The sequence below is a fragment of the Carassius carassius genome, chromosome 16, assembly GCF_963082965.1.
Source record: "Carassius carassius chromosome 16, fCarCar2.1, whole genome shotgun sequence".
NCBI classification, from domain to species: Eukaryota; Metazoa; Chordata; class Actinopteri; order Cypriniformes; family Cyprinidae; genus Carassius; species Carassius carassius.
In genome coordinates, this window is record NC_081770.1 from 15,506,046 (window position 1) to 15,566,993 (window position 60,948).

The 60,948-nt window shown below is 36.3% G+C and overlaps 2 protein-coding genes and 1 long non-coding RNA gene across 3 annotated transcripts in view; all 3 read right to left on the minus strand.

Annotated features, from left to right (window-relative positions):
- LOC132159101 (uncharacterized) overlaps positions 1–2,162 on the minus strand; it is a 7,278-nt gene extending 5,116 nt beyond the window's left edge. Inside the window, exons 1-2 of the long non-coding RNA XR_009437781.1 lie at positions 2,016–2,162; positions 1,685–1,731 (exon numbers count right to left, since the gene is read on the minus strand). This is a non-coding gene — a long non-coding RNA (uncharacterized LOC132159101). The remainder of the gene's footprint in view (positions 1–1,684; positions 1,732–2,015) is intronic.
- A 25,936-nt stretch (positions 2,163–28,098) lies between these two features.
- On the minus strand, positions 28,099–29,736 carry LOC132159676 (mid1-interacting protein 1-B-like). The gene is made up of 2 exons (XM_059569253.1): positions 29,715–29,736; positions 28,099–29,358 (listed from the first exon to the last, which is right to left on the minus strand). The coding sequence occupies exon 2, from the start codon at positions 29,116–29,118 to the stop codon at positions 28,678–28,680; it is 441 nt and encodes a 146-aa protein (XP_059425236.1). The 5' UTR covers positions 29,119–29,358; positions 29,715–29,736; the 3' UTR covers positions 28,099–28,677.
- A 3,154-nt stretch (positions 29,737–32,890) lies between these two features.
- Positions 32,891–60,639, minus strand: LOC132159677 (tetraspanin-7-like). Its single transcript, XM_059569254.1, has 8 exons — positions 60,483–60,639; positions 38,659–38,847; positions 38,509–38,583; positions 38,271–38,366; positions 37,839–37,994; positions 37,681–37,764; positions 34,629–34,711; positions 32,891–33,362 (listed from the first exon to the last, which is right to left on the minus strand). Exons 1-7 carry the CDS (start codon positions 60,561–60,563, stop codon positions 34,643–34,645), a joined length of 750 nt encoding a protein of 249 aa, XP_059425237.1. The 5' UTR covers positions 60,564–60,639; the 3' UTR covers positions 32,891–33,362; positions 34,629–34,642.
- Between the last annotated feature and the right edge of the window lie 309 nt (positions 60,640–60,948).

Consider the following 60,948-nt stretch of genomic DNA (forward strand, 5'->3'; position numbering starts at 1 on the left):
ACGAGAAGGACAGTTGTGTGCATTCCAGCACAGAGTCCCATCTGACTACATGTAAACACACACACACAGTGTGTGGGAATTAAATAGAGCATTATTGCATCCAAACACACACTGCACAGACAGAAAGTCTGAAAGACAGAGTTGTTTGGTGGTTGATTGGAATAAAATGCACCATGTGGCTTTTTTCAGTGGTTTTCTTTTTGCCTATTTTATGTTTCAGGCTTCATGACTTGGTTTCCTGAGGAAGGAGCCACATGTGCTGCTGATTACAGCGCTGAATGCTAGCGGCTGGTGCGTGTGTTTACAATCACTTTTTGTCTTTATATCCATTAGATTTGTAGTATGCATTACCGATACTTGAAAATATAAAAAAATATGGACAAATTTGCATCGATTTGCAGTGACAAAGCAACATTCGTCTTTGAGAGTGTTATCATTTACTGAGAGTAGATGTGATACAGCAACTCTAAAGGCCCGTTCACACTAGACGATAACTTTAATGATGAAGTTTTAAAAAGAAGAAAAGAAAAATGTAATTCTATAAGAGTGTTCACACTACAACTATAACGTTAACGACAAAGAGGAACAATATTATTGGAATAGCTTTCAGAGAGATTTTATTATTATTTTTTTTTCCGTTTACCAGAATCCACCTGACTCTAAAAGTTTTAGCTTTTAAAGCAGCACATAACAAATCTGCAGTTCGCAATTGGAAAGTTATCATCTATTGGTGTGGGTACTAAAATAGTCATAGTTATGTTTATATTAATTGTTCTTGGTGTTAATGGGCCGTAATTGTCAAGTATTCAGAATTTAGCAAAATGTTTGGTTTCAATTTGATTTAAATGAAACCTTTTTATAGCATGTAGTATGCTAGTAGTTAGCTAAAAACTAAAAAGCATATTAGCACACTAAAATATATTATGGAAGTTTATTTCTGCCTCAAGATAAAAAGAAAAGGTAATTGCAGCTGTTTATCTAAAAACTCTTAACATTTTCTCGCAATTCTGAGTTTATATCTCACAATTCTGACCTTTTCTTGCAATAAGAAAAAAGTCAGAATTGTGAGATGCAAACTTCCAGTTATAGGATAAAAAGTTGCAATTACCTTTTGTTTTTAGTTCTGTGGTTGAAATAAACATAACAGAATTGCGATATGTAAACTCAGAATGTATACTCAATATTCTCAGAATAAAGGTTAGAATTGTTCGATAAACTCAGAAAACTTGTGTATATTTCTTGCAATTCTGACTTTTTTTTCAAGGAATTGCAATTTCATATTTCTTAATTCTTTGTTTATATCTTGCAATTGTAACGTAAATTGTAAAGTTATTGTCCAGGCCCAAGCCTGGTTAAGAAACGGCATGTGGAGTCTGGGAAATGATGAACCCACTGCCCTGGTGCGCAGCTCGCTTACAGGGCCTCTCTGCATCCTCAAGCGCTGCGTGGTCCTCTCAGCGGAGCTGCGTGGTCCTCTCAGCGGAGCTGCGTGAAGGGGCCCTGTCAGCTAGTGCTATGGCTGGAAGCCCAGACCACACACACACACACACACACAGCTCTGTGGCAGCAGGCAGAGTGTTTGGCACTGCCTGCTGTCAGACGGGGGCAGGATGGAATGTCAACGGGCAGCAATGGCTGCCACGGCAACAGATCCATCAGTGTCTGCAGAGGGAGAATCCATTACCGTGACAACAGGTTACATCATCCATCTCCACGGAACTCTAACAGGTTCTGTTCCGAAAAATATATGAATGCTCCATTAGGCTTTACACTGTTATGTTTTTTTAATCCCATAAAATAAAATGTTATAAAATATATGGCAGATGGATGGTGACATGCTCAAAACCCCTTACTGTAGGTTACAGTAGCAACTTGCTAAAAACCACACATGTCTTTTTCATAGAGGGCACCACAAAGCAGCAGCAAAAATCTCTGTCAGCATTCACAAGTGATGTTTGGCGTGTTTTGAGTGCGTTAGCAGTGAGTTAGCATGTGTGTGTGTTTTTTTTTCTTACCTCATCACTGATCTCGTCCACTCGGAGCACAAAAAAAAAAAAACAATCCTAAGAGCTTTACATCAGCCCAACTCTTGCTGACAGATCTGATGAAAGACCCAAAAAAAGTGTGAAACAACCACAGCTGAAAATTACATGCTGTCTCTCGCTGGCTCTGATTGACTCTCAGTTCCTTCTTCAGTTTATTATTAGCGATGTGTTGACCACTAAAATAGACAGAATTAACATCCGCTGTGATAAACCACAACAACATCAAGCACATGAGCAATCATGAACGTCAGTCGCAATCAGTCCGGCAGAAACACATCTTTTATGAATCAAGCTACTCTGATTGATGACGTTCATAGAATTCACTGGAATTACTTCCTCTTTTAAGAACCCCATAAACAAGTGTGACGTGTGCATATATAAATATATATATACCAGTCAATATATTGACAACCAGTCAAAAGTTTTTGGACAGTAAAATTTTTAATGTTTTAAAGAATTATCTTTGATCCAAAATACATCAAAAGCAGTAATATTGTGAAATATTTTTAGTATTTAAAAAAAAACTGCTTTGTATTTGAATATATTTTAAAATGTAATTTATTCCTGGGATCAAAGCTGAATTTTCAGCATCATTACTCCAGTCTTCAGTGTCGCATGATCCTTCCGAAATCATTCTAATATGCTGATTTGCTGTTCAAGACAATTTTTATTGTTAGTTTTATCGATATTTAAAACCGTTGAGTGCATTTTTTTAGGGTTCTTTGAAGAATAGAAAGATCCAAAGATAAGCATTTATCTGAAATAAAAAGCTTTTGTAACATTATACACTATATCATTCAAAAGCTTGGAGTCTATATATATATATATATATATATATATATATATATACATGTATGTGTGTGTGTGTGTGTGTGTGTGTGTGTGTGTGTGTGTGTGTGTGTGTGGGATTATATAAATTGATACTTTTATTTAACAAGGATGCTTAAAGTTGATCAAAAGTGATGATAAAGATATTTATAATGTTACAAAAGGTTTCTACTTTTCAGCATAATAATAATATTTAATATTTTTGTTGAGCAGAAAATCAATGTGTTTAAATTTAATAAAGCTGATTACTCACTTAAAAGTATTTTGATGTAAAAAAGGGGTTATTTTGAAGTGTGAGCTGATTACGTAATTTTTTTAATCCGTCTTCCCATTGACGGCATTATATTGTTCATTCAATCTGGTTTGTGAATGCGCACAAACTCGAGTTTGCATTAACCAATCACAATAGACCATAACCAGTCATGTCCAATCATATCGTGATGGAGACCTCCTCTTACGTGAATTTCCCCCATTCATTCCCTCCAGTAAACTCAGGCCTGAGGGGTCTGTTAAAACTCAATGGGCTCAGGGGAGGCGAGGTAGATGCAGAAAAACAAGTGATTTATCCACTATTTAATATTACATTTTGTAATACTTTTGACACACTGCCTCCCTGATATACACAGTTGTGCTCTTAAGTTTACACACCCCTTGTTAATAATTGAAAAAAAAAATAAGAGGGATCATGAAAATTGCATGTTATTTTTTTTATTTAGTTCTGTCCTGAATAAACTATTTCACATAACAGATGTTTACCTATACTCCACAAGACTAAAAATAAGAGCTGAATTTATAAAAATCACCAAATTCAGAAGTTTACATACCCTTGAATCTTAATACTATGTATCATTTCCAGGGTTTTCCAGCATCTTCTGCATATTTGAACCCTTTCCAACATTGACTGTATGATTCTGAAATCATCTTTTAACAATGAGGACAACTGAGGGACTCATGTATAACTATTACAAAAGCTACTGATGCTGAAGAATGCCACACAATGCATTAAGAGAAGGGGTGTAATTATATATTAGCATAATTTTATCATTTACACTTTATTTTAGTGCAGGCCTACATGGTTCTGGGTTGTTTCCTTTTTTTTTTTTTTTTTGCACATTGCTATATAGTTAAGAAAATTCTGTTTTTTATTCTCAAATGTCCAAGATTGCTAATTGACTCAAATCGGTATAATCTATGGGATATGTCTTGGCAGTTTTGTTCGCTAGGCCAAAGTCAAATCTCTCAGTCTACATATGAGTTATAAGAGTAGTGAAAAAGGTCTTCATACATAATAGATACAGTTGTGCGATCTATTACTCACAGGCAAATCTGAAAGATTCGACACTGTTTTAATTTCGTACTAAAAGAACCCAAAGACAAAATAAAACAAGTCTACTAACCAAATGCACAAAAGCAGATAAAAGCACTAGACGAGTTCTAGTTTGCAGCACATAAAACACAGACGTCGTTAGAGGCATAAATTATGAATATTGGGGAATAAGAGCGCCGCTCTCCGCCCGTGTTCACTGACGGTTTTCCGGGAGCGTTATTTATCTCGGGAAGCAGGCCGAGCCGGAGCGTGTGATCAGGAAGAGAGCGGGAGCTTGACTGATGTGTGTTTATGGAGAAATGAGTGATGCAGAGAAACACACCACAATGTATTATAGACAGCACTGACAGCTGTATAATTTTGTTATTATACACTCTTGCGAGAGTGAGCACGAGCTCTCCGTCAACGTGACCCTCTGATCCGATTCGACGACACCGTGTCATTACACGCGTCTGCTGTCAAAACCGCGCTAAACTACTCTAGACGTAAACCACAGCTAGAGTTTCTTTATATTATTGTCTAAAATTCATATATAACTATACATATAGAAATGTAACTTATTATATATAGGCTATATAATTGTTATAATAAACATTTACAATTATAATATTAATAAATATCGTATTATATTAAATATATTTTATATATTAATATTACAATTTATATATTAATACTAAATTTTTTCATATAAAATTTTTAAATATTTGAAATTATATTATGATTATGAATCTAAAATATAACATAGTAGCCTATATACACAATATCCTACAATCCAATACACAATATAATTATTAATATGAACATTTTATACCTAGAGTATATATGTATTATATTTACTCTCTCTCTTTCTATATATATATATATATATATATTAAAGAAAATTATTTTAACATATTATAATATTAAACATAATTACATTATTATAAGCATAACATTTAACATATTATTTAAAATCTTACAATTATAAAATTGTAAATTTTTAATAATATTATACTCATAATGTATATATTAAAAGTTAATATAGTAAATTATTATAGTAAAATATGGTCAGTAAATTGTACATTATTTTAAATTATATTATATGTAATAAACATAAAAATGCAAATATAATGCCTAGCCCTAGAGTATAAAAAATATCTATCACTTAATCAGTTTTGTTGTTGTTGTTTTTATAGTAAGTGAACAAGGACCATTGCAGAGGCAATTGACGCACATTCTTTCAGCTGTGATGTCACATCCTGTCAGTCACACTGTTTGTGCCCCAACACACATGTCCTCTGTCTCTCCTTTTTTTTTTTTTTTTTACTGAAAACACACGATCAGGCATCTCAAAGAAACCTCAAGCTCACCTTCCACACAAACACACTGCATCTGTCTCACATCCTTCTCTCTCATCTATACAGATATCACACACACTCGAAGTCTCACCTTACACACACACACACACACACACACACACTGTCTCACGTCTGATGTTACACAGATGCAGCTCTGATTGTTCTCCAGAGACCCTGACACACGCTGAATGAATCTAAACCAGTGTCATGTTTTTTGTCTTGTGTTTGTTTCATGGTGCTGATTTTTCACTGACTTTAATTGCTTTTGTTTTTAGCGAATTATAATTGGTATACCCTAACCCTCCAAATCAAACTCTTCAAGAAACCTTTTTTATTATTATGTTACAATCCTGAATCTGAAAATAATTTTCCCATTCATTATTGCCATAGGGATATATATATATTTATATACAACCCGAATTCCGGAAAAGTTGGGACGTTTTTTAAATTTTAATAAAATGAAAACTAAAGGAATTTCAAATCACATGAGCCAATATTTTATTCACAATAGAACATAGATAACGTAGCAAATGTTTAAACTGAGAAATTTTACACTTTTATACACTTAATTAGCTCATTTAAAATTTAATGCCTGCTACAGGTCTCAAAAAAGTTGGCACGGGGGCAACAAATGGCTAAAAAAGCAAGCAGTTTTGAAAAGATTCAGCTGGGAGAACATCTAGTGATTAATTAAGTTAATTGATATCAGGTCTGTAACATGATTAGCTATAAAAGCTTTGTCTTAGAGAAGCAGAGTCTCTCAGAAGTAAAGATGGGCAGAGGCTCTCCAATCTGTGAAAGACTGCGTGAAAAAATTGTGGAAAACTTTAAAAACAATGTTCCTCAACGTCAAATTGCAAAGGCTTTGCAAATCTCATCATCTACAGTGCATAACATCATCAAAAGATTCAGAGAATCTGGAGAAATCTCTGTGCGTAAGGGACAAGGCCGGAGACCTTTATTGGATGCCCGTGGTCCTCGGGCTCTCAGACGACACTGCATCACTCATCAGCATGATTGTGTCAATGACATTACTAAATGGACCCAGGAATACTTTCAGAAACCACTGTCGGTAAACACAATCCACCGTGCCATCAGCAGATGCCAACTAAAGCTCTATCATGCGGAAAGGAAGCCATATGTGAACATGGTCCAGAAGCGCCGTCGTGTCCTGTGGGCCAAGGCTCATTTAAAATGGACTATTTCAAAGTGGAATAGTGTTTTATGGTCAGACGAGTCCAAATTTGACATTCTTGTTGGAAATCACGGACGCCGTGTCCTCCGGGCTAAAGAGGAGGGAGACCTTCCAGCATGTTATCAGCGTTCAGTTCAAAAGCCAGCATCTCTGATGGTATGGGGGTGCATAAGTGCATACGGTATGGGCAGCTTGCATGTTTTGGAAGGCTCTGTGAATGGTGAAAGGTATATAAAGGTTTTAGAGCAACATATGCTTCCCTCCAAACAACGTCTATTTCAGGGAAGGCCTTGTTTATTTCAGCAGGACAATGCAAAACCACATACTGCAGCTATAACAACAGCATGGCTTCGTCGTAGAAGAGTCCGGGTGCTAACCTGGCCTGCCTGCAGTCCAGATCTTTCACCTATAGAGAACATTTGGTGCATCATTAAATGAAAAATACGTCAAAGACGACCACGAACTCTTCAGCAGCTGGAAATCTATATAAGGCAAGAATGGGACCAAATTCCAACAGCAAAACTCCAGCAACTCATAGCCTCAATGCCCAGACGTCTTCAAACTGTTTTGAAAAGAAAAGGAGATGCTACACCATGGTAAACATGCCCCGTCCCAACTATTTTGAGACCTGTAGCAGAAATCAAAATTGAAATGAGCTCATTTTGTGCATAAAATTGTAAACTTTCTCAGTTTAAACATTTGCTATGTTATCTATGTTCTATTGTGAATAAAATATTGGCTCATGTGATTTGAAAGTCTTTTAGTTTTCATTTTATTAAAATTTAAAAAACGTCCCAACTTTTCCGGAATTCGGGTAGTATATATAATTAAATTAAATTTATGCATTTAGCAGACGCTTTTATCCAAAGCGACTTACAGTGCATTCAGGCTATCAATTTTAACCTATCAATATATATAAGTAATCATATATATCATATATATAAGTAATATGTCAGTAAAATTATTTAAATGACTTCTAGAGAACCCATTGCACTCTATATATCCATTTATGTGCTTTCATAATAATATTTATTTAACTCTAATTTGGGACATTTGTGTCAAACCTGAGTGTTAAACCCAAACCTGGCTTTATGATATTTTGAATGTGTTAAACATTTACTGGATTGTTCCTCATAGCTTCATCAGTATTCATTAATGTGTTACGTTAATATCAGATCAGTCCAGACACTGACTGAGGTCAAAGGTTAAAGGTCACAGACAGGCCTGTGAATAATAACCCCTGCTCAGCTCCAATGAAGTGTTTGAAATTTGCTTTTAACCCAATGGTGCTTTGCACACTCACATGTACGGTAGGACTGAATAAGTACCTCAAACTACGGCCACTCAATCAAATGACCCAAGTATTTACCACCACACCATCTTAAATTCAGAGCCAGTTATAGAAAGGGTTAATCTTTTCATCAAAACAACGAGGTAACATGTAAAACTTTAAACATTGTTGTCATTGTTTTTCCTTCACAACAGGTGTTAATCTTTAAAAGAGAACATATTTGATGCTTACAATGTTGTTAAGGTTTCATGTGTGTGTAATTTAGATATAGTTTTCTATTTTTCAAGCCCTTTCTTTGTTCCTGAATATGAATCAGGCTGTTTTATGTTACTGAACCTTTAAGAGTTGAACGTAAATGTACAGTATGTCGTACCAGCATAACACAAACTATACTGTATACACTGAAAAAAATTATTCATTGAATTTACAAAAAAGTGTTATGGTAAGTGGTTGCAATAAATTTATTTTAGCTACATTTAAATACATTTTAGTCAATGTTATTTAGCTAAATTAGTTTATTTAAATAAATTGCTAAAATAAATTGATTGTAACCGCTTACCATAAAATTTTTAAAGTAAATTCAATGAATCATTTTTTTTTCAGTGTATCTGTTATGCAAACAGGGTCACTATGTTTATTTTTGCAGTTTAGTTTCAGCGTTCAGACTGGAGTGAAGGGGAAATTTTGGGTTAAATGTTGTCTACACGGTACACTGAACGTTTCAGTTTAACAAGTGCTTTCCGTTGAACAGTATCATTCTCATCACAACCTCTCTGTGCACTTGTGGTTATTAAAGGGTTAACACCTGGCTGTGACCTTTTCACTCACTTGATTGCCTACAATTTCATGCAAATTTGTGTGTGTGTGTGTGTGTGTGTGTGTGTGTGTGTTTGTGCTCATGTTCTTGTCGTTGCAGACTGCTGTATTTTAATCTCTTATATATAATCTCTACAATATAATGTCTCACCCCTGATAGTACATGTGTATCACAGAGACATCTATTTGATATCTGCATATTAAAAATATAGACATGTTTTTTAGTGTTTGCTCATCTGCAATACATCCATAGCACGTTTCCTATCAGATGTCAGACGTTCATTAGATGCCTTTAAAGGCACTGTATGTAAGATTTTTGTATTAAAATATCCAAAAACCTTTTGCACACTGTGGCATGTTTCATTGCATTTGTTATCGTAAAAGTTCCCAAGGATTTGTAAATCCACATAAATTCCAAAGTTTGTGGCTTGTCCCTGGCTATTTTTTGCCGATCAATGACGTAATATCCGCTCTAAACTAAATCCATTACGGCTGTCGCGAATAAAAAGAAAATTAAAAGTGTTGACCGCAGCATTAAATTTAGATCTGCTCAATTTTGCGCCATGATTTTTGTAACACGTTTCTACAGTGTTGCGCATTCTAACCAATCACACACGAGTCTGTTGAGCTTATGAATGCAGTGGCCAATCAGAGGCATTTAGATTATTTTTTGTTCACTGCAGGCCCTCGCTGACTGGATTCTGCTCTCTCGTGATTTCTCTCATGATAAACAACATAGTGCAGATGTAAATATGATGTAAGTAAGAAATGCATTCATCAAACCGTGTATAGACAGCTTTATTAATTATAAGGGGAGTTTTTTGGGAGTGCTTAAACTCGCGCCACACTTAAGTCAGTCATAATGTTCTTTGATAATGTAAATGGTCTTTGCTTGTATTCTCCGCATAATTTAATGACTGTTTGAATAACTGTGGAAGGCACAGGTAATAAAACAAATGATTAATTACCTCATTCATGAACATCCTCCTTCATAGCCCCATGAAGCTTCACCTTTTTTATTGTTTATGCGACCTCTAGTGGTGAAAATTGCATACAGTGTTGTTCCTTTAAGATGTTTTTGATTTAGAATGTCTGTGTACCTGAAATCTTAGAGACGTCTGTCAGATGTTTGTACATAGCAGATGATTCTAGAGATCTTTAACAGACATCTTACAGACCACAAACGTCCGTTTTGCTTAAATTTGCTTTACATTTTATCAGTAGTATTAATAATGCCCTATTAGTTATTAGTCTACTATTACTTATTTATTTTTAAAATGAACAAAAAAGATTTAAATCCACTCACAACTCGAGAGCGTCCATAAATCAGGCACAACTCGGCGAGTCTTCGAGGTCACCAGAGAGAAACAAGACGTTTCCTAAGCCAGATGTAACCTAAGCCAGACAGAAGCTGACTGTAAACACACACTCTTATCTAGTGCTTTGTTTTGAAACTTTAATAGACCTGATATAAGAGCAGGTGTTCACAGGATACTTGTTTTTATTGGGGACGCTGCCTGATCAAATGCTTTTAATGGTGAGTTCCATTGTGACAACTTACCCCATATATTGTGACAACATGCCCTGCAACAAAAGTAATCATTCAGTAAACTATTTCTTGGGCAATAGCCGGGGGAAGTCCAATATTTTATTATATAAACCCACTTGAGTAATATGGACTGCTTGCCCCATACTCTTATATATAGCCTTTCAATCCGCCATATCTTCTTTTCAGTTTTCTTTGTTTATCAATAGCCACACATTACACCTTACCCCTTGCATTTTAACAAGAAGATCAAAACATGTTTTCACTGAACTGTTGATGTGAAATGGTGTCGAAACTTCACACTGTTCCTGAAGCACGGGAACGCTGTCACGCTGTCAACAATTTCAATCACCAGAAGTGTTTTGTGACTCAAGAAGTAACCTGTATTTTCAATTATCCTAAATTTAACCCCTTAGTAAGACATTAAAAGTGTTTAACAGATAACATAATCTCGACACATCAAGTCAGTCATAAATTTCATCAGAAGATCAGTAACAAATATGTTTATTTCTCACTAAATGGTCCAATATAGCTATAAACATTACTACAGCAATAAGCCACGAGTTATAATGCTTTAATCAGACTTACTGTATATACCTACAATAAAAGTACCAGGTAATGCGGTATATTACCCTTGACACTGATACTGATCAAATTTAAACTATACAGCATTTCTGCAACAAATAATTTACACCTAATCCAGTCAGATTTTGTCAACGGAATCATAACACATGTTTATTTGTACTTTAACAATATATATAATAGCCTGATACTAATTATAATTTTGGCTAAAGTTAATGCTAAAGTACAGTATGTGCAAGTTTAAGATGAGGAGGCTACAGTAGATAATGTAAAAATAAATAAATACATAAATAAAGTAGGCCTAAAAATGGAAAACCACATTAATGTAAAAAATAAAACAAAAGTAAAACATTTGATCAATGGTTCTTTGAAATGGTGCATTAGGTTCACCACTAACACAGATGCTAAATGTTTGCTGTGTTTATGTACAGCTGATAAGGCTGATGTGAATGTCCCCTCCAGATGATCACTCGCTGGGCTCATGCAGTGCACTCACGCTCTGTCATCGCACTTCTAAATTTAGAAGCAGAGACTGAGCGGGAACGCCAGTGCTAAAATAAGGCAACATGTGCAAGCTAATAAACGATAGCTTAGCCAGACACCGCAGCGGACTGGCCGGCACATACCCTTTACAGTCTTGGCAGACTTCACTTGTTTTTCAAAACCACCTGTTTTGATACTCGGGGTCTGTGGGACATTACTCATTCCGCATGGTTTTTGTCTTAAAAGACACATGCACATGGTTCATAATAAAGCTCATTTCCAATTCAAGTCTTGCTCTAACATATATCAAATATCACACGTTGTTGTCCTCAATGTACGGAGCTAAAAACAACAACATTAACAGAACAAACAATAACGTTTCTAAAGTACAAACAACCTTCCAAGAACATTTTTGAAACGGATACCAACAAACTTCACGTCAATATTCAATGATGCTGTCTTTCACTCAAGTCAGACATAGAGTATACAGTAAATACACAAAACTTATTTTAGCAAGCACAACACTTCATTTGGGAAATGTCAATTAAATGAACGTAAAATAAAAGTTAGGATATACTTGAGTCAGAAAAATAAACTACACAAACATCTCAAATATAACAAACAACAATGAACAAATAAACTTTTGAACTTTTAATGAAAAAACAACAATATTTTAAGAACAAACAACTTAAAATAACAAACAGTATTTAAAGAAAAACTACAATATTTAAGGAACAACATTTAAATATTTGTTTTTTATCTAATAAACAAAATAAACATTTAAACAAGTTAAACCCGGTAAACCGGTAAAGAATATGTTACAACTTTTGAAGAAAAAAATAAATAAATACACACAAAACAAAAGTAGATTAAACTACATAATTAACAAATATTTACATATAAAACTCCAATATTTAAAGAATAACATGTAACAAGAAACTACAACATTAAAAGAAGAAAAAGACATTTTAAAAACAATATTTAAAAAATCTAACATTTAAAGATCTAACTAATCTAACAACATTTTATAATCATTTAAATAATTTAAAACAACTTTTAAAAACAAATTACAACATTTAAAGATCAAAGAACAAACAGCATTTAAAGTAATAAAAACGGACATTTAAAGAAAACATTTAAATAAACCAAATACATTAAAGAACAAAGTAAAACATTTAAAAACAAACTGTAAAGAAAAAACTACAACAATCGAATAACAAATAACTAGAACAATCTACATCCTACAAGTCAAATTCAAAGACACTTGTGTTTCCCTGAATGGGGGGAAAATAACATCACAACCTTTAAAGAACTCAAAGTAAATCTTACAAATAAAACTATTTTGCACATTTATTTTAGTGTAGCATGCCAATTTCACTATTGCCAGTCGTGCTGTACACAAGGCTGAATGACAATTAACCAATAATTGTTGTAATTTGCAGTATTGTTTCTTGAACTGAAGCTGTCAACACCTCTGACACACAAACACACGAAACCCGAATGAGAAAAGTTTTCAAATAACAAATAAACACCCACACACATTCTGCTTGACTGAACCAGTAAAAGCAATGAACATTGTTGAACAAATAATCACACACACAAACTAACAATCTTTTTATATAAATATATATTGTTATTATATATTTGGATTTATTTATTCGTCACTTTTTTGATCAAAAGCGTTCCCGGATGTCCCCACAGTGAGGTCATTCAGATTTAGCTCACTTCTGGGAACTACGTAGACCTACACACTTCATAACACTTCAACACAGCATGCTAACTGATAAATCACAGGCTGTCCCATAGCTAACAATAGCCGAGCTCTGGAAGAATGACAACATGCAAACAGAGAGGACCTCCACGCACATGCACACGGTCCACACGCCCTGTTCATGCTTTCGGCTGCTGGAAAGTTCGTGTAACAGCACTTCTGTTTATAGATGTTTTCAACTAGCCTAGAACTTGATGCTGGTCCTTGACCCGGTGTTTGGGTGCAGGCACACATGCAGGATCCATATAAGGTACTATGTCTTATATTTACAGTGAGGTGCCTCTTTTAGGGAAGTGGGAGTCCAGAAGTAAAAGATAAGCTAAACGTGGCTATAGGTCTTTTTTTTTTCTCATCGTAGACAAAGCGGAGTCCAGCCTGGGGTCATCACATGTGGCTGCCGAAAGCCCAATGGGCACGCCGTTCTCAGGTCCGCTGGCTGTTCCTCACTCAAGCCGGCAGTGTGTGACTCTGTATGACGCATTTTATGAAGGACTGTTTCCAGAACCTGCAGACTAGCCAATAATGGGTCTGTGCTCAAAGGCTCTTTCTATAAAGTAAGGCAGTTCCAACTTTGCAAGGACAGTCTTGCGCTTCCGACCCACAGCCTGTAGGCCTATGTATGTTTTTTATATTTAAAGAATTTTCCACTGATGATTGAAACATGAGCCTTGTGCAGTGTAGAATAGCGCTTGTTGTTTGTTGTTTCTCTGATCACAAATGCAGACATGATTTTATTTTCACACAGAGTGATACGCAAAACGCATAAAGTCAGTATAATCAGTAATTATGTCCCCACTGGATGCAACAAATGCCTCGTTTATAATGGGTTTTATTGTTTTTGTCTCATTGTGCTGGGAGACGGCATTACAGTATGTTAAGGGGCTTAACATTTCCGTCACATGCTTGAGGTATTCGGCCAATCACGACACACTGGATAAGCTGGCCAATCAGAGCACACCTCGCTTTTCAGACCGATGAGCTTTGTAAAAAAACAACACATTTCAGAAAGGAGCTACAATGATGTACAGTTTGTGGAAAATAATGTTTTTTTTAAACCCTAAACCACATAAACACATTGCATTACACCAAATACACATAATAATGTTATTTTTAGCAACATCATATGACCCTTTATTCTCAGCATTTATAAGAATTTTTTTCAATTCAATTTTTTTTTCTAAATGTAACCCCCCTTTTTTAAAGGCCTAATTTAACGAGATCATTCTCCAAATTTCATTTCGGCTTTTTTCTATAAATTCAATTACTTTAATCTTGAGAAGGTTTCGGGGGGGGTTTTTTGTTTAATGCTTGGCCCTAATCCTCTTCCATAGTTTACAAAATATAAAATATTAGCTATAGTAAACTGTTGTATATTTATGCATTCATTTGTAACTTTCCAATATTTTTCTATTTAACTGTGTATATTTTAATGTGATGCAATGACAAGAATCTTCTTGCACCGGTACAATGACAATAAATCAAGCGCTCGTCAGACTTGAAATGCAAGTTACTCAATTCCATGTTTTCAAATAAATCGGGTGCGGTATGTTCACACCCAATGTCTGAAAACAGCCTTCATACCAAACAAAGCCACTAAGTTGCATTTAATAACTCTTCAATTGTCCTTTAAATAAAAACACTATCTTGAATACAGTTTTTTACGACCGACAACCCGAAGTCAAGCCTTTTTTTAGGTGGTTCCCGTGAACACAAGCCGTGCTCCCTACGGCATGTGCAGGACCGCTGTCGGATCTATTTATACACCAAGAGCGAGTCAGAGAAAAATCCCCGTCTCTGTCTCAGCCTTCTCGCACAAATCTTTCCGTCAGCGCGGCTGCAGAAAAGCCGCTGAGCTTCTCAACACAGTGTGACATCAGCGCGATTGGAGACGGAGGGATGAGTGATGGATCAAGGGAAGAAAGGAAGTGTGGAGAGAATGAGCCAGACCGCAAACCTGGAGGGAGAAAAGCACCAGGGCTCAGGGCTCTCTCACTCGCTCTAATTGAGTTATAAAATATGAGTTTTACCCACCACAGCCGATTATAGAAGAGCGAGGGAGACGAATATCAATGATATTATGATACTCAGATTGTTTTGAATGAGGAAAAAATGCAACGATTCATATGGCCGCTCTATTACAGGAAACCCCGCCTTCTGGGTAAAAGAGCCAATCGCTAATCGGTAAAGTCATCGCGTCACTGCAGCTGCCGTAAGAAATCCCGCTTGCTATGGAAACAGTAGGTGTTTCTCAATGTCAAGGAAGTATCCTCGGAAGCCAGCTTATATCTCACCTATTCCGAGGATGCTACGTCATCGACATCCGTCGAAGGACTGTTCCAATGTCAAGGATCCTCGGAATTTCAACCAAGGACTGAGTCCTTCGTTCGAAGAATATCCCATACACAGCAAAGGATGCATATGTGTATCCTTCGCGCTCTTCGCACTCTCAATTCACCCACAATCCTATGCGCGCAGCTTTGCTATCTTGTTCAAAAATTCAAAAATGTCGAACGTTAGCGGAGTTGGAGCGTTAACGGTTTTTATTTACCTTACCAAACATTTGTTATAACTGTAGTAAATATAAGTAAAGTTTAACGTTTAAATGCTAGTACAAAAAATTACTACCATATTGATATTGTAAATTATACAAATACAAATGGTTAACTGAACCGGACCTGTCATTTAACAATTGGTTGCGTCATCGGCATTTCTTTTATAAATAACCAGTTAAGTTGTCCAAAGTAATTTAACGATACCATTCACTGATTTCGGACAATGATCTACAGCAAAATACAGAGAGCTTTGGGGATAACTAAGTAAATATTTAATTAGTGCCATATTGATTACTTGCTAGAAATGATATTAGTTGAAAACGTTAATCAAAAATTTATTTACACACAAACTGACCACTGACTGCAACTTTCAGACGCCATCTTTTTTAGCTTATCTGTCACAGAATGGAACGCACAGGACTGTGGGATATTTACTGCACTTCTTTTACTGAGAAATGGAGTCAGAAGTGCATAATATAAACTGGAGTTTGAGAGAAATAAAATCAGAATTGTGAGATGTCTAAATTCTGACTTTTTTTTGCAATTGCGAGTTTATGTCTCACAATGCAGATTTTTTCCCCCTCAGAATCGTGGGATATAAACTCGCAATTGTGAGTTATAGTCCAATTTTGAGGGGAAAAAAGACTTGATATATTTTCATAATTGCGAGTTTATATCTCACAATTCTGACTTAACTCATAATTGCATCTTATAAAGTCAGAATTGCAAGATATAAACTCAAAATTCTGATTTTTATATGATTTCTGAAGTTGCATCACAGCCTTTGGTCTGAAACACCCCACGAACAGTTGAAGAGCAATGGCTCAGTCACACTGACCTTTCCATGCTCGATAAGGAAACCGTCAGTGGCCACACGTGTCCGATAAATGTGTGTGCATATGAAATTAACCTTTGCACGCTATTCAAGTCACACATTCACTGATGCACGGTCATAAAATAAGAGCAAGAGATCCTGTTTTTGCAAAGATAATAAGCAAGAGTGAAGTAATCTCTCCCACTTTTCAGTAATTAGGCCCCTGACCTGGTGGTAGTACTTTCAGTAAATACCTTGTTCTTGGTAATCAGTGCAGCAAGACGCTCATGTAATTAATTCTGCTAAAACTGCAAAAAGTAATTAAAAATAATTCAATACTGAGGAATTTTTGCAATTAACAAAAATCAACAGGCCCATTAAAAACAGACAGACAGACAGACAGACAGACAGACAGACAGACAGATAGATAGATAGATAGATAGATAGATAGATAATATAGAGACTATTTTTAAAGATAGAAAACATTTAAAAGGATATTAATATTAATTATTCAAATATTAATATTAATTATTTATTATACAATTATTTAATTCATTTTCATATATTAATTTATATAAATAATATTATTGTATATTATATTGTATATAAATTGTAAAAAAGGCCTAATGTACAGTCAGCAATCATAATAATAAAAATATTACATCTTAATAATATACATTATTATTAGACAATATTATAATATTATTTAAATAATATTTATTCATTAATATTTTTCATTATTATTTATGATAAATTATATTATAAAAATTTGTATATAATTTAACAGAACAATTTATTTTAAATAATATATACATATTCATTATAAGGTAATATTATTTTATTATTATAGAAAAGATTTATAAATTAAGCATAATATATATATATATATATATATATATATATATATATATATATATATATGTATATGTATATATATATATATATATATATATATATATATACACTGTATACAGTCAGCTTTCACTGTAGCAGTGGTAGTAGTAATTATGATAATAAAAATAATATTTACATTATTATTAAACAATACTATATTAATTAATTAATATTATTAATTATTATTTATATATTTTTATTATTATTATAAGATAATATTATTATATTATCCTTTAATATTATTAATTATTTGTCTGTACATATATATACATATATTTGTGAAACAATGTACATTCAGCCAGTTATTTTCACAATTATTATTATGTTATATTTATTATTATTACTAGACGTAATTAATAATAACAGTTTTGTAGAATAGCCTTCTAAACTGCTCACTACTTCAGTACTGCTCGATTTTAGCACTGCTGTTGTTTTCTAGAAGTCTCAGCTGCACAAACAGGCATACGTAAACACTCTGGGACTCCTGCAATGTCTTAAAAACACACACATGCAGCGTAATGTGATGTAAACAAGGGATCTGCTGGAGCCGAGCATGGACCCGCAACAACAGCATGCGATGACATCAGCTGTATGCAGCAATGCTGTTATTCGAAACTTGAGTGTGTGTGTGTGTGTCTGTGTGTTTTGCACAGCCAGTTAACAGCTTGTTTTTGTATGCTGCCTTTACCAGCAATGTAGAGAAAGTGTGTGTTTTTTCTGTACAACATTGGAGATGTACCTGAAGCTTTGGTACTGCACTAGAAGAAACCATGTTGTGTAATCTGATAAGTGATGCCATGTCAGCACAATCCAGGTCAATGTGAGTCATATTAATGTGCTACCAGGAAAGTTGCCATGAAGTTGATAACAGTGCCAGGTCCTGACACAAAGGTGTGTGTGTGTGTGTGTGTGGCATATATATAAACATTTAAAAAAAATTTAAGTATTATTTGTCTATACCATCAGTCAGTAGTGATATTATATAAATACAACAGTTTTGACTGTTATTGCTCTGGAGCCCAACAGTGTTTGTCATCATTTATTGTTTGTATTCTCTCCCATTGCTCTGTTTGTTCCCTTGCTATTGTTGAGCCGTGCGTGTATTTGCGTGCGCTGTCATGGCGAAGGCCGTGCGCGTATGTTTGTGCTGCTCATGAAAACAAATGAGAGAGAAAACAAAACGGAAAAAGCAGCACACACACACACCTGTGCACTATATGCAAAAAAGAATTACGTGACAGGAACATAAGTTCACGCGACTTGCACACGTGCATGCGTTGTCTTTCGCGCAGACAAGCGCACATTGACTACGCAAACATTACATAGGACAATATGCTCACTGTCCCTCAGACACACATACACACAGAGCTCTCATAACAGCATGTGTGTGCACTCAAATGGGCTATTAACTATTGTGCTGTAACCACGGCGACCAGAGAGCTCAACGTAACACGATCTATTAACTACTGCCAGGAGACGCAGAGGGGGAAAAGCGTCTGTCGCACTCTTCGTCTTTGTGTTTACAGAACTCTTTTGCAGCTTTGAAATGTCTGTCTGTCTGTCTCTTTCTGTCACTGTCTGTTTCTCAGCCTCTGTCTGTCACTTTCAGTTTCTTGTTCTATCAGACTCTCTCCGCCTGTCTTCCTGTGTCTTAGGGTGTCTCTCTCTCAGCTTGTCCTTTCTACACTGTACAGTGTATGCCTGTCAGTTTCAGTATATTTTACTGTCTCTCTCTCTCTGCCTGTCTGTCTCTCACTTTGTGGTTTTATGGCCTGTCTTTCTCACTTTCTGTCTGTCTGTCTCCGTCGGCCTCTTTCTTTCTGTTTTTATCTTTTTTTCTCTCTCTAAACATGTCAAATTGAGGACCTAGTCTTTCTGTCTGCTTTCTTTCTGTTCTTCAGCCTGTCTGTCTCTCCACTTGTCCATCTGTAAGTATATGTTTGTCTCTCTCTTCCTTTTATTTCTGTCTTTCTCTCAGCTTTTTATTTCTTCCATCTCTCTCCCTCTCTGCCTGTCTTTCTCTTCCTCTAATTTCTCTGTATCTCTCTCGGCTTTACATTTCATCTCTCTCCTTCTCAGCCTGTCTCTCTCTCAGTTTCTGGTTCTTGTCCTGTCTGTCTCTCTGTCTCTCTTTCTTTCTGTCTGTCTCTCCACTTGTCCATGTGCCTGTGTCTGTCTCTTTTCTTTTCTTATGTCTGTCTCCCTCTCCGCCTGACTTTCTCTCACTTTGTCTCTCACTGTCTCTTTGCCTATTTTTGTTTCTTGTCCAGACTGTCTCTTCGCTTATCCTGGCTGTGAATCTATGCCCGTCTCTTTCTTCCATTAATTACATTTCATGTCTGTCTCACTCTGCTCTATTTGTTATCCCTCTCTCCCTGTCTTTCTTTAACTTTTTTGTGGTCCTTTGCCTGTCTGTCTCACTGTCTGTCTTCCCCCTTTTTGTTTCTCATCCTGTCTGTCTCTCAGCTTCTCCATAATGTCAGTTTATCCCTGTCTCTCTCTCCTCCTTTCTATTTTTCTGTCCGTCTATCTCTCTCAGCTTTCTTTCTCTCTTCTATCTCTCTCTCCCTCTCTTACTTGCTTTCTGTCTTACTCTCTCAGCCTGTCTCTCTGGCTCTCTGATTGATGTTGTTCCAGGGATAATGTAGAAGGAATCTGACCTAGATCCACACACAGTCCAGATTAGCGGACATGGTGTTATATGCACTATACCCTCAGATTAGCACGCTAGCAGCCTCCTAAAGCCAAGTCAACCATTATCCACACGCATACAGACAGTTTCCATTTATTTTAACTGTTACTGGTTCACGATAAGATGAATTATTAAGTCCATTTAGAGAAGGAAGAAATTAGCTTTTAGCATCTACCATAGTTAATGTGCATTCATATCTGATTGCTAATAGCTTTAACATAAAAGCGAGACTTGCAGTAAAATGATAAACAACCCTTTAATTGGAGTTTCGGACTAAATGGCTTTTGCTTTCTTCATAGCTTTTGTTTTCACAGTGAGACTGAGGAGTAAATGTTCAACGTTCAAACCATCAGATATCAGAAACATCAACATTTGTGCATAAAACGCCAATATTTAGCCTATGCACAGACGTCTGTGAGAAACGCAGGTTGAGTTAGGACAGAGTGAAGGGTTAAGAACCTTAGGATATATACCCTCTTATCTCCTCTCGTCTCATATCATCTCTTCCTCTCTCGTCTAACCCCCCCCCCCCCCCACACACACACACACACACAATCTTCTCTTTTTCTTCTCTGAATCGATTAGCATTCATCCTTATGTGTAGGTCTTCCATGGAGAGCTGATAGCGTGCTGATAAATGGTCAGGGAGAGAGAGGGCGTCGCTTTCAAACGGACATCCTGCATTTACCAATCAATAACCAGACACCAGGGATGGGGGCAGCTAAGCTCGCCCAATCATTTGCATCAGCCCGTCTGCTATAAAGGAGACGGAGAGGAGAAAGAAAGCAGTTTAAGAGTTTGTGCAGCGGGCGAGTGCAGAATGCTATCGTAGGCATTAAAGAGGGAGCGAAAGAGAAGTAACGAGGGGGAGAGAGAAGTTATTTTATCACAGCAGTTCTTCATTTTCACAGCGGTTCAGCACAGCCAGAGGCACCGGAACCCAATCTAACACAAACACACGCACATTTATCTAACTGTCTACATAAGGACTGCCCATTGACTTCTATTGTTATTACATTAAGCCAATTATAATTACCATAGCACTGAAAAACTAAATACCATGCAAGTGTTGTGATACTTTTTGGTATGGCATGTCACAGAATGCTGTGGTGTTATCATAGTATTTACTTAGTAAATGATTAAAGTCAATATCATAGTTATGCCATGTCTGAAAACACATGGTAATACCATTGTTCTTTTTGTATGTAGTGAGAAAATGGTGATATTGAATACCATGGTAGTACCATGCTACAAATACAACATACCATGGCCGAACTTGGTATTTCAGTATTCAAATCAATACCTTGGTAAAATGTCTGAATAAGCTTGTGATACCATGGTACTTTTTGTATGATGTGAGAAGATGGTGATATCAAATACCAAGTAGCAAGATACAAAGTACCAAGATACAAATCCAAACTGGTATTTTGTTGGTATGGCATTTGCAAAATACCATCATGGTATTATCATAGTATTAACTTGATATTTCAATCGATAGCATAGTAATACCTTAAATGCCTGATAAAACATAGTAATACCATGGTACTTTGTGGTGTAAATATGGTGACACTGAATACCATGATACATGTCCAAAATACCATGGTCGCCTTGCCATGCCATTTATGGTAAGGCATCTCACAGGATAGCATGGAATTTCAAAGAATAAATGTCAGAAAAATATTGATTAAAACGCCCACATATGCACTAAGGGAGACTCGCAAGAATATGCACACACAATAGGCTAATGCAGGAAGTTTCTCGACTACTCATATATCCGTTTATATAGCAGTCTAGGAGCTCTCAGCGTGCGCGCCCTCGCAACAAGGACGTCTAGAAAGGTCAGTTATGCAGCATTAGAGTGCGGCGGGGTGTGTGTTTGTGTGTGTCCGCAAGCAAGGACGATCCCATTCATCTCTTCTCCAAGCTGCTAATGCTGCTGATGAGAGAAACCCAACCTCATAAACAAGGTAAAGAAAAAATTCAGGGGAGCTAAAGCTCGGGGATCCGACGCTCACACACACTCAGTTGTGTGGCAGTAATGAGTCTGCGTGTGGCGGCAATCAGAGTGTGCTGTGGCGTATTCCCCCGCTCGCCGAGCTAAAGGGGTAATCAAAATTTAATTATGCAGAAAATGAAGGGCAAAACCCCACGATCCAGGACCACATGAACGACCGCTGATTGGTGGATGACAGATACGCATTTGAGTGAGAGAGAGAGAGAGAGAGAGAGAGAGAGAGAGAGAGAAAGAGAGAAAGAGGGAAATTAAATTCAAAGAAGATAGCAATCACCATACTTTGTTCCTGTCCCAAGATGACGTACCACAGGATCTTTGACAGACGACTATCCCTGTGTCAACCCCGTAACTCAAAACATATGCCCCATGTTACCAAAGAAAAATAAAATGTTTTGTTCATCGTACAAAAAGCATATGGTTTCAGAAGACTATGAGATAATGTCCCAGTATTGAACACACTGGTTTTCAAAACAGCGCCACCATTCTTGCCTTTTTGTGCAACAGCAGCTGCTCCTGTCATGTGATCCTAGCTCAAACCTTATTGGACGGCCTGTGTTTTCGCTTTGCGAAACTGAAAAGATTAATCGAACTGGTTCGAAAAATATATATATAAATGACCATTTTTAGTCTATGCGGAAGCATCCATAGAAATCTATTGTTTTATTCCAGCACGTCATCGGTCCGATATTTTTTTAGCTATTTTACGCGCCCCGTGTAGAAAGGCCTTAACGGGGTATCACTACTTCAAACTTTTATTGTGTCCAACCAAATCAGTGAGTTTTTACATTTACCTTTTTATTTCTGAGAACTTTAGTGATCAAATCATTCCAGTTGGCAAGATTTAAATAATTTGGAGATTTGTAAACTAGTTTCAGAATGATCAAATAGTACTTTAATGTAACTTTAATGTTTCATAAAATAAAGTTCTTTTTTTTCAAAGGGTTTGTAGGGTGTTCACTTTTGAGTGAACTGTTCCTTGCTCACAAAACGTATGCATTTTTCTGTTGAAATCAAACTAAACCATAGCATTTAACACTCATTCTGCATTGCCTCAACGTCTTGTCACAGCATCCTGTTGGCTCAGGTTGTCCGCAGAGCTTAAGAGCATGACATGGCTTCTCCTGACCTTCAACCCTCGTTTATCGGCTGCCGTCTGCGTGGCCGTCTAACTCACTTAGCGCTTGGCTCTCTGCTCTTATCAACGGCTTCACTGACAGACGACGAAGACACCAGAGAATAACTGCCTCACGTTGTCACCGACAGAACAGAGAGAAGAGAGAGAGAAACAAGAAGAGGGAATTGTCGAACGCGGCGGCCTCAACACCCTTCAGACTTTGATGGCCCTGAGCCCTGAGATGAAATTTCAAAGCGTTGTCTCTCTAGCACTCTCTCTCCTCATCTTGCAGTCTCGCTGCAGAAGGCAATTACGAGTCCCTGGTCTCCGCGACCGCCCACCTCCCTGCCGTCTCGTCTTTGCATTCCTCTTTTTTTTCCTCTTTCCTTCCCTCATTACCCACTTCCCATTCTCTGCTTTTTCTCTCTCTCTCCACTGTGAGTCATGCAAATCAGCAACGCTCACATGGAAAATATATCAGAATCGTTAATAATTTTAGGGCAAATTTTATAAAGGTGGAGAGGATGCTTGGGGAAAAATGGCAGGAAGGCAGAGAGGGGCCATTTTAATGGAAAGGAAGTAATCATAGCGGGCCATTCGAGATGAAATGCAGCAAAATCCTTTGGCAAATAAATGACGACGTGCTGCGCAGAGGATGCCCTTGAGTGCCGATCCGAGGTCGGCTTTCCTGTATTTAACTATTGCACGCAGATCTAACAAAACCCCGATCTCAGATCAGCTCCAGAGGGCACCTGGCAGCCGCTTATTTCAATAACCAAATCCACAATGACTGGAAACCTGATCTCTCGCAGTGCACAGGACTGACCAGATCATATTCTGCTTTTCCCTGGAGATGCGAGATGCTATCTGAGGCAAGGTTTTAAAAATAAAAGGTGCAGTTAGAAGCAAAATGGATTTTACAGGCACAAAGAACTTTCTAGATCTTTAGAAAACAATCTATGTACTAGTGCTTTGAAGAGTCCAGAAACTAACCAATCAGAAGAAATTATAACATCTCGGTTTTCACTTGTAAACCATAGTTTCTCTTTTTTGAGAAACTATGGTTTGAGGAACTGTTTTTGAATCAACTCTGATCCTTCATCATTGCTGTAGGAAACTAACTAGAAAGCCACCAATGAACCATCAAATACATTTTTGAATCTTTTTAAAAATATTGAAATTTTGAAATGAATGCTCAGGTTTCAGTACAAGTCAAGCTCTGTCAGCAGTATCTGTGACATGCCCCTCAGTTCATAAAAACAAGCAAAAATCTTTTAAAGTAATACACTATTGAAGTCTATGGATGAGTTTATATGTCGCAATTTTAAAACCAGTAAGAAAAAAAATTGAGATGTAAATTTTGATCATAATAAGGTGGAATTATTACAAAGAACATATTTGAACTCTCCAGAATGTCTTGCCCTGTTGACTTGTACATTAGTGTAAACAAATTTTGTTTGTTTTTACAATCTGACAGACTTGAAATTATTTTCTGAGGTGGTGCATTCTGGGATTGCAAAAGTCATCTTAACTAAGAGTTTGTGAACTGAATCTGCTACCAATAAAGCTTACAGACTGTTTATGATATAAATGTACGCCTCCTAACATAATACAATCCCTTGTGCAAATTAAGGCTTACATAAGTGAATGTAGCTTTCCATGATGCACTTATAGCCTTAAATCTGTGGTTAATTACTGTGGCAAGATTTACAGTATAACTGAGCCATTTATATGTTTTAATTACGGTTGAATTACCATTCTGTTTGTCAAGCCTGATTTACGGTAATCTATTGTAACCCTTAATACTTCAACACATAGATGGTGGCATAAATCAATAACTCAGATGTTTTAAAACAATTTTTTCAACAACAACAAAAATAATAATAATAATTTAAACGTACTGGAAAGTTTTCAAACTTTTCAGCAAAAGCCTCTTGAGGGTGTTTAAACATTTGGCTCCTTCCACTGAGTCTACGTTATTAAATTCAGCTTCCTGTAAATCAATTCCCTAACCGAATTACACGCCATCTTATTTTGTTACACAGGAATCTTGTCGTCTCGTCTCCATAGTAACAACTTCGTGACACTGATTTTTGACCACTGCCTTGTGGTTTGTTTCGGCCACATCGGAGGCAGCATCGGACACAGCTTTTCTTGTTATTGTCACCAGAGTAAAAGGAGGTCCTTCCCGATGTTTCTGAAGGGTTGCATTCTGGGAAGTCCCAGATTGTAACAGATGACCAAAAGCAAGGCCGCTGAGGAACCTGACAAGCTGCCACTGAAATAGCTCAGAGAGAGACGTCAGTCAAATACTCAGAAGAGTGAGAGATTGTAATAAGACAGCTATTTTCTTGCACAATCCCCTTAACAAGATGGCAGCATCTGTCCTCTCCATTAGCCTGTCCTGCTGGTTTGTAACTCACTTTTCCCGTCTGCACCTAGTAAGTAATGTTTTAAAATAACTTAAATGAAGCTTGACATATTCTGAAGAATATCAACTCTCCTAATTTCCCATTATTTTGCACCACATGCGTTTTGGCCTTGATTCTCTGCCAAGAAAAGCAATAGTGTGTGCATTTGATTTGCACCTGATCCCAGAACCCCTTTGTGCACCCAGAAGACACGTTGCATCATACCTCATATCCTACACCAGTGGTCTTACGATCCTCCAAAACTTCATTGTACTGCCTGGAAGTTTAAGTATGTCATGCCACGGGCTGGTCTTACATCAGCTAGATGGCAGACAAACAGTCGGAGTTGAGAAACGCTAGATCAGCAAATCCAACTGATGGCCTTCTTTCCTGTATAGTTCTCCCAGCATCCCTAATTAGGGCGCGATCAGGAAGACGAGAGAAACATGTCAACCAGGAGGGTTTAGACTAGGAATATTGCAGGAAATACAATGGAAAGTTGACAGTCATGTGATACCCACCTCAAACCAGCTTTATCTGCTGTGTCATGTTTTATCAAGGATGGAACTATTATGGATCCATCAGTACCAAAGGTCAGTTTGTCTACTAGTCTGACCAGCTCCAAGATACATGGAGTTCAAAGAGCAAATTGTAGATTGTTTGGCTCTTAGATAATAGACACAGCTGAAATGTATAAAATTATTTTTATTTTTTTAACCATGCAGTGTGCAGATTGAAAGAACTTAGCAGAACTTTGGGTCTATAATGAACTGTGTAATGCAAAGTCAATATACCTCTACCTGTAATGCTTCAGCCAAAAAGTTCAACGATAAATTTGTTTTGGACCCAGTAATGTCTATATTTAGAACAACTGGAGACTGCAAAGAACTAGTATGTCAGCAATATTTATGCATTGATTTATTAAGGACATACTGACTAGGCAAGTGACCTTTTTAGTAGTGACACCTGCTGAAAAAAAGAGTGTTTACAGATTTACTTTCATGATACTTCATAACCGGATAACGTGATGTAAAAGGTCATAGAAACAAGATTACAGTCCATTTACAGTATATGTTTTGATGTCAAAACCAGACAAAAACATATGTCAAATGTAAAAATCAATCGTGTGTGCATGTCTGTTTACACTTTACCATTTTATCAGTGTCGAGACCTTTAACAGTTTAAGCAAATCCTCTTTACAAACTATTTATGTTTTGGTGTCAATACTAGACCAAAATGTAAATGTAATTTCATCATATGCTTTTGTTTACACTTCATATTTATTATTTTACCAGTTAGATCATTTTAATCAAAACGGTCCAAAATGGTCATGTAATATCAACTTCTGCAATGGCTGCTTACTTTTTCATTTGACCTTTATGTCTTACAATTCACTTTACGTTAAACTATACAATTCTTTAACAGTTTAAGCAAAACCTGATTATAGTCCATTTATTTTCTGGTGTTAAATGTTGAACTTTATATGCAATTTAGTCTTGTGTGCATACGCTTTACATTTTGTTTACACCACGTTTGATATTGTATCAGTGTAAAGATCATTAAGTAAATCAGTAAGTAGAACCTGATTAGTTCAAGTGAGTGTCTCACATTTTTTTAATCTTAAAGATTTACAATGTAAGCAAAATCAATGTTTTTTTTGTTTGTTTTTTTTACATCAAAACCAGACCAAATCTTAAATGTAAATTTGTTTTGTGCTCATCTTCACGTCATTTAAAATTTTTAATTAAGTTTACCAAGTGCTTACCGTTTGATGATAACACCAGACAAAAACTTCAAACTGTAGATTTTATCAGAATACAAGATTTTAGCATGAAATACTATGCATTCAGTTTGAATGACTCGAAACTTGAAGACAAATCAAGCTAGATTCTTTTTAAACGAGATATTGTAGGGGTAACGCTTATCTTTACTACATCTCCAAAGAGCAGATAATTTCAGTTTTTTACAGGATGCCTCAGAAAACCATCACCTGGCCACACAGGCATCAGCAAACCATTCCTTTATTTAAGAAGGCTTTTTTCTTACAGTAGTGCCTTTAGGCCCATTAAACTGGTGTGGGCAGCTTAGATTAGAGACGTCCGTCATTAAGTGCAGCTCAAGCAGTGACTCAGCAGTAAGAAACGGAAAAATGCACTGCAGGTGCCCGGCTCTTTCAGATATTGCCAGGTCTTAATACAACGTGCCTGATCCCTTTGTGGACCTCAGCAGCAGATGTGCGCGCCAACACAGACCAATGTTTGCCAAGCACGATAAGGCAAGTACACTCCTGTAAAGTGCTATTTTGCAAGGACATCCCAGAAGGAAATGATTCACTGTTAATCATGAGTCAAACACTTGCACTGAGTAAAGAGTCACATCAGTGGGGTTGCGGTTACAAAAGGTTTATTTTCAGAACCATCTTTGTGATAGAAAAACAACTGCATTACACAACTTTCCTCCAAGACATTTACCAACAGTAACTGTGACGTAATCTCCAGGAATCTGTCAAAATCCATAAAGACCCATCATATGATTCCATCAACGATTGACGTCATAAAGTACCAGTGTCTTTTCAGTGTAGAAATGTGCATTTTATACATAATTAGTGTTAATAATTCTCAGCCCAGCCTGTTATAATCTACATTAATACACCGCCAAAACTACCATAACGACCAATGAAATGTCTTTTTTTTTAATTGTTGCCCTGCTTGCTTAAATCGCATTTAATTTCAAAAGCCTGTTTCCAAGCCAGCATCCAGGTTGTGCAAACAATATCAAGGGATATTAGCAGGGGAATCGAGGGTACTTGTAAACCGGCATCGAGTACAAGTCTTTTTTTCCAATCCGGGGAATTAAAGATGCACAGAAGCCACCAGGGGCCCATTTGGCTTCAGCCCCTGCTGCACCCCCTTGTGAACTTTTTTTGCGGTCCACCGGCGATGGATGGAGTAAACTCCAGTTCATTTCAATTCCCGCAGCCGCCGATACCAATCTCTTGCTTGTACCGGTTTGTCAAAATGTTGGCTTTTCGGGTGAGCTTGGACAGGACCGTGTGCAGTCCGATTAGATGAAATTGAAACATCTTCTCCAAGTCCTCATCGTTGGGTTCAATGCGAGACGTCTCCAGGGCCGTCGTCATACCCTGCTTTTCCTTGCGCCTCTCCTCGCCTTGAAGTACACCCCATTCGATATCGTTCCTAATTGATTTGAGGAGCACATAAGAGCCGTACATGTCTCCATCCTGGAAGGAGCTCACCTCTTTCTCCCCTTCTTGGTCCAATGGGACGTCCCTCAGCAAACTTGGCACCATAATAGTCTGGTCCATGTTGTTCACAGCACCAATAAACCGGTTCATGGAATTGAAGAGGGAGTTTTTTTGGTTGTAGGAATCGCAGATTTGCATCATCTTTGCTGTCTTATTGACCCGGAGGGGTTTGATCAGAGGTAAAACGAAGAGCAGATAGGGCTGGACTGTCCAGATAAATCTAATGGAGGGTTTATCCTCTATAAATCGTGTTCAGAGAGTGCTCAGGTTACTTGTGCGCTTCAATAAAGAGTTTCTGAAAGCGCAGATCAATTTAAAGCAAGGGCGTGGCTTGCAGACGTCAATCAAACGTATAACCAGGTCGTAACCGGATAATGTGACCTGAAATAACACAGAGGCGTGGAAGATTAGTGGGGATGCTCACAATATTATATAATCAATAGAAAAATCTGTGTGAGATGTAGAATATGAAGCAGAGAAGACAAGGAAAATAAGGAATAAGTTTACTAATCTTTTTCAGAATATATACGAACATGCTTTGGAATAAAATATATTGATTATAAGGTATTTAGTGAAAATAATTCGAAATTAATTTTAAATATGTATTAAAAGCTGTATTCTGAACGCGCATTGTATGCTTCCTGCCACTCCTTGATTTCCTAAAGAAGAAGCCGGCCGGCAAACTAAGCATCAATCTATCGAGTCTAACAAATAACGGAAAGCTTCTAAACACCCACCTTTGCTGATATTTGGCTTCCCTCAGATCCGAAAACGTCCGGCAAAGTCCAAGGAAACCGATGCTAAAGTCGCTGAAAGATAACAGACTCGTTTAGCAACCAACCGAGGGTGAGGCCACATGCAGCTCTATGCCGCTTATGAATATTCATGAGACGAGGCATCAGCCCACAACCGCTCAGCCGCTCTAGTCCAATCAGAAGCCAGTCGTCACGAGGACGGCGCCCCTCGACAGCCAATAAGAGAGCAGAAAGGGGATCCAGCAGCGTGCCAAGGCTGCAGCTCACGCTCAAATACACACGACAGTGTACGAGAAGAATAGAGTATGAGGGAACTACCGAACTGATGAAAGCACCCTCTACTACATCGCGAATAGAGCTCATACTTACAGTGCCAGGACGGTTTCCTCATTCGCTTCATTTCCACTTCCCGTTCTTAAATGTCGAATACCAATTTAAGATTTTAAAACATTTTTATTTTTGTGTCTATAAATGGAGCTTTCTGATCTTAAGCCACTTTTCAGGGTTAATGGCTATATGCCAACAAGAAAAAGTAGCCTACCGAAAATGTTCTTCATCATAACATCATCAGAACGATATTTTATGACAGCTGAAACAAATAAAATACATAAGACAGTCTACTTTTTTTTTTTAATGTTGAGTTTATTCCTAAAGAGACTTAGCCTACACCAAGCCTGCACAGATCAGTGGAAGTATGCAAATACTAACTTGCAAATATGAGTAGGCTATGCACGAGGGAAAGGGTGAATGTAACAAATCAAACACAGATCTGGCCTCACCAGGATGGATTTGTTCGCTCAAGTCGCATTTTCAGTCGTTGCTTTGAATAATATAAAGGAAAGTGACTTTTATTGTAAAGATAGCACAAAATGAGGTTTGTTTGGGTTCTAAATGATAAGAGAGTAGACAAACTGTTCAAAATGTACTGGACAATTCGCTATCAAAAGTAAGTGGAACATGCATGTCCATGTAAACGCCACTTGTTTTGATGTTTCAGATCATTGTTAAAAGTGTCAGGAAGATAGTAGGACTTGCTTATTTGGGGGGCATTAGATCTGTTCTTTATATATATGATCTTCTCATTCTCAGAAGACACAATATCTGCATGAAAATCCATGTTTGCATGATTATTTGCATGGGCTTTCCCCATGAATGAGAGCTCCTTGCATTGTGGCTGCTGCCGTCCCGTTACGTTTTTTACTAACATCCTGGTGCCACCTAGCGGTGATGAAACTAGTGAGGTAGGTTTCACATCATGAGGGTGACCATACGTCCTATTTTTCCCAGAAATGTCTGGAATGCATAAAAAAGTTCGGGTTTTCGCTTTGTTTTCCCATTGTTTACGTACCTTGCTGAAGGTAATGACTGAAAAGTAGTTTGACCAATACCATGCAGGCAGTGTATAATCGATTAATCGTGGCATTCGAGATGGTGGGATCTACAGCAAATGGTCAAACGCAATGCATATATGCGTTCATAATTAATGTACATACGAGGACAGTGGAGAGCACGTCCACAGGAGAACAAAGCCAATTAAGAAATCACGACCAGAACGTGTCTAAGAGGGCTTGGGGACCTACACATGATCCCCATCCATCCAGTTCAACCACAACACACAAACCTCAAATGAAGACAAACCAGAAACTGATAACGACGAAGAACCATTTTATTCATAGAGATCACGCTTGTTTACAATATCAACGTACATTTTGTTGGCATGCTAGCTGGTGATGCATTTTAAAAAGGTTTCTTTTTTATTATACAAAGTATATTATTACTCCGCTCGTCTATCTGGAGATGTGTAGTTCATCACATGTGTTCAGACTATGAATTCTGGACTCTAATACTTAATGACCCATCAACACAAGGGGCAGCCACAGAAATGATGGTTTTACATTTTAACATAACAATAACTATACGTCCTAAATGAGAATTAATGATCAATGAGAAAACCATAGAAAACAATAACACAAAATTAAATTTGAAAAAAAGAGAAATGCACATTGACACACGTAAATGTGGAATTCAGTTGACAGTACTTCACGATTCAAAAGAAAAGTAAAGAAAGCCAAAGACTGCAGCGACTTCTACCACACGTGCAAATAAATAAATAAACCTCTGAGGTGTCTAAAGTTTGTTTCATTCTTGCAACAATGAACCAACAAAGCCTCCAGAAAACCTGTGATTATTATTATAGCATTTAGCTATCTGTTTAAGAGCTGTTCTCCTGCCAACATTATCACTCGACATGATGCTTGCTGATTATTATTATTTTTACTTTGAGTGAAACATAATATAGCAGTATATATATATTTGTAAGGTGCTATATTTTTTTAAATATATTCTTCTAAGCATTCTTAGAAATATCATTCTTGTTATCCTTCATATATCTCATGCAGATTGAAAATTCCCAGAGCTGATTACATTCTTACAGTAAAAAGCCACAAAATAATAGAAAATACAGCGTCTCGCAAAGTAGATACGATGTAAAACTGTAACTACAACCCATAAACTGCAAAATTACCCATTAAACCGCCCATTAAACAGTGTTTAGATAGTGCTCTGAAATATCCGCTTGTCTTACAATGACATAAAAGCCACTAGTTTTAAGGTTGTCAGTCCAATCTTCAGTCTAAATGTATTTGAGTTCTGAACGCAGCTATAATCTGGCAGAAAATTGCTTGTTTTTGGCTTTCACAACAAGACAAAATTGATGTTTTTGACTCTGTACGTGATTTTGTCGAGTCACTTTCAACCCAACGCTGAGATGTGGAGTAAAAAAACAAAGACAAAAAAAAAAGCCATTTCTGAGATAAACCCCCGATTTTACAACAGCAACAACAACAACATCTTGTCATCTGTAATTTTTTTTTAATAGTTTTCCTCTTGATAAAGCAATTAACTAACAAATCTGCATTGAAGTCACTTTTTAGGGGATAAGTAACACCGTGTCCTAACCAGATGTGTGAAAATACTGCGCAAAGCCACAATAGCCAATCAGAATGTTTGATGTGTAATATACAGCAATCTAGACCAATGAGAATTCACTGTGGGCGGAGCTACCAACTGCAATGCAACAAATGGAAACCAAGCTAGCAAAATGGCAGATAGATAAGAAAAAACACAGCTTTTAAATAGTTTTTCTTCTCAAAAAGGGATAGATATCTAACAAACCACACTTAATTTAATTTCTCTGTCTAAAAATAGAAAAAACAGCAAAACCACAGCTAACCTGAACATATTTGATATGCAGCTAGAGAGAGATTGCGATATCGATTGGCTTGTATGTGATCGGTTAGGACGCGGTGTTACAGAAACGCTGTTGACTTTAGTAGTGTGTGTGAGATGGTTTCCACATGCAAGGTTTTTGTACAGAGTAAAGTACGAGTGCGCAGGACTGCGTCTTAAAACCATTTCCTTTTCCCCACTAACGCTGATGTTTCGAAAGAAGAGGCTTTGGTCATGGCATAACTGCATGATTTAGGAATGACGGAAAGGAGAGAAAAGAAGCCAGGAAAGACAGAATGACAGATAAAAGGAGATAAAATAAAAAAAGAGATTAGAAAGAATGGAGTGTGCTAGCATTTTTGGGTTGCTTTCCCTTTCCAAGGTGTCGTATGTCTTCTGTGCCTGTAGAAACGGGAAAGAGTTTTAAATACATTCTCACACACAAAAAGTAACTATTCACTGAAAATTCCTCCACTCACTACAGTTCTAAAATGTCTTCATATTCAAAGAGGCAAGATCAAGTTTGTTTACAAAGAGAATTTGATGATATTCTAAGGCCCCGACCACACGGAGTGCATTTCTGTGAATATGCTATTTTTTTTTTATCGGATAGGCATTTTGTCCACACGGATCCGGCGTTTTGGATGAGTAAAACCGTTATTTTTTTAAACCGGGTCCCAAACTGGATAAATTTGAAAACGCCGCCATTGCGTTTTTGTCTGGACGGCGAATCCGTATATTTTCTGAAACGATGACGTCATCAGCCCACGTCTCGCCCCTAGTCAAGCACCACGTCACGTAACAGCAACTAAAACATGAACAAACACTGAACGATTGTCTTTTTATTAACTAACATTACACCAGATTAATAAATGTATTGTTCCATCTTCGTTTGTGTACCACGCATAGTCCATGTCTTCTCCATTTTAAGTGCATCTCTGATTACAGCGCCACATACTGGTCTGGCATGTATACTACATCGTTTTGTGGTTTCGTGTGGACACGGTTATTTCTTGAGACGAGGAAAAAAAAAAAGATTGGATTAGGGTAAACTCCATCTCCGTGTAGACGGGGCCTAAGGCAACACTGCATTGATACTTCAAAAAAAGAGAAAAGAAACATACAAAAAAATATTTATATATATTTTAATTATTTTAAAATGAATTGAATAAGATTTTCAGATGTATTATTTTAAAATAAATTTTATTAGATTTTCAAATATCAAGAATGCACATAAGTAAACTACTTAATTATGCTAAGAAAACATGTTGTTGCATTCACAGAGAATTTACCCAGAATTCATTAGTGAAGCAAAAAAAACAAAATGCATATATATATATATATATATATATATAAATTTTAATTCAGTATATAATTGTAAGAAATATATATGTATATATATATATATATATATATATACACACACTTGCCTGTTCATTTCAGAAATACAAAAGCAAACTTAATTATGCTGCCTTCTAAGAAAACACATACTGAAGCTATTTTATTCAATATTTCTATTTTATTTAATACTCTTATCATCTCGATTCTCATGTGAGCTATTTGTGCATCATGAGTTGCAGTCCATTTCATATGAGTCAGTTCTTCTAAAGCTAGTTAGTAGCTCCGTGTGTGTGTGTGTGTGTGTGTGTGTGTGTGTGTGTGTCTCACCTGTGCACAGGCCTCTACACCATCTCGTACTGATTGGCAGTGATGAATCGTGACAGACAGCAGGCAAGCAGCATCCCGATCAGCTGAAACACACACGTACGTGGCCGTTACCATGGTATAGCTTTTTCCAAGGCTTTTTTCCTCCCTCTCCCAGCGTAATTGCTAATTAAATTAAATTGCGATAGTCGTTACCGCCGGCTGCTCTCCCGGGTGTACGGTCCGCTCTCTCCGCGCGCACCAAATTCTAGTTATAATCATAATGAATGTTTACTGATCCCCGTTAAACCGAGCCAAAAGAGTTCCACGTGCGCGGCGGAAGATTAGACGTCATTGATCCGGGCCGCCCGTGTGCTCACAGATAACGTTTACAGTTCAATTAGCATCGCTAGAGGGGTCGAGGTGTTCCTGCGCGGCCCTTTGGACCCATTAGTGCGGATGGAGCGCTATCTGCACCATATGGTCCCGAAGCGGAAGCGTGAGTGACGGAGCGCCTGACTGCGTTTGAAGAGGCACGCTCGCTAGAAGACCCCAGCTGCGCCACACGCTCGGCTCCGGCGCCTGTGTCTATGTGTGTTTACTAAATGAGGGCTGGGAAAACACAGACAGCCCGGGGTCGGTGTTCACGGCGGAGCTGTCTCTCGCTCGAGCTTTTAGACGCACCGTTACCCGGTGACTCGTTTCGACGGAGCGAGCCGCTCCATCTGCACGAGACAACCGCAGCCAGCTGTTCAGCTCGCGTCAGCGCTAAACGGAAAACAGATATTACAGTAAACAGTCCATATTAGCTCCAAAACGATCGCCTCAGACGCGATTATGACGTCTCAAGGAGATATGCCTATCTTTAGATAAAATTAACGGCGTGCAAGTTGTTCTACCAGTTGTGTGAGTTTGTGACGGGACTATCTTTTTGTTTGAACAATCGAGAGGCCATATATATATATATATATCAACAATCTTTTACATATAAGGCTTAAAACTATTAATATAAAAAAGGTTAAAAAAAAATCTAATGAAATGTTTTAAAAAATCAGTGTGAATATTTAAAATCAAATGTTTAACATAAAAGTATAGAATATTAAAATATATGAAAACACTCAAATAAAATGTTTAATAAGTGTAAGATATAAAAAAGTAAAATAAAAAGTTTAAAATTCAAGTGTAGAACATCTTTAAAAAAAATAATGTATAGTATAAAATGTTTTTTTAACATTTAATTTAACATAAAAATATATTAAATATTTAAAATAAAAAATGCAAATTTAAATTTTATGGGATATCTTTAAAATAAAATAAAAATGTTTAAAAGAAAAAGTATTGAATATTTCTAAATTAAAAAGAAAAAGAAAAAAAAGAATCTAAAAAAAAAACTCACTTAAAAAAAAAATTAAGATTTCCTGTAACCACACAGAAAAAATAAAGTTAAACTTTAAAGCCCCATTCACACCAAGAACGGTAATTATAAAGATAACGACATTAGCATCCACAATAGTAGGCGATATTGTCTGCTTATTCTAAGCATAGACACATCTGGTGGCTTTAAATTCTCAGACTCGTGACAGCAAGATAGATTCTGATGGGCATCAATGTTTGTAGCGTTCATCAGCTGGAAAAAATATATCTGGAATAACTGGAAGTGATTCAAATGATATCGTTTCTCTGTGTCTTCATCATTATAGTTGTGTTGTGGAATCCGCTTTAACATTGAGAATGATTTTTAGAACAAAATCTTTATCGTTATCTTTATCTTTATAGTTATCATCCTTGGTGTGAACAGGCCTTAAAGGGTTTGTTCACCCAATAATCAAAATTATGTCATTAATAACTTAAGAAAAACATCATCAAAGTAGTCCATGTGACATCAGAGGGTCAGTTAGAATATTTTGAAGCATTGAAAATACATGGTCCAAAAATAACAAAAACTACGACTTTATTCAGCATTGTCTTCTCTTCCAGGTCTGTTGTAAGATTTCAAAACACTACAGTTTAGTGATATCCGGTTCGCGAACGAATCATTCGATGTAACCGGATCTTCTTAAACCAGTTCACCAAATCGAACTGAATCGTTTTAAACGGTTTGCGTCTCCAATACGCATTAATCCACAAATGACTAAAGCTGTTAACTTGTTTAATGTGGCTGACACTTCCTCTGAGTTCAAACAAACCAATATCCCGGAGTAATTCATTTACTCAAACAGTACACTGACTGAACTGCTGTGAAGAGAGAACTGAAGATGAACACCGAGCCGAGCCAGATAATGACTCATTCACGAGTCAAGAACTGTTTCTGTCAGATGCGTCCGATTCGAGAATCGAGGAGCTGATGATACTGCGCATGTGTGGTGATTCAGCGTGAAGCAGACCGACACACAGGGCGTCTGAACTGAACTGATTCTTTTGGTGATTGATTCTGAACTGATTCTGTGCTAATGTTATGAGCGCGGGTAAACCGAAGGCTTGAATCAAGGGCAAGCATCGCAAATGACGCCATTACATCGAGCGCAAAAGAACCAGTGAACAGTTTTCTTCAACCGGTTTATTGAATTGAACTGTCCGAAAGAACTACTGGTGATCCGAAAACTGATGCAACCCGTTCTTGACTCAAGAACGAATCAATCTTAAGTATTAACCGTTTAAAACGATTCAGTTTGATTTGGTGAACTGAATGATTCGTTCGCGAACCGGATATCCAGACTGCTTTGTTTTGAACTCTCTCACAACAGACACGAAAGAGAAGACAATGCTGAATTAATTCGTAGTTTTTGTTATTTTTGGACCAAAATGTATTATCGATGCTTCAAAAAATTCTAACTGACCCTCTGATGTCACATGGACTACTTTGATGATGTTTTTCTTACCTTTCTGGACATGGACAGTAGACCGTACACACAGCTTCAATGGAGGGACTGAGAGCTCTCGGACTAAATCTAAAATATCTTAAACTGTGTTCAGAAGATAAACGGAGGTCTTACGGGTTTGAAACAACATGAGGGTAAGTTATTAATCACATAATTTTCATTTTTGTGTGAACTAACCCTTTAAGTCTTCATCCTACCTGCGAGAATGCAATTCCAAACGTTACTCCAGCAATAATGCCCACGTTAGTCTCAATGAAAGTCGTCACCAGCTCATAGCAGCCCTGAACACAACAGAAGCATTACAAGTACATGAAAATCAGTGTGTGTGGTTATTAAGTGTGTATGTGGGTGTTACCTGCTGATAGACTTTGGTGGGTGCTATGGTGGCGTTTCGCAGGTCTGAGGACTTGCAGTCGGAGACGTTAGCGCAGCAGCTCGGAGGAATTCCATTCACAGAGAAATAAACGCTGGAGAACCAGCTGGTGTAGTTCAGAACTCCACAACAACGCAACTGAACACAGCCAGAGAATATCATACAGATCAGAGCTCATGACAGGTAATGCTATCTATCTATCTGTCTGTCTGTCTGTCTATTTGTCTGTCTGTCTATTTGTCTGTCTGTCTGTCTATCTGTCTGTCTGTCTGTCTGTCTGTCTATCTATCTATCTATCTATCTATCTATCTATCTATCTATCTATCTATCTATAATGCAGATGATACATTTATCCTTACACTAGATAAACAGCATTAAACAGATGAACGGTTGTTAACCAGTGTTTGAACGTACACTCCTCTGGATGTTGTCCACCGCGACGCTCCTCTCGTCCTTGGCGTTGTAGTTGTGAACGGCCTCGTTGTATGTCCTCATAAAGGTGCCTTTGATCTGAGTAAACACATACACACACACACACACACACACACTCTGTCAGATGTCACCAGAACAAGTCCTCCTATTGTGAGACAGATGGAGATCTCCGAGACACATTATGGGTCACCGCCGGAGAATATGCTGAAGCACGTCTCACCTCATGACGGAAAACAAAGCCCGAGATGCCAGCGACCAGCTCGGCCAGGAACACCAGAGACAGGAACATGGCGTACTAGAGATGAGAGAGACGTGTTAGCTGTTAGGGGCATCATTTGATGTAAACTGTGCTCCCTGAGGCTAAACTCACCAGTTTGAGCATCCATGGGCTCCCGCGGCACGTGGCGAAGCACCCGAACAGTCCAAACACGATGATGGTGGTCCCGGTCCCGATGAGCACGTAGGGAGCATTGGTGGAGTTCTCAGCGATCAGAGCGATGTACGGACCCAAAATGAATTTCCCCCATAATCCCACTGCAAGCAGGATCGCCCCCGTGATCTACAGGAAAAAGACAAACATTCGAACTTTAAACATTAAACCAATCGAGTAAGTATTTTTACTCCTTTGCTACCATCTAGTGGACAGTACATGAAGACAGCAAAACACAACATAGAAATGATGATCAGCCAGTGATGAGGTTCTGTGGTCCAACATTTTTTAATAATGACACCAATGTACATCATTTACTGATTTCTTATTATCAGTGTTGTTGTAAACTAAACATAAAACTATTAAAAACTGTTTACTGTAATTGAAATAAAATTAAATAGAGTATAAATATTAGATACAAAACACTTTACTAAAACAAGATGAAATTGAAATACTAAAATAACTAAAATAAATAAATACAATTGTAAAACATATAAAAATAGTAAAAAGAAATTTAATACAAATGACAAAACCACATAAGATCACCAAAACGTGAATTAAAAATGTACAAAAAATATCATATAAAAAAATAAAAGCTATTTCAAAACTTTAATACTGTAATAGTATATAAATCATATTAAAATAGCACTGCCTATTAGCTGTTCAAATTTCACGCCTCTTGTGTTGTTTCTAGTCAAATAATGAAATAATTTAAATTCAAACCAAAATTTGATAGTAATATTGCTATGTCCTAAAAGCTATAATATGTTAAATTTTATGTTTAGATTATTTTTTAGTATTTTATGTGTTGTTCACATATGTGTGGACATATTTTATGTCAAAACTATTCTGATTTGCTTTAGTATGTACCTATTACTATTATGAAAGTTTATATATATATATATATATATATATATATATATATATATATGCCAGTTGACTTTTAATTAATGCATGAAGATAAAATACAAATTACAAATAAACAGAACCAGAATCATTTATATATAATATAAATGTAATAATATAAATGCATATGAGTGAGTGAGTATAAACTCCAGCATACAAAAAAAAAAGAAAATTCTAGATTTTTTTACATGCTGAAAGCATAATTTATTTAATATGTTTCTTCTTATTTTATAATAGGAAGTTTTTATAGTTTAGTCACACAAATCTGTCCCACAAACAACCACCTGAAGAGGGCGCCGGTGTATTTCTCCATCACTAGAAGCTTCTATGAAACAAGACTCATTGAGGGGTAGAAGGATGTCACGTAATATGTTTGATCGCTCTTAACAGAAACACAACTATTCTTATGAAAATACATAAGCCTGGTTAAAATGTGCATCTAAACATATCTCATCTGTCCCGTTTCATCTAGACTTCACTTACAAAAAGTACCATGGCATTATCATGATTTGAACATGTAGCATTTTTAGTTTAGTAGTAACTAAAACAGATTGGGTTCCGGCTGTTTGGATGGTTCTCAGTGTTTATTAAGTTTTTATCAGCAGCCTGGAGGACACATGAAGGCCGATGGGAGAAAGTCGCCTTCGGCTGCTTGTGCTGAACCAGTTTAGCCTGCTAGCAGATGGACCACAGATTCAACACGACGAACTGAACCCAGATCAACACATACTGTACAGGACATTTCTGCATGTAATCATCACTGCATGTAATCATCTGAAATGTCATGACTAACATTCACGCGTTCGAGATGAGCAATAGTGTGGAGTTAGCGACTCAGAACCCACATAAACAGCCATGAATCAGTGAACCCACATCCCACTCAGAGCAGTATGATGCCGTCATTTTGCCACCTCTGAAACAGTCATCGGTTTTATGGATATGCTAATGATGGTGTGAAGAGCTATTGTGGCACAAGCTAAACTCAATAGTGAGCTGCCTTGGTGCTTAGACAGCATGCTAACTGAAAGAAGCCTTATGCAACATCATATAGACTAAATAAAGTTACAAATTAGAGTTAGGAGCTTCCAAATCGCATACTTATGCACTATTCTATGACGTATGGCGTGTAGTATAATGTGACCTTGGACCACAAAACAGGTCATAAGGGTAAATTTTTCAAAATTGAAATTTATACATCATCTGAAAGCTGAATAAATAAGTTTGTTAGGATAGGACAATATGTGGCCGAGATACAACTATTTAAATATCTGGAATCTGAGGGTGCAAAAAAAAAAAAAAAATACTGAGAAAATCGCTGTTGTTCAAATTAAGTTCTTAGCGATGCATTTTACTAATCAAAAATTACGTTTTGATATATTTATGGTAGGAAACTTACAAAATTTATTAATGGAACATGATCTGTACTTAATATCCTAATGATTTTTGGCAATAAAGAAAAATCAATAATTTTGACCCAGAAAATGTATTTTTGCCTATTGCTAAAAATATACCCCAGCGACTTAAGACTGGTTTTGTGCTCCAGGGTCACAGATAGTGCGAGTAGTGTGTTTACGCCAAACATTCCGAGAGGAAAAAGTGCACTTTAAATACCCGGATGATGCACTTAACTGAAAAAACCAAAGTGTGGAATGTTGGATATTTTATGCACTCACCTGTCAGCTTTAAGTCGCGAACGGGGAGGGGCTATCAGAATCCAAATATTAATGAAAAAATAACCTTATAAAATTCATACATTACATGGTTGAGAACATAGTGCACAAGTAGCATAGTGTATCATTTGGGATGCGGTTAGTGTTTGATGTTAGCATGTTGCTAAGCTAACAGTTAAAAATCGTGTACAAACCAATAATTCAAATTAATGCAAACTTTACACAGCACCCACAATTATACTTTTTGTCATTAGCCAAACATTTTACTATGCTAACAGCACAACAATGCGAATTAGCAAAATATATGGCAAAATATATGTAACACAAAAATTTTAAAAATGTTACATTTTTTTTGTCATTAGCATGTTACTAAGCTAACAGTGAAACCACAATACTAGAATGAGCACAAAATATACATAAATGCAAATGTTAAATTCTACCACTTTTTTGTCATTAGCATGTTGCTAAGCTAACACTGCAGCAACAATACTTTAACAAAAATATAGTTAATAAAGTACCCATATTATTTAAATATTGCCATGGTACTTTTTGTGAGTGGCACGTTCTAACAATATGATACTTCAACAGAATTTTAGCTAAAATCTTCAATTTTAATTTCACAGAACATTTTTTGGACATGGTACCATGGTATAACCATGTTTTTATCACAAATATATAACAAAGCACTATGATATAAAAATCTGATAGCTACGGTATCACATCATAATTTTCATGTTAACATGTTTTCGAAAGTACCCAAAAGCACCATGGAAATGCTGGACATGTACCACGGTAATATTTGGTATTTTCTGTAAGTGAATGACGCAATCTTTTAATTAGGAACCAAAATACAACACGTACTAATGTTGACTGAAATAATTTGAAATAGGCCTTACATTTTGACATTGTACAATGTTTTTTTCCTGAATATGTACTATGCTAATACATCAATATATAGTACAAAATATAGTTCCAGCTATCAAATTTGACACTGCAGTTGTATCATCTTTTTGTCATTAGCATTTTAAATGTTATCCAGGAAGACAGTGCTCTTGTATTTGAGAAAAAGTTGTATCCATCCTATGCTCAATGGGAGCATCATGTTGTCATTCAGACCATGTCTACCACTGCATAGAGGACACAACGTCCCATCTCCATCTCACACTGAGACAGAGAGAGAAGGAGAAAGTGCACAGATGGTGTGACTCATCAGGGATCAGAGAGAGAGGAGGAAACCACTCATAACTTTCAGAAACTAAAGCATACAGCTCGAAGAACCTTAAAAACCCTTGAGAAAGATGATACGAGGAGACAGAGAGGGCCATTAACGTTTCTCTTTGACAGAGAGCTCTTCTGTCTTTTCTTTTAAAGCTGTACATGTGTCCAGGATAATTTTTTTCTCATTTCATTCTTATTATTCTCAATTGGACATTTAAATATATCATTCTAATTACCAGAACACAAATAATCATTAACCAAAATACCATCATTACAACAATGTAATAAAATTTAATTGAAATTTTTATAACACATATAAGTAAATAAATATATATTATCATAATGCAAAAAATGGAATCACTGTCACAATGTAAAAATAAAATGGAATTCTATTAATCATAATGTGAATAAATACATAATTATTTAATATAATTACCATAAAGCAAAAAACAAAACCGCTCTATCTTTCTAATTAACACCATATGGCAAATAAATAAATGTCATCATTACCACAATAGGAAACAATATGGCTGCACGATTAATCAAAATTAAATCGCAAAGGCAATAAATCGTAATTAGGCAGAGCTGCAATTGTCATGCGTATGTTTCAGTGAAGCCCTTATCTGTGATCAGCAGTAAATCTTCATCCGAAAACCAGAGGGCGCTCTCACGCTGAAACTCTAAATACGCCCCGAAAGAAGAAATCAGGAAATCATTATAGTGGCTGCTGAATAAACAGAAGATTGAACTGCTTTCATTATTTCATCGTGACTAATAAACACGTTACTACGACAATATATGGTTTATCTGAGTTCGTCTTACTATAATTGTGATTATAATAAAGTATATAATAATGCAATGCTAATCCACATTGCCTTTATGGAGTAAAAACGTGTTATTAAATGTGGTATTTTCACATGCTTTAAGATTGAACAGCATTTACAACAGAACCGTAGTCCACTGACAAGCTATGTGCATTATTGACACTATAAACATGCTACATAAATAAAGGTGACTTGACAAGCTATACAAACAGCTTTCATAATTGCAGAATGATTTCTTCGGTTTTATAATTGTGCGATTATATCGACTGATATTATGAATGCAATTTTGCGTAGCTTGTCAATGAACTACGGTGTTGTAAATGCTGTTACACCTGAAAGCATGTGATGGCGATTTACTTATAATTAGAGGTCAGACCGATTAATCGGCCGATTTGTGGCATTTTTTAATTAATCGGCATTGGACGATTCTGCTGCAGATAAGGCTGATTTATAGGCAGGTGCATCGGTGGGCAGCTTAGCGTTGTTGTGGAAGCTGCGTGAGAGACGGAGCAGCTCAAACTCACTTTTATGAGATGAATGGAAAAAAAAGAAGAAAACCAGCCAATTATATATGCCCTGATTTCTAAATATCGGCATTGGCATTGGCCAGTGAAAAACCCATATCGGTCGGCCTCTACTACTAATCACAGAACCAGCATTACTGACAAGATACACATGATAATTGCATTCAATTAATCGTGCAGCCCTAGGAAAAATATCTATCATAAAGCAAATATATAAACAAATAACTATAATGTAAAACCATTTTAATCGCCATAACGCAAATAAATACCGTCATTACCATAATGCAACAAAAATATCATGCTAGGTAAATAATGCAAATAAATAAATCAATAAACATTAACATTACCATAATGCAAAAATAAAACAATTGTAATTACATAACGCAAATAAACAAATACACAACAAATGAATAAATACCATCATTACCATAAGTTAAAATAAAAATATCATTCTAATTACCTGAATGCAAAAAAAAAAAAAATACTGCCCGAAAATAGGGTTCATTTTATTTACATAAAATATAATTCACACATAACTTTTCACAGCTTTCTTTTCTGTGTTTAGGATGAAATATGAGTCATTTTGTGAGATTCACCTGGATGTTCAAGGAACAACGGAGACGATGCAACAATTAATAAAAAAACATCCACTACACATACATCATAACGCAAAACTACACCGAAGAGTTGAACTTGTGCTTTCTGTGTGAAGGCTGGCAGAAGAAAATGTTAAATGATTTATTGAGCAAAAGAATATCAATTATTCATCGATACGTCTGTCATCCTCTCTCTCTCAGTCTGTTAAATAAAGATACATAAAACTCTCTAACCCAAGAAAACCTGAGAGATAACTAAACTTTCAAAACTACTATTGCACTTTCTTTCAGAGGTTTTATCAGTTCATGTAGTCCCTGGGAATCAAACCCCTGACCTTGGTGTTGCGAGCGCCTTGTTTATATTAGCTCAGGGCTATCGAGATTGGACTTGGATTGGCTCTGAGATCTAGTCATTGCTTTATCTTCTTACCCACAGAAAGCTGATATTAAACAGGATCTCTAAACGAGACTCCTTCTATCCCCCGACACTCGCATCTGTCTGCTGACGCAACGTGAAGCGTTCATTTCTTCAAATGAATCTTAAATTGCTGCGGCTTAGGCGGCATTCGTCTTTGATATGTCAGCAGCGCCTCTTGAGTTACAGACGATTTAGAGCTTAAATAAAAAGAGACAATCTATTAGAGCTCTCGTTGTTGAGGAAAATGCTACTTGGCAGCAGAAGAAACGTTTCCAGAGTGAGATGTAAATTCTGTGCTTTCCTGTGGAGTTCTCAAATGTGCATACATGGGTTTTTCAGTAAATATTAAGAATCAAGGAGCAATGGCTGGCGTAAATCAGCAAATGGAGTCTTTTTATGTTTATGCATTGGCTACACCTTCCACTTTTAGAAGACTCTTTTCTTTTTTTTTTTACATGGACAGCGACTATATACAGTGTTTAGACAGTTTAGACTATATACAGTGTTGGGAAGTCGTGGCCTAATGGTTAGAGAGTCAGACTCCCAATCGAAAGGTTGTGAGTTCGAGTCCCGGGCCGGCAGGAATTGTGGGTGGGGGGAGTGCATGTACAGTTCTCTCTCCACCTTCAATACCATGACTTAGGTGCCCTTGAGCAAGGCATTGAACCCCCAACTGCTCCCCGGGCCCCGCAGCATAAATGGCTGCCCACTGCTCCGGGTGTGTGCTCACAGTGTGTGTGTGTGTGTGCATTTCGGATGGGTTAAATGCAGAGCACAAATTCTGAGTATGGGTCACCATACTTGGCTGAATGTCACTTTTCTTTACAGTAATGAGGTGTATAGTTTTTAGTCGATTTTAACCATTCTTTCTACCATGGCAAAAATGTACAGTAATTCTACATCCAAAATAATTTACTCAAATTTATTTATTTATAAGTACGTAAGAAAATGAACAGAAAATGGCATTTTAACATATGCTCTATAAAGCTATAAAGAATAAAGATCCAACAATTTTTATTCTTTTGCATGTTTACCTGTTATAATATTTTTCTTGAATATTATTGTTGTTTATTTTAGATGAACCTTAAAAAACAAACAATATACAACAAAAAGAGTATTACATTCTTTTTATATTTATAAAGTGTTATATTCTTTCTTTCTTTAATATTATTTTTATTTTATTTTACGAACAACAAAAAACATTCAACAAAATGAAGGACTCCATTTAAATAAATTATTTTTAATATTTTTTGTTCAAACAAAAACCCAACAATAATAATAAAACAATTGTATGTTGTATTGATTTATATTTTTTAATTCAAATGGCCAAAAAAAAAAAAAAAAAAAATATTGTATTCTATAGTGTTCTAAAGTGTTATATTATTTCTTTCTTGAATAATTATTTTTTTTATGAAGGACTATATTCATTTTTTATTATTATTTTGTATATAAACAAATACCAAACACACAAAAAAATGAAGGTTATGTTGTATTGATTATATGATTAAAATTTTATATGAACTACAAAACTAAAAAAAGTATTATAAAAAAGTATTCTATTCTATTTTTATTTATTTTGTATTTTTATTATTTATATTCTTTCTTTCTTGAATATCATTTGTATTTATTTTATATGAACAAAACAAAAAACAAACAATACACAAAAAAGTAAAAAATAAAGTATTATATTCATTTTACAGTGTTTTCTTATGAACAAAAAAATATATATTCTTTTTTATATTAGTAGTGCTAACAAAAAAAGTTGTACCCTGATGCTGCTGCAGACAGGAAGTGACTGTTCTCCATTTCTCTGTGTCTAGAGCGAGTGCGAGAGGAAGAGGGAACGGGACACAGAGAGACACTTGGATGAAAAGGGGACGCGAGAGGAAATGAGAGCGCAGGAGAAAAGACATCCTGCTCTTTGCATTTCAAATTCCTGATCAAAGCCGTTGTTGTTCTGTGGCTTTGAATCTGCTCAAAGGAACAAGTGTGTGTGTGTGTGTGTGTGTGTGTGTGTGTGTGTTACCACAGCACCAGAACAATTACAGGCTCTGCATCAAAAACCTCCTGATTAATATCACATCTGTGGTATGATATGAAGTTAACCTAGTGCTCATGTATATGAGGAAATATCAGGGGTTTTTAATAATAATATAAATCATCATAGTCAAATGTCAGAGTTTTTTTTTTATTTTTCATTTTTTACTGGGATCAAATTAGTAAAAAAAAATGAAATAAACTGAAATAAAAATTAGTGGGAAAAAAAACGAAATAAATTGAAATAAAATAAAACATTAAAACCATAACCACAAACTTTTACAACTGTTTAGTGTTGTATTAAAATGGCATACTGTTTCTAAAATTAAATGAAATATTAAAAAGGTGAAAACGAATTACAATTAACACAAAATGAGTACATGTCACAAAATGGCAAAGACTAAGCATATAAATATTAATTTATTCAGAAATAATTTAATATAATCTTTTACAGTTTTGATAAGTAGTTTAAGGCTTTTATATTTATATATAAATATATAAATTGATATATATATATATATATATATATATATATATATACAGTTAATAATATTATAATATAAAAAAATATTAACTAACTTGCACTTAAATACTGATTAAAGTAAATAAAATTTTTAAACTTAATTTTTTTCTTTGATTTCTGTCTCTCTATTAGGTTGGTCACTGCAGGAAGTTCCCACAAACAGTCACAGTCAGCTAAAGCCAACAGTGCTGTACTTTTCACTATGTTTCGACTCGTACAGTATATCTCAGCACACAGAAACGTGTGTCTTTTCTTTTATTGGTCTCATGTTTTTCATTGTTTAATGTCTTCACTTTTAAAATGTGGCTGGGAAGACGGAGGTAGAGCTTATTAATTATGTAAAGCACAAGTGATTTAATATAGTATTTGACAATTTTGATAAGTAATTTATTTCAGGGGTACAAAAAAAGTGTAAAAAATTAACATAAAGACCAAAGGAACATAAAGATTTTGGATATGACCAAAATCTTGTATCACAAACTTTATAACACTGAATATACCATAGAAATTTCATAATTCTTGTCACCAGTGTCAATACAATTTTCTCTTTAGTTGTTTGATTAACGTGAACGACAGACGGCAGAAATATTAGACTGCTGTCACTTTAAGAGCTGCCCGGATCATGTGTTTACGAGGATACAAGTAAAGATTGGTATTCTGACATATACATGTGTGTGATACTGTAACTACATTCAGTACTCCCACGCTCTGTAAGCCCATCTTCAGTTGTGCATGTCTCACATATGGTGTAAAGAGTTATTTCACTGCAGTGTCACATGAGCATGTAACAGCGATAGAGACCATAGTCCGAAATCTCTACAAATGACAAATTTGTCCTGATTAATCGTCGTGTCTATTGGCATATCGTACACCCCTATATACATACATACATGAATTAATAAATAAATAAAACAGGACCATAACTAACTAAATAAACGAAATGCAAATAACAACATTCATATCAGAACTGTCCAAAAATAAACAATGTCAAAAGCAGACCGTTAATGTTTTCGCTATGCCGTATTTATCACACAATGCAGGTTACAGTAAATAGTGCGAGATGCACTGCTGACATCTTCCTCTCTGACTCCTAGATGTCTGTCTGATACACAAGGCTTTTCTTTCCACTATCAACAGCCTGTGAGAGTCTGACACGCACACCAAACAACAGGTGACACCACAATCACGCTAGTCCTTTGTGTCACACACACACACACACACACTCTTTCTGTTCTCACAGGACACAGCTGAGTGTCGCGTCACAGTTTGCTGCTGTGGCACTTTCTCTCATACGGTCAAGCTGGGAAAGCGTCTGGTCACAGAGAGACCCCAGAACAACAGAGTTCACTTCCTGTTTGACATCCATCTATGAGCAAAGATCCACCGACTGTCATCTTTGCCTTATGAAATCATTCATATTAACTGTTTGTTTGTTTTTTATATACAAATATATAGCCTACCTAAATGTTTAACTTACAGTATTAACAAAACTTATAGAAATTATTATTTCTCTTTTATTAAATTAAAATAAAAAAACTACACATTTTTGTTTGTGAAACCCCTCCAAACGCAATTGAAAATTATTTTTTATTAAATAACAATAAAAAAGTTAACCACTTGTGATACCCTGCTTGAAAAAGCCCTTTTATTAAATGACAATATTTTTTGAACCCGTTTCAAAAAATATTTGTAATAAATAAATACATTTGTGGTCCTCATAGCGGTTCAAAAACTCATTTTATTCGTATTCTTATTATTTTTTCTTATTTTTCTTATATTCTTATTTTTATTATTTTTTTTTGTGTGTGAATTCCTTTTAAACCCTTATTCCTTATTTGAAAACATATTTTATTAAATGACAAATTTTTTTAATGTTGCCACCTCCTTTAAGAAAAAAACAAAACAAAAACCTTTCATAAAATAAATAAAGAAAATAAGAAATAATTGTGAACCACTTGTGCCACCATGTTTGAAAACCTCATATTAAATAACAACAAAACCATAAAAAAAATCTATTTCTGTAAAGCCCTTGTGGCCACATGTCTGAAATCTCTTAATATTAAATAACAATAAAAAAAGTACATTTTGTGAACCCCTTGCAGCCCCCGATTTAAAATCTCCTTTCATTCACAACGCACAATAAGCCTAGATAAAAGTCACTCATTTTTGCCAAACTTCCCTATATAGTACAGTTTCACATCCTTCCAGTGCATAAGAAAGAGTGCAGTGCTCAATTTTAAACCCAAAAAGATAGTCAAACTAAATCCTGCCATATTATCCTGCTTGTTTTCTTCCAAAGGGTGTTGTCATACACAGTCCTGAATTGTGTTAGCTCAGACTGAGCCGGTAATTTTCCCTTGTCTTCCACTCCGTTGCTCTCTCTCTCTCTCTCTCTCTCTCTCTCTCTCAGCCATTAGAGCGGCGTACATCATCATGATCCAGTGCAGCTCGTCGATAAGTGTTGTGTGCTCTGAGAGGGTGGGTTAGACGGGCCGCCGCACGTTTAATGGCCGTCTACAGTTGTCAAGAGGCGCTGGCCTTTCAGCCTCATTCTCTCCCGCACCGTTTCCCAGAAATGCTAGATCAGAGTGGTTGAGAAACAGCCGGCGAGAGTCAGCGTCTCTATGACACCGAAAGGTCCGTCTCATTATTCAGAGTCAACTGACAGGGAAATGGAGGCCGGCGGCAGCTTAAATCAGAGGGATCTGTCCAAGACTAAATTGACTGTGTGTTTGGTGGCTAGCGGGAAACGGCGGACGGATGATAGATAAAACGGATCAAATTAAAGCAAAAACAGACCGAGACGAATAGCTCTTTTTCTAAATAAGACAGTGGATTCTGGCCTTCAACTAGGCCTTCATCTGTGTTTAACAGAGTGGGACATGAGAACGCTAATGCTAATGGGGAAGCCGTCTATTCTGGCATCTCATTAACACCAACCACCCTAAGTAACACACTTCACTACATTAATTTGTTTAGCTATGAACACACTGTAAAATGTAGTTTCTTAATATGTTTTTAAAACAAGACTGCCTTTGTGAAGAACTTAATATTATTTTATTTTTAAAAAAAAACTGGATAATATAGTATTATAGAAAAAAGGCCACTTAAGTGTTCTTAAGTTTACTTACTATTACTTATATGGTAACAATATATTTTAAGATGTCCTTGTTACATGTTACATGTACTTACTATTATAATAACAATAAATTATGCATAATTACATGCATGTAACCCTTTGCCAAGCCCTAATCCTAACCATATAGTCATTACATGTAGTTAATGTATAATTACACTGTAACAAGAACACCTTAAAATAAAGTGTAACTAAGTATACTTTAGTGACTGTGCATTTATACACTTATACAAGTACACTTCAACCTTATTTCAAAAACAATAGAGTTATGAAATTATGAATAAAGATTAACTTAAGTATGTCCAAAAAAGCATGCTAAAATTCAAATGATTGCAAATAACAACAATTGAGTCTGCACTTAAGACACATTCTTTTAAAGTGTATAGGCCTATTAGCCTATTTACATAAGTGCTTAAAAAGTTACCTAAAGTGAGCTTAATTTCCAAGAGAAATCTTTTGTTTATGCTTGTCTGTTTATGGCTTTGATCGGTAAGCAACCACTCAGTAACCATCAAAAACACTCGAGCATCTGCTTAGCAATGTACTGAAAACCATTAAGAACTTAGCAGTAGCATAATGAGAGGCATAAAGAGGCCATAACACACTAGCATTGTGATTTTTACCAGCTATCACTGCTCACAATTTTAAATCCAGGATGAGGAAATAATAGACTCACATTTGTTTCTCATTGGCTTAGTGTGAAAACATGCTTGCTAACCGTTAATCTGCAACTCAGGTGTTCCTTGCATGCCTAGTTATACAACACAGCAGCTAATATAAAGTGAATAATTTGAAAGTTAAAACTTATTTCTGTAGAAAAAAAACCAAACCTGTGCTACGCGCTGCTATAGCACTATCATGCAGCATATCTTTCCCCGTGAGCGTAAAGCTGCTAATCGCCGTCAGAACAAAGCAAACACAAGAATCGCGCACCACGTCTCAAGCTAGTGGCTAATGATAGCATCTCTTTCATTAGCAGGCCTGTGCAAAACTGTTCATAGTGTCATTCCAGGACCTAAAAATGGGGATTCCAGTCACCTTTAAATTCCACAACCAGGAACTAATTGGGAATATTCCAGGAATGCAAACGTGAGAGATTTCTCAAAGTGTTTAATGAGAACTTTACCGTTTAACTAGTCAAAGACAATTAATAATAACTCAAATCATTAAAAAAAAAAAAAAACGTTTTATTACCTACTGTACATTATTATTTATGTGTTGTCAATTGGCATTTTATCAGGTGTAACTAACTAACTAACTACACAACATTTAACAGTTATGATTTCCCATTTATTCACACACGTAATCAGACTATATCATTCAGACATCCAGACAAGGATTAACCTAAAAAAAAGCCCTCATACCGAACACAATTCCAAAGCCCTGACACACACACACAAACAAGATGTTACAGTAGGACACACACACGTTTCAGAATTGGAGATGAATCACTGTTTAAAATCAACATATGAATGCATTGCTCACACTGACTCCAAATCAACAAAGGGTTATTTGGCCTTTATTCGATCTTTAATCTGCTCTGCCTGCCAAAAAAAGTCACTCAGAACCAATCAGATCTCACCTCAATTTCATTTCCATTAGAGGCTGAAGCTTCTTTTTTTTTCTGATGGGTCCTGCCGTTTATTCCTACATTAATCAGACACTCCTTTAGCTTTTGTTCCCTTCCTGTTTACAAAACCACAATGAGTGTTCGATGCAGATAATAAAGGTAAAGATCATGTTTCCTGGGAAGGGCAATCCCAGTGGGGAAAAAAAGTGTTTCTTGATGTTAACTGAACTAGAGTCACTGGAGAGACACTGGGAATATAGACTTTTTTCGATGTTAATATTAGAGAAATACAGTGTATTCAGGTTTTGCATTGACACAAAAAGGTCTCTGATGTTCCTCACGTCAAGCAGGTATCATGATTAAGCACCTCGTCAGCTGAGAGTCATGAGAGTCTTCATAAGCTTGCTTTAATAGGATTCAAGGCTGGATAATACCAACACAGTCATTTAAAGAAGGGCTACAGAGCTCTGAAGATTTAATTGGATGATTTCTATCACGAAAGGATTCTTAAAGGAATAGGTCACTTGAAAATTAAGATTTGCTGAAAATTTACTCACCCTCAGGCTATTCAATATGTGAATGAGTTTCATTTTTCATCAGAACAGAGACCATTGGAGAACATTAGCATTACATCACTTGCTCACCAGTGGATCCTCTGCAGTGATTGGCTGCCGTCAGAAAAAGAGTCCAAACAGCTGATAAAAACATGACTATAATCCAAACCACTCCAATCCATCAGTTAACGTGTTTGTAAGACATGTTTTTAACTTCAAACCCTTGCTTCTAGCTAAAATATAGCTTTCTCCAGTGAAAAAGTATCTTCTGACTAAGGAGAGAAATATGCACAGATTACAAGTGAAAACAGTCAGTGGAGAGGACAACAGGACATTTTTTTCACTGAAGGAAGCGCTATTATGGATATATCAAGTCATATTTTGACTAGAAGTGACGCTTCAAAGTTAAAACGCCTTAATGACAGATTTGTTTACAAACACACAAAGCGTTTTACTTCACAATTTGTTAATTGATGGACTGGAGTTATGTGAATTACTTGTGTGATGTTTTTATCTGCTGTTTGGACTCTCATTCTGACGGCACCCATTCACTTCAATGTATCCATTGGTGAGCAAGTGATGTAATGCTACTTTTTTCCAAATCTGTTCTGAAGAAGAAACAAACTCATCTACATCTTGGATGGCTTGAGGGTGAGAAAACACGGTTGACTTAAACATGAAATGTTTCTCAGTTCCTTCAGATTTGACGGCTGCAGCTCCATCTGAATAAATCTCTGTTTAATCACTCCACCTTTGCCCTCCAAAGGGAACAACAACACTGAAAATAATACACTAGACAAAATAATAACAAGCTTAAGGAGAAACAAACAGAGCACCGGCGCTAAGCATCAACGCCTCCACACACGAAAGTACTGAATATATCAGCGGCACTGTGGTGCTCCACACTCTCATTTCCATAAAAACACCAAAGGTTACTGGGAAAACCGGACCAGACAAGTCCTTAATTGTCTGATTGTAATGAACAGGACTGCCAGTATTAATAATAACACTGGCTAAGAGCGAAATAACTCAAGAGAAGAGTGACCCAAGAATCTCCAAATGGCACCATTTATTACTTGTTGGCCAAATAGGTCCAGCTGCACCCTTTAATTACTTGTATTCCATATCAACAGTATAATTTCCTTTCTGACGATATAAACACATCTAACTAAAGGGTAACAAGATAGTTGAACCAAATTTTACCCTATTACAATGCATCTTTGATTTGGCTAGCCCTGTCCGTTAAATTAAGACACAAAATAACTTTAAAAGCATTTGAGATGTAAGGTTTCAAGCAACTCAAGCAAGTTTCTTTGGGTTTTTTATGAAATCCTTGGTAAACAGGTTTCATCAGTTTTCGTTTTCCACCTCGGTAGAAAACACAATGGCAATGCCAATGTTTTGCGGGTGTAGGGTAACTAACTTACTGTGATTTACATACTGCCAAACACATTTGAACTGTTTTGTAAGTTCATAATGACAATGCTATCATTCAAGTTCAAGTCTGCTTTATTGTCAATTTCCACATGTACAGTACATACATACAGAGAATCGAAATTGCGTTACTCTCAGACCCCGGTGCATACAGATAAAATTAACATCAAAGCCTAAAAATCTAGATCAAATATAAAATGTAGATACAACTATACAATAAGGGAATGTAAAAAAAAAATTATAATAAAAAAATAAATGAATAAATAAAGGGCATATAATAAAATTAAAAATAAAGTTAAATAAAGCAGCGCAAGGCAGATGACAGATATAGTGCAAATCAATGAAGTGAACAACAGTGCAGATAAAAGATTTTTAGTGCAAAAAAATCCCTTATTAAAAAAACCATATTAAGTCTGATTAAAGTGACAAAGGGCTCAAGAGCAGTTATTTTATTTAACTGACTGATGAGGTAGTGGAATGACGTCAGTTCCATGCTGAATGAGGTAGTGAGCAGACCAATGCTGCACAAAGTGACTAGTGCATGCTATCATATAATTAGTGTGTGTGGGGGGGTGCACTTCTGTGCAGGGGGTGCACTTCTGTGCAGTGGTGCTGTTTTGTTGCTCAAAGCGAGCGAAGAAGGTGTTCAGCTCGTTCAGTAGAGATATGTTGCTGTCACAGGTCCGTGGTGGGGGCTTGTAGTCCGTAATGGTCTGTATCCCCTGCCACATGCTCCGAGTGTCTCTGCTGTCGCTAAATTGATGAGCTATCCTCCTGGAGTTCTGTCTCTTAGCCTCTCTGATGCCACGGGACAGGTTGGCCCTAGCTGTCCTCATGCCCACCTCATCTCCAGCTCTGAAGGCAGCGTTCCGTGTCTTCAGGAGTCCGTAGACCTCCCCTGTCATCCATGGCTTCTGGTTGGCCCAGACAGTGATGGTTTTTGTGACCGTTACATCATCAATAGACTTGTTGATGTAAGCAGTGACAGTCTCTGAGTACTCCTGAAGGTCAGTGGTGTTATTGCATGTGGCAGCCTGATTAAACAGCCTGCTTAAACATCATATTATACACAGTGAATTTTCATTTTGGTATATTTGTTGGTATGCATTTATCATACAATATAGATTTTTCTTCAATATTTCAGATACTTTTCTCAGCAAAAAGTTCCCTCATTTACCCTGTTAAGCGAGAACAGGATTCCCATCGCTCGCTGTGATGTGTCCTAGGCTAGCTATTTTAAGACGCGGGGAACTCTGGGGTCACACATAGGCACATGCCATTCTAGGTGTGTATCAGTTACACACACACTGAAAAGTCATACTGTCACATCCCGAGCTGACACAACCTACGGGAATGCTACGCACGCAATCAATCAAATTGACTAGTCAATAAAAAGCGTCCCGAGATTCAACATGGCGTGATTTAATAAAGAACATTTATTGCAGAAACTTGCCAATGACGTAACCTTGAAGAACTCATTTTTGCGTTAAAAACAAGGCGTTCTTACCATCATGGGGTCTTTTCTCAATCAAACGTGTACAAGGGGAAATGTGGCATGAGGTGTTACCTTGCATCATAAGCTTTAATAATGTCTACTGCATTAAAATATGAGATGAATGAATGTAGTCTAGATCCAGATTTCTTTCATGGGGAACACGTGGACACCTGAGGTTTTCTTCTGCATCTCTAGATAATATCAGTGTTTGAACCAGGGATCACAAAAGGTTCTAACTGATAAGGAAAGCTAACTTTCAAATTTAACGGTGAATTTTTTTTTCCAATTATATGTAAAACAACAACAACAACATTTTTTATTGTATTCTAAATGGATATCATTAGAAATGGAGGCCACATAACTTAAAAAATACAGTGTCTACTCAGGAAATGTAAATCTAGATACATTTACGCCGATTGTTACTCCGCTTAGATTGTGTTTTTATTTACTTTTTTAACTATTTTACTCACATTTCACTGCTGGTTATATACGCTCTTTATAATTGTGTATGTGACGAATAAAAATCTTGAATCTTGATACAATTAAAGATCAACTTTTCTCAATGGGTGTTGGTTTATATGCTGTTTTGTATACCAACATAATTTTTATATGTCTATATTAGGGCTGCAAAAAGATTAGTCGCGATTAATCGATTCAAAATAAAAGTGAATGTTTACATTACATATTTATTTTTATGTGTGTCTGAGTACTGTGCATATTTATTATGTACATAAATACACATATGTATATATTTAAAAAAATATATATGTATATGTATTGTATGCATTTGTCTATAAACACTTGTATTTGATTTATATTATATATAAATATTTTGCACATAAATCTAACATATTTTCCCTTAATAATATATGTGTGTGTATTTATATATACATGATATACACATTACACACACATATAGTATCTAGGCCTACACATAAACTTATTTTGAATCGATTAATCGAGACTAATCGTTTTGCAGCCCTAGTCTATATTAACTATAAACAGGGTTTTAAAAGAATGGTGCGAAGAACATAATCTAAAAAAAAACTTTTTTCCACTATAAAGAATTTTTGCGCAACGGAAAGCTATGGATGTAAGTTTCTTCATGTACTCATAAAAATAAAGGTTATGTAATGGTATTGATGATTTCAACATCCATGGAACCTTTCAAGTGGACAAAAAGTTCTTTATAGCAAAAAAAATATGATTTCGATTATTGAAAGGTTCTTCCCGTTCAGAAAATAAATGGTTCGTTTAAGAACTGTTCACTGAAAGGTTCTTCTGAGAACCAAAAAATGATTATTTTATGGCATCACTGTGAAAACCCTTTTTAAACCTTTATTTTTAAGTGTGCACCCCAAAGTAGCAATAAAATGAGCTGTAAATAGTTTTAATTTGCTATAAATCTACATAAATAAAATGAAGTGCGAAAAGAGTCACAACAGACACCAGTCTCATCTGCCTCATGTTCGGCCTGTCTTTTCTCAGCCCTGTTGGTCTGTTCCCATCTGCTTCTGGGAGAACAGAGAGTGTGAATGTGGTTGTGAGGGTCGACAGCAGGACACACGGCGCTCCGTCTGTCTGCGTTCAGATGAACAGAACGAACCCCACAGGTCAAGAACAGCTGATGGGAGGATGGAGAAACGACACCAACTCCATTTTCCATTTGTCACTCACAGGCTCTCTCTCTAATTTCTGCCTCTATCTCTTCACATCTCGCTTTGATTACGCCCTCGCTCGCTGTTTCAACACAATGTGAGTTTCAAAGCTCATTTGTGTTTAGCTGTTCTGCAAGTGCACAATTCAGTTTAGTGATGCTAACTGCACACTTGAAACCTTCAAATCTTCTTTTAAACTGCATAATTATTCCATTTTAACACTATTCAAAAGAATTAACACAAAATGATTATGAAATCTACCTCGGTTACAAATTGCTTTGGATAAAAGTACAACAAACACACACAAATAAAACTAAAGTGAATCAATCAACCAGCCAAACATCTATCCAAGCAATACTGAACAATACTCAAAGTGCACTTAAATGCACATGTATCTGGATATGTTGCATATATACTCCAAATAACTAATTTGACGAATTACTGCTGCAATAATTATTAGGAATTTTTTTTTTTACCCAAATTGCGCAATTATATAGTGTGAAAATAAGGAAGCGTATTGGTACTAGAAATATAGTATTTCAGCACATTTACAGAAGAGATAAACTCAATTGTTAGTCATTTGTAAATAAGACGCAAAGATTTGTTGTGAAAGTCTACTTGCGAAATTGTTTTAAAAATTTGATTTCACCTGATTCGCCTCTTTAAAAATAAAAAGTGGCAAACAAATAATTGCCTAAATCATGCAATTATACAGTAGATTGTGAAAATAAAGAGGCATTTTCATGCTGAAAAATTCGGAGGTAAACTGATTTGTGAGTCGTTTGCAGGTTTGCGCAGATATACTGTAGCTACTACTTGTGAAAATGAACTTTCAGGCATTAAAATACACATTTTAGATCATATTTAATTTCCTTTTATGAAAACAAAGCTACGAGAGGCAGAATTCAACATAAACCATGTAAATGGCACAATGTTTTCAACGTAAAATGACACGGACTTTATAATAATACACTATTTGAGCACATTTTTCCACAGAGATTAACTGAGTTGTGAGTCGTTCGTAAATAAGACGTATGGGTTTGCGCTAAAATACTACTTGCGATACTGCTTTGCAAATTCACACATCATGAGTCTGCATCTTGATTAAACCATTTTAGACGTTCTAGATCATATTTAACCTGAATGAAAATGAGGCTATGAGAGGCAGAACTCAACGTACTGTTTTTGTCAAATAAATACGGCATCTACTCTGAGGTCTACAGTAGAAATACACTGCTTTACGGTCCAAATAGCCCAGATTTGGGTCAGGCACTGGATCACTGTGCCGAGTGGGATTACAGATGGACAGAGAGCTAAACAGCCACTGGTTGATGGCAAATGTGCCACACTGCATTACTGAATCTCCAGTGAGCACAAAAGGAAATGTGATGGAGACGGTTACCTACTAACACAAACCCAGTATTTTGTTCCCAGATTCCTTGGAAGAAACTTCAGCTCAAAACACAGAGTACAATATGTCGCTTTTTGCCAGCCGCTTAAATGTTTATTTCTGGAATTTCCCATTATGCATCATTATTGACTGACTATATGAGAGTCTGTGAGAGTCCATTCAAAGATAAAAAAAAATAATGCAATCTATGCACACTTCTATGAACCTGAAAATGTTGCAAAGGACTCAATCAAGAAAAACCACTCACTGCAAAATTCCTTCAAATAGGCTATTCATCAAATATTCACATCGCTATGGGTTTTTATTTTTTGCTAATTCCTAAACACTTGACATTTCTTGAATACTTGGTTGTATTCTAGTCAAAATCACATGAGATTTTAAATTGATATCTGAGGTCAAACTGGCTTAATGAATCGTGTCGATTGTACAGTAATTCATCACTTGGCAATCACATCAAATAGAACATGTGCTCAATTACTTGGCACATTATTTTCTCCATTTCTTCTGAATTGTTAATGATAAAATGGAATATTTATCTAATTCTTAACAGATAACTTCTTCAGGCCACTGCCTTTCTTGGCCTACAAAACTAGTGCAAAAACACTTGAGAATATCTTGCATTAGCTAGTCATCAACAAACATTACACAACAATGAACAGATTTAACATGCATACAGAAATGTACGTATGCAAAGGCTATACATCAGTCCCAGCCTAAGTCTGTTAATCAGATTTACCAACGTTTGCAAGGTTAGTAGTGTCAAGACTTTGAAAGCTGGTGTTTAATTGTTGCATCACATAATTAAGAAATGCTCCTTTAATTGACGAGAATAACTTAAAAAAACTGTGCTTGGACGCTTCACTTGTCAGTCAGACCATCTCTTCCTGTCTATGTCTATTCAAGAAATGTTAATAGTAGTAACCTAATGTTCTTATACACATTTCTGAAAGTTATATTATAAAGTGTTACTATTAATGCTTATAATACTAATCAGTCATTATACACAGATAATACATTTGTAGCGGGGCGGTGCCATCATGTCACAGTTAACCGTCACTCTCTAAATGAATTTCAACAGACAGAAACCATCACATTCTTTACTAAAGATGAGACGCAGAGGTTTCTTCATATGACAGAGATGAAGGTCACTGCAACCCTAATAAACCTGTTACATTTCTAGAGCCTGTCCATATTTGGACATAAATATTCCATTTAGAACTTAAATGCTTGTGTGTTCAGATTCTGTCAATCATATTCAGCAAATGTGCATGTTTGGACATTAACTTTCAATTTATGGTCCATCGTATTCAGCATATGTCTATATTTTGGCATTAATCTTAAAATTATAATGAATAGTGTCCGAGATATACTCATATTTGAACATTAATCCTCAATTAGCAATTCAAAATGTTGTGTATGTCTATTTTTAGACATTAATGTTATTAATCAGGAATAATGTTCTTAATTGAAACATTAATTAATGATGAATAATGACCAACATCATCATGAACATCTCGTTTCGCGTTTTTGGAATATTTTTCGTCATTTGCCTTGGAATGCAAATTGTTTATCATATTCTTGATCAGAATCATTATTATATATATCATCATATTCGTGTTTCTAATAGCCTCGGAGGGGTCCAGCCCTGCCGTGATGGAGATGCACTTGTTTTCCAGTGGCGCAATATTGCAACAAACGATATATTATGATAACAAATCAATTTATATGTTTGATAACATGCAGCGGAAACATTAAAAGCTCAAAAACGCTAATGAATGGGGGTAACTCACCCAGAACACGAAGGAATAGACGATGAGGAGAGTTTTGAGGCAGGTTATGACTGGTTTGGTCTCCATTCTCCTTGATGCCATGAGCGCAGTGGATTTGTGCTGCTGTGATTCTCCACTGCGCCTCCGCCGCTGCGCTCCAGTCACTCTAGACGCTTCTGGCCAATCAGAGGGCGAGATATACCGCGAAGGACCCGCCCTGCTCCGTCAGGCTCCCTGCTGGCCAATCAGAGGAAGAGAGGAGGGACGTTCAGACCCCGCCCACGAGACGCGACGCCCTCTGCTGGACGTCACATGACAGTGACGACAGTTGCGCTAAAGGTGACGATTGCGTCAGTGAGAAAGTGATGAAAAAATTAAACCTGTAAAAAAAAAATAATATAATAGGTATATTGTTGTTTTTTTTGTTGTTTTTTTTGGTGGGGTGGGGTGGGAGGGTGTTGGAAGCATTGTTACAGGATATAAAATG

Bases quoted from the DNA above. Each gene is read 5' to 3' on its own strand.
- LOC132159676 (XM_059569253.1), bottom strand. From the start codon at position 29,118: ATGATGCAAATCTGCGATTCCTACAACCAAAAAAACTCCCTCTTCAAT.
- LOC132159677 (XM_059569254.1), bottom strand. From the start codon at position 60,563: ATGGCATCAAGGAGAATGGAGACCAAACCAGTCATAACCTGCCTCAAA. The intron at 38,367-38,508 runs GTGAGACGTGCT...GTGTTTACTCAG, and splicing joins GCTTTGTTTTCCGTCATGAG to ATCAAAGGCACCTTTATGAG. The intron at 34,712-37,680 runs GTAGGATGAAGA...TGTGTGTTTCAG, and splicing joins TTGGAATTGCATTCTCGCAG to CTGATCGGGATGCTGCTTGC.